The sequence below is a fragment of the Schistocerca gregaria genome, chromosome 5, assembly GCF_023897955.1.
Source record: "Schistocerca gregaria isolate iqSchGreg1 chromosome 5, iqSchGreg1.2, whole genome shotgun sequence".
NCBI classification, from domain to species: domain Eukaryota; kingdom Metazoa; phylum Arthropoda; class Insecta; order Orthoptera; family Acrididae; genus Schistocerca; species Schistocerca gregaria.
Window position 1 is genome coordinate 368,713,211 of NC_064924.1, and position 72,089 is coordinate 368,785,299.

A 72,089-nucleotide genomic window follows, 5' to 3' on the forward strand; every position below is an offset into this window, starting at 1 on the left:
AAAATCCCCCTCTCAGTAATATATGCATGTGAGTGTGGTACGTATAGAAGCACAACAGAATTTTTTATTTACTTTCTTAATCAAATGATTTTTTCTATTTGGAAAAGATATGATACTTAATAAGTTTAAAACCTCCTTTCATAAATTAAATTCAGTATTTCTTCTGTCACCCAAGGATTTCTACTGGCCCTCGTTTTTTTACCTACTTGATACTCTGCTGCCTTCACCACTTCATCCCTCAAAGCTATCCATTCTTCTTTTACTGTATTCCTTTTCCCCCTTCTTGTCAATTGTTCCTTAATGCTCTTGCTGAAACTCTCTGCAACCTCTGGTTCCTTCAGTTTATCCAGGCCCCACCTCCTCAAATTCCCATCTTTTTGCAGTTTCTTCAGTTTTAATCTGCAGTTCATAACCAACAGATTGTGGTCAGAGTCCACATCCGCCGCTGGAAATGTCTTACAATTTGAAACCTGGTCCCCAAATCTCGGTCTTACCATTATATAATCTATCTGATATCTTCTAGTATCTCCAGGGCTCTTCCATGTATACAACCCTCTTCTTATTCTCCCATTTACGCACTAGCTAATCAAAAGAAAAGCATCCTGACCCCAATACGGACAGTGCTCACCCTCCACTTTTATGATGGCTTGAACTCTGATGGGGGCACTTTCAACCGCGTGTCTTCATGTCTGTGATGGAATGGGAACCCTTTCTTCCACAAGAGCTGAAGGATGGTAGGGTTTGTGATTGCTTCGGTCCTTTCCTCACACACTGCAGTGCCATCCTTACTTTTACGCATCTCATATTTCCGTTGATTAACCTCTTACAAAATTCGTTATGTTTGGCCATTACGCAACTGTCCTGCTCTCCCCCTCTCTCTGTTGGTCAATACGAGAGGATCTCTGTAAGAACAGACGTCTTTTTTTTATATCCACCTCCCAATTACTTATGTTAACCAAAGATAGTTGCTTTCACATTTCGTTAAACGTTCTTGGTTTTGTGGATGCTTAAAAGTGGTAGCTGTGTTTCACAGTTATCTTAAAATTTTCTGTCCTCATTCCACTCACTCAGATATTGTCAGAAAAGGACAGGTATTTAGGTAAACTGTGACAACCTGCAGTTCTGCCCGCATTAGGTATTCTTATAGGAATCCGCCAACATGTCGTACATCCACACGCAACACGCAGCTCACTAGAAACCCATTATTCCCACACCGCTTACACGTTCAATCTGGATAGTGACGTTTAGTGTGTTCGGCTTCAGGCCAACTTCCCGCAGCGCAATGTCTGTGATTACCCGGAGCACGCATGTGAGCAGCCCAGCTGATCCCCCAGTAATTCTGCTCCCTCTGTTTCCCCTGTTGGATAACAACCCACGGAATGTTCCTTCACCCACAACCAAGAACAGTATTGTTCCGAAGATGTGTACATACACTTCAATATAGGAAATTATAACCTACATAGTTCAGTACTGGCACTCGTTGATACTGATTCACATTTTGTTTATAGTAGGAGATTGTTTTACTTTCATTTGTGCGTCTATTTTCGGTTTTACATAAGTTACTTGATGATTTGGGAAAAGGTTTACAGAGCCTTACCCTTCCTGCTCTTTATAAATGTATGTTGGTACAGTTACAATAGTAACGTGTTGTAGTGTAAGATAATAAACTTTGAGTCTTAAAGTAACTGCTCTGTCTTTTACGAATAAAAATCCCCCTCTCAGTAATATATGCATGTGAGTGTGGTACGTATAGAAGCACAACAGTATTTTTTATTTACTTTCTTAATTAAATGATTTTTTTCTATTTGGAAAAGATATGATACGTAATACGTTATATGGCTTTAAAACGTAAAATAATAAAAGTGATACCAGTTAAAATGTAGCGGAATAGCGTGGAAAACCACCATCTTTGTCTAATTAATATTCGTGGCTTTAATGACATCCTTCACTTGTCAATTTGTAAATGTATTGATGCTAATAATTGTCTATTTTACACCAGAAATGTGTTGATTTTTATTGTTTGTTAACGTTAATCTGACTGTTATATTTTTAACATTTTAACAAGTGGATAAGCGGGTGAGTCTTGTACAAACCTCAAAACACGCAGTTAAGTTTTCATAAATTTTGGAGTATTATCTAATGCATTACCCAGTTATGTTACTTTATCCGTATTTTCAGAAAATAGGGATATTTATTTAGTGTAATGTTTTTCATTGGCTTGGTTGGTGGCAGTATATATTTCGTTTATTACTCAAAAGTATTTAATAATGTTACCCAAGGATATAAAGGAAATCTATGTCATGTACACATATAACGATAAAGCTGTCAACAACCTGAAAAGTGGTTCGAATTCTCCAGATATTTTCTGGCAACTGCCCTGTTGCTCTCTGCGACTTCTCAACTTATTTATCCAGTCTGTTGTAAGCGGCCCTCCAGTTTAATAGGGAATACGAGTCATTGTCAAACGTGAAAGAACAGTTATGTGTAAAAAAATGTCTTTGGACCCATCCCGTATTGGCACTTGGACCGTCATGATTTATTATCTGATACGTACCCACTGTACCGCCGAGCAAATTGGAAACCATAATATTTACACTTGTCTTAGTTATTAAACAGGCCGTTGCACATGAATAAAGTTACAAACTCTTGTGAATTTTTCAAAATGTAATATTGAAGGTATTTTATGATGAGACAGAAGCACTTCACTGCAGGCAATTGATAGTAGAACGTCTTCTTTGAAAGCATATGCTGGAGATAGGACGAGAAGCTAAGGGTCGCCGTGGTGAAGGACCAGGAGAATTTGGAGGTAGGCACTTAGGCTTTTCTGTTCTTATCTAATTACAGTTACGATTTACCTCTGCTTTGTAGGCAACTACTGTTTTTCATAGTTTCTTAGTCTGAAAGGTTCAAAATTGGTCGTTACATGATGAAGTAGTAACTCTACTGAGGTTAGGTGAATGCGACTAATGATCGACTATTCAAATTTTAGCTATTCTCTAGAAAGGGGCCTAACATTAAGTTATTTCCACCTTTCCTTACTTAACTGAATTTGCTTTGGAGTTAATAATCTCTGCACAGACTGTTTCAGATGAAAACACATTCCTTCTTTTTTTTTTTTTTGGTGGCTGTTATATTTCTCCAGCGTCTCATGGCAGTTGGAGAGCTCTACACGTCTATGTACATACTGTCTCCATTAAGCATTTGCATAGCATTTGCTGCAGCAGTCGACGTAGATATTTGCGTGATGCCCTCACTAGTTCACATATCCATGTTAAGCGTTTAGGACTGCTGTGACAGTGGTGCTGCTTTACATAAGAGATGACAAAATAGTCTTAACTGCTTGACGACACCTCTCTCATCTTATTCTTCTCCCCTTGTCAGGCGTCGACGGAAGGTCGTATTGGCAGTTTGTCCCCCTTGTTCGTAGTATTCAAATGACTTACTACAAAGAGGGGGAAACTGTCACAACACGACCCACTATTTGAAGTGACTAATCTTGCCTAAGAGTATATTTGTAACATCTCTCAGTTTCTGGCGGTTGCTACAGATATTGGTATCGCTCGCTATTCGGAGGCCAATACACAGACGGTTAATCGTGGTTGTGGAAGGAGGCTGGAATTGTCGCCCGATGATGTCCTATATTGCTAGACTAGAGAAAGATCTGGTGATCGAGCAGGCCAAAGCAACATGTCGACATTTTGTATAGCACTTTGTGTTACAACAGCAGCATGTGAGAGAGCGTTATCGTGTTGAATAATACACCACGCAATGCTGTTCATGACTGGCGTACAGTATTGCAGTCAAGATTCATGGGATAACCACAACAGTGCTCGTGCTGTCATACGAAATTTCACCCCAGACCTCAATATCGTTCTAGTTCTAATTTCTAAGGTACTGATGACCTCAGAAGTTAAGTCCCATAGTGCTCAGAGCCATTTGAATCATATTACTTGAATGCGATCGAGGATATGAGCGTGCGATGTCGCTTCGAACCGATGCTGTAATCTGAAAGCTGCAACATATATTTAACGTATTAAAAATTTTATGTCAATGGACGTTTAACCATTTATGACGTCGTTCTGATAAAATGTTGTGCTGTGTTGCCTTTATGTTGGTCACAATGTATGCTAACAACAATACTGTGTCACCTAAACCGTCGAGGGCCGTTGCCTAGCAATGACTTCCATATTCTCTCGAGTATTAGAAGTGCCTATCCGAATTCGCTGTGTGAGTTATTGAGTGAAAGAAGCTTCAGCTTTAATTCAAGTGTTGTAGAGTGAATTTTGTGTTTCGAGAACAGCTATCGAAACATTTTAAAGTTCTTGGGGAGCTTTAGAAGCTTTGACGAAGCGAACACGCAGCTTCAGAACCGAGAACCATTGTACCTGCAAGAGGTATGGGCTAGCCGCGTATTTGTCATTTGTATATACATCTTTCGGAATCATCTGTAGTTACAATTTCGTAGATGCTTTTAATTGTCTGTGTACTTGGTAGAGAAATACTAGAAGGTTGAAGCATGTGGTAGAGTGTGGTGTGATTACAGAACCTGATGTTATTAACAGTAATAACGTGAAACACCATTTTCTTTCATTTTTTCATGGAGATTCAAATATTAAATGCTTGCTTTTTCAGACAGATTTCTATACCTTCTATTTTGCGTAGTTCGTGCACTTTCATTTTGTATTCTAAAACCAATTTCTTAGTTCCTCAATGGCAAACGTGTCAAGCGCATCGTCCTTCTCCACCCGTTTGCTTTGACCCATGAAACCCTATGTGACGTCATGACTTTATGTTGAATTGTATCTAAGCGCACTGTTATTAAAAGTTAGCCTGTGGTTGTGTTACTTACCAGTGTAGGCAGTGATGTCTGTAAACCATGCTGTCTTTCCAAATACGTCGCGACATACGAGGGTTTGGTTTGGGTGGAACCTGAGACTACAGATTAAGAGACCAGTAACGATTATATTTTTATTCTGTTTTTTGACAAATATATGTCTCTTTCTTTCTGAATATCGCACGATTCCCCAGGGTAAACGTAGGCAGGACCTTCAGAGCATAAGATAACTTTTTGTGAGTGAAACGATTAGTAATTTTGATTATCATTTGATTCATATAGTTGTTTAGGTATATTTTTAATGTGAGAAGTTTGTCGAGAGTGAGGTTAGCCGTAGTGAAATTGCATTGCTGTTGTTAATGTCATTCATAAATTTTTAATTTACAAATATTTTGCCGTTTTTCGAATGTCACTCTTTGAGACACTGCGTTAATGAAATCCACTGTTCCTAAGAAGCTCAAATTTTTTTTACCGGTCGCTCACTCTCACGGCGCATATATTTTTTTTTACTTTTCTTGTAGTTCGTAGTAATTGTTAAGCTAAATTGGATCGAGGTTTTGGTATTTATTGGTGAATTATTCATTTTCGGTTTTGAGTTATTTATTTCCGTTTGCAGTATGATTCCAGTTTTTTTACTTTCTTTAGGTTCATTCTAATGGAATTGCGTATATAATTTTTCGATTAAGTTGATGTGATCTGGATGTGGTTTTGTAACTCTGTCCTCAGTTCAGGAATAGAGTTCACACGAAATAGGGTACAAACTTTCTATGTGTATGGCTTTTTGTTCATTTTGTTCGATTTATTCTGGAGAAATTCATGTGCGTCATCCTTGCATAATGAGATTCGTGTGTGTGTGTGTATATATGTGTACACAACGGTATATATTGTGTGTGTGTGTGTGTGTGTGTGTGAGTGAGTGAGAGAGAGAGAGAGAGAGAGAGAGAGAGAGAGCGCGTTTGGGTATGTGCTTGGGGGGGGGGGGGGGGGGGGGGGGGGCGCTGGTCTTGTATATACTGCGATACCATTCGTGTATTATTTTTCAATATTTTTAGGTTTATCACAGAAAAATTCCTATTCGATATTTTTCGATTATGTCATTTTGTGGAGATGTGTGTCATATCGCTGTCTTCCTTTGAGCTACAGGTCAAGCGAAGATTCAATTCAAATTCTGCCATTTTTGAAGTTTTTTCTGTTTGTGTTAGAGACATTTGTAGAGGATCTGTTATCGCTGTTTGTTAAAGCTATATAGGTACATCGTACGCTGCAATTAAACTTGTTTATTTATGTTTTCTTTTGCGTCATTTCGGAAGAATGTGTGTGTGAGCTATTTTTCAGTTATGTTGTTTTGTGGACGTGTCTAGTACCACTGTCTTCATTTCATCTGTATTGGTCAAGCGAATTATTCGAATCCAGTTTTGTGTTTACTATATATTTTCGTTCGGTTTATTCTAGAGAAGTTCTTAAATGTTCTTAGGTTTCGTAAACTTTTTAATATGTTCCCATCCACAACTCCTCCGATTACTGCGATTGTCCTGATAATTTAATTTCATATGGTGATTCAAATAGTTCTCTTTGTTTTTTGTTTGTTAAGAAGTACGTTACACAATACACAACAGTATATTTTAACAGAAACGATCGATTTCTGTCTAGGACCAGACCATCATCGTGTCCAAAAACCGTCTCAGCTATCGTCTGACTAAATCGAATCGCAGTAATCAGATGCAAATTGTTCCGTCTTTGTTAGTAGCTGTACATTCGTAAAATTTCGTCCATTTAACCTCGACCACGCTTTTTCCCAGTATTGGATATATATAGATAATATCAATGATGGATATTTGTACATCTGCTAACTCCTATTCCAATTAAACAAACGCTTAGGAGCGATGGTTTTCATACCGTATGATTTTCTGGTTGTAGGCTGAAATCGGTCGTCTGTAATAAAATATGCCGTTACAGCTGTGTCCTGCATATGGCAGTTCTTAACATTTATTAAAGTTGTACAGCACCACCCACACAAAATTTTTATGTTTGTTTTTGATTGTGTTAATCTATATTGCTGTCGCCGTCTTCAAGAGTGCCATCGCTTTCTTATTACATTTTATCTGTGGTTGTCGTAGAATCTCGTGTAAACCATCCACTTTTCTCAAATATGACGTCGTGGGTCAGAGCAGACGGATAGAACTGTAGCGTGCTCTATTCCTTTCATTTTCTGAGATTCACAACAACAACGATGTTAGCGATCTTTCTCGCTTGTTGATTACACATACAGTGTCTGTAGTCATATCAGGGTCACGCTGCTGAAATTTTCTTCTGTCAGTGAAAACTGTTGGAATTGTGTGAACAATATATTTCGTGTGTGACGCACAAAGTGGACTGTGTAAAATAGACCTCTTTGGCATTGTCTAACACTCTTTGTGTGCGCTACTTATTCTTTTGTGTTCGCTGTAAATTTTTTTGTTCTTGATTGTGCAAATATAGTTATTAGTAAAATGTCCTTTTTTCTCCTTAATACTTATTCAGCTGCGCAAATTCCAATAGGTTATGGGCCCAGACTGCATTTGGAATAAGTATATCAATAAAATAGAAAGCAGAAAGTATTGGAAAAGTTCCAATTTACGTGAATTGCGAGTTATCCTTACAAGACGATCGCAGTTTTTTTCCCGCATTATTTTTCGGTGTTCTTTACGGCAATAAAAAGCAAGTTACCGTTAAGAATGAGTGCACCACAAATTCCACAGATTGAAAGACTTATAGGTCGCGAAACCATGCAGCCTGGAAGTTCGCAGTAGAAGCGTATTTACGTTTAGACGACCTGTGGGACGTGGTAGATGGGACAATGAAATCCACAGATCAGAATTATTCAAGTAAGGATAGGAAAGAAAAATCTAAATTGATATTACTGATTGATTCGGTGAATTATGTTCACGTTGAAAAAGCTGCTACAGTGAAAGAAGTCTGGGACAATTTACTAAGTGCATTCGAGGATGGTGGTCTTACGAGAAAAGTAGGATTATTAAGCGAGTTAACTACCACTCGTCTGCACAAATGTAAGAGTGTAGACGAATACGTTAACAAAATAATAACCACGTCGAACCGACTGACGAATGGCTAGGAACATCGCTGTTGGTAGGACTGCCCGAAAGGTGTGCACCTATGATTATGGGACTTGAAAGCTCGGGTATACCAATCACAGGCGACAGTGTTAAGGTGAAAATCCTGCATCTCCATCTACATCTACATGACTACTCTGTAATTCAAATTTAAGTGCTTGGCAGAGGGTTCATCGAACCACAATCATACTATCTCTCTACTATTCCACTCCCGAACAGCGAGCGGGAAAAACGAACACCTAAAGCTGTCTGTTCGAGCTCTAATTTCTCTTATTTTATTTTGATGATCATTCCTACCTATGTAGGTTGGGCTCAACAAAATATTTTCGCATTCGGAAGAGAAAGTTGGTGACTGAAATTTCGTGAAAAGGTCTCGCCGCGACGAAAAACGTCTATGCTGTAATGACTTCCATCCCAACTCGTGTATCATATCTGCCACACTCTCTCCCCTATAACGCGATAATACAAAACGAGCTGCCCTTCTTTGCACCCTCTCGATGTCCTCCGTCAATCCCACCTGGTAAGGATCCCACACCGCGCAGCAATATTCTAACAGAGGACGACCGAGTGTAGTGTAAGCTGTCTCTTTAGTGGACTTGTTGCGTCTTCTAAGTGTCCTGCCAATGAAACGCAACCTTTGGCTTACCTTCCCGACAGTATTATCTATGTGGTCCTTCCAAATGAAGTTGTTCGTAATTTTAACACCCAGGTACTTAGGTGAATTGACAGCCTTGAGAATTGTACTATTTAACGAGTAATCGAATTCCAACGGATTTCTTTTGGAACTCATGTGGATCATCTCACACTTTTCGTTATTTAGCGTCAACTGCCACTTGACACACCATACAGCAATCTTTTCTAAATCGCTTTGCAGCTGATACTGGTCTTCGGATGACCTTACTAGAAGGTAAATTACAGCATCATCTGCTAACAGTCTAAGAGAACTGCTCAGATTGTCACCCAGGTCATTTATATAGATCAGGAACAGTAGCGGTCCCAGGACGCTTCCCTGGGGAACACCTGATATCACTTCAGTTTTACTCGATGATTTGCCGTCTATTACTACGAACTGCGACCTTCCTGACAGGAAATCACGAATCCAGTCGCAGGACGTAAAGAGTGCTCCAAGCTGTTGTACATTGGAGAAGGAAGGTGCGTGTGCTCTCTACTCAAAAAACAAAAAGAAGAAATCGGTGAGGTGGTATAAATGTCAGAAGATGGGACATATTGCGTCTCAGTGCAAAGAAAAAGTAAGCCCAAGATCAGATACTCAGCAAAATAGGCATGTTACTGATAGCCCAGAGAAAAGGACCAATAACAAAGGTAGAGCACTCTTATGTTTATATTCTTTTGGTGGGATGAGCAATCGTGATATGGAATGGATTTTAGACTAAGGTGCATCTGTGCGTATTGTTAAAGATAAATCACTTCTTTATTACATCAAAGATAAGACTCACATGGGTATATCTACTCTTGATGGCAACAAGCTCCAGTGTCACCTGGCTGTGAAACTAGGTCTACATGTAAGTGTAAATGGTGAATCAGATATGGTTACAGTACACAATGTTCATTATGTGAAAAATGTGGCAACTAACCTGCTGTCCGTAGGGGAAATTATCAAGAAAGGAAATACAGTCACTTTTGACATGCAGGGTGCAAGAGCAATTAGTGAAAGTGGTGAAGTTATACCTACAGCAAGTAACGAAAGGGGTATTTTTAAGTTGGATACCATTGACAGTAAACATAAAAATGTTAGTGTTTCAGTATATTCAGCAGAAGGTTTTTTATGGCACCGGAGGCTTGGACATCTAACTAGAAAGAGTATGTCAATAATAAAGAATATGGTAAAGGGAATACAGAATTTTAGTGTGTCCAAGGATCCTTGTGAGACATGTATAAAGGGAAAACAAGCAAGGTTACCCTTCAAGCCTAGCGAGAGTAAATCCACAGAAGTTTTACAGTTAATCCACACAGATGTACGTGGCCTGATGGAGTGTGTATCCATAGGTGACAGTAATTATTTTCTTACGTTTATTGATGATTACTCACGATATACTCATGTTTATTTTCTTAGTTCTAAAGACCAAGTGAGTGATATCTTTGAGGAATATTGCAATATGGTTGAAAGGTGGACGGGAAAGAAGGTCAAGGTAATCAGGTCTGATAATGGGAGAGAATATATTAACCAGAAATTGAAGAAACCTCTGGCAGAAAAGGGAATCAGGCATCAAACTACCATAAGGTACAGCCCATCTCAAAATGGGGTTGCTGAGAGGGCTAACAGAACCAATGTTGAGGAAGCAAGAAGCATGATGGCTGGCACTGAATTATCCAGAGATTTTTGGCAGAGGCAGAGTCAACAGCTGTATATTTGAACAATAGATCACCTACAAAAGCATTAAAGAATAGAACCCCTTATGAGATATGGATAGGAAAGAAACCTGATCTAAGCAATATAAAGATTTTTGGGTGTGATGCAATGGCACGTATTCCAAAACAGCTAAGAGGAAAATGGTATCCGAATGCTAAAAAGTATATTTTTGTACGCTATTGTGAAAATTCAAAGGGCTACCGAGTAATGGATCCATTGACTAAAAAGATTGTCACAAGTAGAGATTTAATATTCTTTGAAAATAGAAAGGACTCTAAAGAGAGCAAAACCACTAAGTCAACTGCACCTAGTTCAGAGGGTGAAACCTTGTGTGAGGATATAGAAAGTGAAGAATGGGAAGACGACAGCCAGTGACAAATGGATACAATTTATGATGACAGTGAGTTAGACCATGAAAAAATGAAGAAACAATCTAAGGCGTTCTTCTCGTGTACCAAAACCGAAGGACTATCCGGATTTTGTGATGTACACAGCATAGTCTTTTAATGATGAGCCAAGAACAGCAGAAGAAGCAATGAGTGGCCCAAACTCTCAAGAATGGAAAGAAGCGATGAAGAGAGAATTTGAATCTTTATGTCGGAACGAAACATTTGAATGGGTAGATATGCCAGGAGATAAGAAATCACTGCACGCAAGATGGGTATTCAATTTGAAGAATCCTGAAAGCTCATCATCAAAATACAAAGCAAGACTTGTGGTAAAAGGATATTCACAAAAACAAGGGGTAGATTACAAAGAAACTTTTTCACCTGTAGTCAAGTAAAACACATTTTGCAATCTGATGCCAACTGTTTTGTCTCATACTTAGTTTACCATCACAGTAACAAAGAAGTATAACTCTCTTATTGGTTAAAGAAATTGAATTAAGAGCTTGGATTATTTTTGATTGGTAAATTCTTGGTGAATTTGTTAGTTATTCGGGCGTATTCATCCTTTACTCACTGCTGTGTATCTTTCAAAAGCAAAGCATGATTACTTGGTGTGACATATATTTAAATTACTAAAAATTATACTGCAGTGCTTGTTTTCCTATTGATATCGACGTTCCTATAAAATAATGTGCTCTGTATTTGCTGGGATTGCTATTAGTGGGGTTGCTGTTTAATGTTCATCACAGGGTATGCTAACAACAATGCTATGTCACCTAAACCGTCGAGAACCGTCGCCTAGCAGTTACTTCCGTATTCTCTCGAGTACTAGAAGTGCCTATACGAATTCTTTCTGTGAGTTATTTAGGAAAAGAAGCTTCTGCTTTGATTTAAGTGTTGTAGCGTCGGAGTTTGTGTTTCAAGAACATCTAAGGAAACTTTTTAAAGTTCTTGCGGAGCCATAGAAGCTTTCAAGTAAGCTAACGCTCACATTCTACATCTACATCTACATCCATACTCCGCAAGCCACCTCACGGTGTGTGGCGGAGGGTGCTTTATACCCGCAAGAGGTATGAGCCATTCACTTTAATGTAACCTATTTATTTACCATACAAAGCCATCTGCAGTTAGAATATCGTTAGATCATTTAAATGACTGTGAATGTAGTGGAGAAGTGCTCGCAAGTTGAAGTTTTACGACTGACCGTTTTATGATTTCGGAGCACCTAATTATTACAGTGTAACATGTGGAAGATCGCTTTGTCTTAATTTTTCATACAGGTTCATAAGTTAGGTGAATAACTTGTAGAGACGAACCACTTTACTGAGTTTCTGACGATATTCACTTACGTTTGTCATACCTTCACAAATTAATCACTTAGTTTCGCAATGATAAGTGTCACCAACCTCCTTGGTTCTCAACTGTACATAACATGTTGGCTGTGATCATTTCACAGTCGTGCCGCTGGAACTTTCTTCCGTCTGTGAACAAGAAGACGCTTTGGAAACTGATGACAGCTGTGTGGACTATAATTTAATCGAGCTGGCTCTCCAAAAAAAAATTGTTTTCATCTCCTGTTGCTTCAGGAAATTGAATTAATATCTTGGAATGTAGTTAGCTGTTAAATCCATTGTGAGTGAATTAGATATTCAGGTTTTCTCATTAGATACTGCTGGATACCTCCCAGTCCAAAAATAGAAATACTTTGTGGTACATACAATGATTTAATTAAAAATTTTTAGCACTGCTCGTTAACCATTCCTATCGACGTTGCTAAACAGTTTAGAGCTCTGCAGCTACTGACGTTGCTTTTTAATGTTGTTCACAGGATATGCTAATACCGATGCTATGTTACCTAAACTGTGGACGGCCGATGCCTAGCAATTACTTGCGTATTCACACGAGCACAAATAACGATACGAATTCGTAGTGTGAGTTACTGAATTAAAGAGGCTCCAGTTTTGATACATATTTTGTACTGTTACACATTGTGTTTCGACTTCAAATAACGAAACATTTTTAAGTTCTTGAGGACTTCTAGAAGCTTTGAACGAAGCGAACGCCCAGCTTCAGAAACGAGGTGCAATGTATCCTGGAAAGGAATGATATACTGACTTAAGTATCTTTTGGTTACTTACCGTATAGAATCAGATGCAGTTTCAGTATCGTATAATCTTATAAATGTCTGGATGTGTAGCGGCGAAGTACTGGAGCACTGAAACGTTACGACGTATTGTGATGTGATTTCGTGGTATTTAAATTTAAAAAAAAAAACTGTTCAATTCACATTCCACTACAGTGTTTCAATATGTCATGCACCTACAAAGGTTTAGAGAGAGTGTGACTTATAGGGATAGAACATTTTGCTGAGGTTTCCACAATGTTAGTTGCTGGAATCGTCTATTCTTTAACTTATTATTTAGTTTTACAACGAGGGTGACGTCACCTATCTCTGTCACCAAATCTGTTATATTCCATGTTCTGTGAAGAAAAAGGTAATACGTAAACAACTTACAGCTACGTGCAGTCGTAATGAGTTGACATGGAAACGAATCAAAATATGTTCTATTTCAGTTACTCAATGAAATTAAATCAATACTTTTGAGCATCGTTAAATGGTATTTCTGTTGGGAGTTTATAAGCTGTACTGGCGTTTTCTTCATTCAAATGTCGCTGGTTAAATTTCAATCGTAAATATGGTTGTTACGTCGTACACGTTGTTGAATAGTTCACATGGCGCTGACGAGTGACTTTAGGTTTCGTGTTGAGCTTAGGTTATTGATGACTCTGCCACAAAGAAATAAAGTCCGGTGAGAATACAGTGACTCAGACAACGGGTATTTGTAAAAATCGTGATCTCCTCAGACAGTGAGGTGAGAATTGGGATTTAAACCACCACGCTGTTGCATAGATTATTTACCAGTAGCTACATATCACCGACAAGATGTTCCCTTAAGTACACACTAATAAAATTACCGATCCTGCCTCGCGGTTCCATATTGAACGAACGGATGATAGTAACCAAATCGTGGCGTAATGTCTTTCCAAATGCGAAGTTTAAATAACTATACTTGGTGCATATCTGAAACTAGTGTAGCGATGCACTGTCCTGCTAACAGTACTCTCCGTCTGTCTAATAGTGATAGCTTCAAACAACTGCTATCGAAACAAAGTTATTCATTGCAGAATAAATGTATCTCGTAATGAAAAAACCTTCGGTTGTCAACGAAGAACTAGTGTTATTTTAATTCATCTACTAGTAATTAGTAAAAAGGAATTAAAATTATGAATTCCTCACCAGTGATAAATGGATATTTTTCAAGTAAATCAATGATATTTAATCGTTGTGGATGTTAGAGATCCTTTGTAACAGTGACAGCGCTTATTATAACAGAATTTAAATTTCAAGACATGACATCAGTGTTCCAAGTTTTTCCTTGAAATCGGCTTATGAGACATCGCAATAAAATTTACTCGTCGATACGGTCTTGTCGTATCTAACATGCTGCCAATTATTGTTGCAGCAATGTTCCGAAGCACCAAGACGTTTCTCTCCCGGTGTGTGGTTGGGGAGAAAGACGAAATTCTGTAAATGGATATGAACTTCGTCGCTGCTCGACCTACTTTTGAGGTGAGCCACGTCACGTTGCATTACTGATATCATACTAAGCAAAGCATCAAAGTTTTAGAGCTACTTCATTGTACATGTGTTGGTCAACAGGTATTACAGATTGTCACGATTTACTGTAAATCAGTCTGCGGTTCGCTATAAACATCTCATGTGACCAGTCATTACGATTAATACATCTAAGAAAGGAATCTCTACTAGAGAACTGACTATGACGATTGTGTGTTGGTTTCAGTGCAAGGAAGCAGTACGTTTTTTGAAACAGTGAGGAGCAATGTGCTAAAACATTAAAAATTCATCAAACATAAAATGCAAAAAATGTATGAAAACCTTACTTACACACACACGCACACACAAGCGAGCCTGACTGCACACACTTAGATTACAAAAATTATATTTAATACCATTTCGATACCTGCTAATAAAAGTGATTGCGTTTCACTAGTTTAGTAGAATGATCTAAAGTACCCACAAAGGAACTTATTACGTCAGAACGAGCCTCGTCACACTCAACAGATAAGCTTCACTGGCTGCAGATATGGAGGGATCACTCTCCGTTTTCGTGATCGTATCTAAAACACAGCTACAGATGAACTTCACTGGCGTATGGATAGATTTCTTTAACACTGGAGGGAAATATAATATGCTAGTCACTCAGCAACACAGCAAAGCCTTCAACCTTGTCTCCAGAGATACACAATTTTTTTTTTCTCGACATCAAGTAACATAAATGGCTGCTCACCTCGTAAATTTACTTCTGCTTCTGATCAAAAGATAACGGGCAAAGAAAATATGGCGTATAAGAATATTTAGGCCACAATGTTGTTTTCGGAGGAGTCAGGCAATAGAGAAACGGGATCTGCCAGTAAAAATTGCCACAGTCCCAGTTACATTCCTTTCCAGAGAAAGAACATACCAGAACAGAGAAAAAAAAGGCCTTGGCGACACTGTACCTCAAGTAATTCCTCTGTAGCCTTCCAGTTTAACAGTTCGCCCATAGCATAATAGTAGCTATTACAGCCGAACAATGTATACTCATTATCGCTATCTAAATACCCATACATTCTTCATAAGTCTTACATTTATTAGCACCTGTACATATTAAGAAGTAGGGCTAGATCTGAATTATAAAAGTGCCCTTTATGATAAAACTAATAATCTCTTTTCCAACAGGAGCGTCAGTTTACACTTGACGTGTTCTTTGTCGAGCTGCTGCAGAAACGGCTGCAGGATGAAGAAGGAATCCGTGTTGCTCCGGTGAGTGTCTAACATTCATGGTAGTGTCTGTTTGTTCTATATCGTGTCTCCCTACTACTTTTGCGCAACGACGCTCTGAGCGTGTTTTTTAGGGAATTGACTAGTTTGAACCTGGGACCTGTTGCTGGTAAGGAGACGCCAGACCACACATGACATGTAGAATTCAGAAGAGTTCAGTGAGACTAGCGATGATATAACCAAATGGTAAATGATATCAGCGTCAGCTCCACTGCACTCCCTGTAAAAGAATCTTAATACTAATTAAATTTAGTGGAAGGGGTTCAAGGCTTTCCTATTTTTAGTTAGCTGATAAAATAACGTCGAAAAAGCAGTTAAGTTTACCATTGGAAATTTTATTCTACTCACAAAACATTGTTTATAAATTGCGGTATTGATAAAAGGAAGTGTTTTAATACAGGTTGGTAAAAACCAACTGTGTTCAACAAAAATGTGAACGAATATTCCCTGAACGGGTTTTCAAGTTCAACAATGGATCGAAGGATGACCTATGCCAAATCACACCTATAATCTAGGTTTCACAAAAGAGAAAACTATCAACATGTTCTACAGTGACCCTCAATCATCTTTAATTACTTATCTAAATTGTCGTAAATTACAGTGGCTGATGTCGCTTCTCAAGAACTATATAACAGAGAAATCATCTTGTTTCAGATTTTATCTCAAGTGACAAATATGAACACAATGAGCTTTAATTTACGATCGACACTAGTATTACGCAAAAAAGGGGGTGTAACGGATGAGACTTCTGCAGTTCTGAGTGAAGTTTTATGCGCTGTTATGCGGCATCGCGTGCGTTCATTACCTTGTTGGTGTTCGTCAGGGGCGGCGGCCGGCGCAGCTCCGCTTACCTCGCCGTCACAGAAGCAACTCTTCTCCTAGCTTCTCCTTACTACCATTTACCGAAGTTGGTTTTAAAAAAACCATCTGGCTGTGTTTTCATCTGACCAATCAGAGTCTCAATGTTAACCTTAAGCTCCGCCTACCAAAATTCTGTGTATCCAATGAGAAACGTTGTACTTTTCGTGGTGGGGCAATGGTTTTAAAGTTTGCAACGTAACGGAGACGCGAAAAAGTCTCACGCTAAAACTAGCAGCTGGTGTGGTCCTTTTAGCGTTATAGTAAGATCTATACTGTTTTTCTGGACGGCTCTATCTTTTAACATGGGCTGGGGGTGGTCCTAATGTAACAGAGACGCGAAAAAGTCTCACGCTAAAACTTGCCGGTGGTGAGCCCTAGTGGTTAGCTTTGATGTGGGTGTCCAGTCTGTCCCTTATCGTATGGCCTTCTAGCTTAACACGGTTCTGCTCTCGGCTTCTGTCCTCGTTTCTCCCCTCAGAACTACGTCTGTCTCATGGTGGGAAGGTATGACATGCATTTAGGCATTCTGGTGTTAGTCTGTGGTATTCCATTTGCTCAGTCTTTACTCATATTACTTTGGTTAATTTAATGTCACGATTTATTCGGAGCTATGTGACATACTACTGGATTTGCTTATCATGTCAGGGTTTTCATGGAAGGTGTTGGATTTGCCTGACACCTTACATATCACCACCCTTCGAACTTAATTTTGGCACTGAACTTAGGCAATGATTGAATCGTTGTCTAAGTCAGTCAAAAATTATTCCAGTGTCAAAATTTTGTTGCGTACTGCTCAGCCACGTTATTCTGTTCTATGCTAGTTTGCATTACTAATTTATATTTTTATATTCTTCCACATTATAATGAAAAATGACAAGAAGAATATTTTTATACTATTATTAACTTTTAATTATTTTCTTTTTTTAAATTTAAGTGTGAAGTTTGTTTTTTAAGAAGTTTGTTATCGAAAGTGAGCAGTCTTTCACATCGATTTTCTTAGAAATATTGTTTTTGTAAATATAGTAATTAAGTCACTTATATTCCTAACACATTTTCTAAATATCATTTACAAGTAAGGTGATTTTGCTTCTAGACACTCATTTCAACATTGTTACACTAACAAATAAGAATTATTTCCAAGAATTGCTTTGACAAAGAAATATACATACACAAGTATTGAGATATTATCCTAACAAATGGTACAAATGTTAAAAAAAAGGGAAAACATTCAACACGATAATTTTTTATTCTTTATTTTTATAAGGTGTAAATAAGTAAAATATAGTTATTCTTTTATTTTTATCAGGAGAAAATAAGTGGCATATTGTTTCTTTATATTCTGTGCATTTCAGAACTAATGACTTATTTTTTTCAATAGTCTATTTATTACTTAAGTCCATAGTCAATGACTGTTATTTTTTAGTTTATTAGATGTCTGGTGTGCTTAACTTATTTAGTTTTTCACACGTTTCTTTTGCACAATTCCTACATCACATAATATGATGTCACACATTCACACAATCCTATGAATGTTTAAGCATGAGGTTGATGAATGTTTTTGCACGAAGGTGATGGACTTGAGCGAGATAGATGTGGCGAGTGTTTGATGTACAGCTTCGTTCGTCGTTCCTTGTTCGCTTTGCAAGTGTGTGTTGCTGTTGTGGAGGTCCCATAATGGAATGGAGCAGTGAGTGCAGAATCTCGTGGTTTACTGGCTTTGTATGCGTGAAAGTCATCGTTATGTGTCGCAGAATGCGGTCGTTTTTCGTTGTAATACTTCGCAGACAACTAGTTAGCAATAGGATAGGGATTTGGGAAGGTATGTCTTCTATTCTTCACCCATATTCTTTCTTGGTCTCAATCTTGTGAAACTTCAACTTTTGTTCTTCCTACTTTTTCTCTGCTTCTTCCTTGCTTCTTGGTTCTTCCCTAGGCAGGATATGGAAATATTTACTGATAACTAGTCGCTTTGAAGTTCTCCTCCTAGTTACAGTTTGATAATTTGTTTGGTCGTGTAATTTTTACTTTGTGGAAGTTTTATTCAGTTTCGTGCATCAACGTGCTGTTTAATAGCAGTAGTGTGACTTTCACACATTTTTTGCCAGCAGTGGCTTGCCCAAGCGGTCTTCTCATCGGGCCGTTTTTTGCTCGCTCTGCTGAGTGGGGTCGCCCCGGGGTTTATGAGTGGCAATTGTCGGGTGTTTGCTTGTCTGTCTGTGCACCAGTCCCTTCGGTAATAGATTTACAAGCGCCTTTTGTTGGTCTCAGTGTCCTTTTCCTTCTCTCGACGCTTTGTAGGAATCGTCTATTGCTAATTACGTCCTTTTCTTTCTTGATACTTCTCAAGTTGCAACTTGTGGGTCGTTGCATCTCTTCCTTGCTGGAGTTTTTACAATGGTTCTTACAAAAAGTTTTACTTAAGATACTTGTTTTACGCCTTCTTAAAAAGCATTACAAATTTCGGCACCCTTTCCATGTTACAATTCTAAGATATTTGGAGTCTTAACATCTACTCAAAAATCCTCAAATTCGTTTTTTATATTTGTGTAGTGTTGTGGTGTATAGCATTTTAGTATTTCATGCTGTTAGACTATCTACACTTTATCCCTTCACCTTTATCTATAGTACTATTGGTGTTTTTATTGAAACTACTTTCTTTTTCCCACCTTCCTCTCTCTTCATTCTTCTTTCTCATGACGATCTTATCTCCAACATAATCTTCAAATATAGTGCTGATTATTTACCAGTAATAAAATTAATCTTCAAACTTGTACTGAAAGTACGAGGATCAGTCAAAAAGTAATGCCTCCTATTTTTTTTTCTACGTTAAAAGTCAGGAAATTTAAATGCAATTACATAGGTTGAAAACCACAACCTTGAGGATCATTTTGTCATTTTTCAATGTAATCTCCGCCCATCTCTACAGTTTTGGTCCATCTTTGAACAAGGGCATGTATCCCAGCACGGTAAAAATCACAGCTCTGCTTCCTAAGCCATTGACGCACAGATGTTTTGACGGCCTCCTCATCTTCAAAATGAATCCCACGATGAGCTTCTTTTAGTGGCCCGAACAGATGGAAGTCTGATGGTGCCAGGTCAGGGCTGTATGGGGGATGAGGCAAAACTTCCCATCCAATTTTGACAATCTCGTCAGAGGTATGACGACTGGTGTGTGGTCTTGCATTGTCATGCAAAAGAAGAACATCTGCCATTGATTTTGTTCGGCGAACTCACTGAAGACGTGCTTTAAGTTTTTTGAGGGTTGTCACGTATTGAACAGAATTTATTGTGCATCCCTGCTCCAAAAAATCAACCAGAATCACACCCTCTGTATCCCAGAAAACTGTTGCCATAACTTTCCCTGCCGATCGCACAGTTTTGAATTTTTTCTTCCTCGGCGAGCTTGTGTGACGCCACTCCATTGACTGCCTCTTTGATTCGGGTTCAAAAAAATGCACCCATGTTTCGTCCCCGGTCACAATTTTTTTTCAGAAACTCATCTCCCTCCAAACGGAAGCGCTGCAAGTGTTGGGAGGCTATTGTTTTCCTTGCCTCTTTACTCCGATCGGTTAACATTCTTGGAACCCACCGTGCACAAACTTTTGAGTACCCCAATTGTTTAATAATCGTGATCACACTGCCTTTACCAAGAGAAATAATGCGACACACTTCATCTGCAGTCACCCGACGGTCACCACGAATGATGTCATCAACTTGCTGAATGTTGTGTGGAGTCACTGCACTCACCGGCCTGCCGCTCCGCTTTTCGTCAGTCAACGGTGTTTGCCCTTCAGCTTCCTTACAACGACGAACCCATCGTCTAACAGTGCTGACATCCACTGTCACAACACCATACACCTTCTTCAGTCTTTCATGAATGCGTATGGGCGTTTCACCTTCTGCATTCAAGAATTCAATCACACAAAGCTGTCTCAAACGAACATCGATGTCGGCCATCTTACAAACTTCTGCTGTGCTGCCACCTGTTGACACAGAAAGTTACTACTGCAGTGGATTGCAGAAGAAGGTTTGAGGAATGGCGCCAAATTCAAATTTTTCACTTAACTTAATAGTAGAAAAAAAATGGGAGGCATTACTTTTTGACCGACCCTCGTATTTAATACTGCCAGTCTTAGGTAAAAATACCTCTACCTTATCTCGTAAAATACCCTCTAATTCTCTTTTACTGTGTATCAAAATACCTTGAACTTCTTGCAATTTTTCGTCCATTTCTTTATGGACTTCTAACATGAGTTGAAGCGATTCCTTCTTTTGTGCATACCATTCGAATTCTTCATCCTCTTTATCTCACGTCATTCTTAATTGTTTGTTTATAACTGGTATTTCTTCTAATGTTAGCTTTTGCTCAAAGAGGAGTGTGACATTCCAAAATGTTACTCTACCTTTCCCCATATCTATTGTCGCTCATGTCTCATTTAAAAAATTAGCACCTATAATCAAATCTACAGTTAGGTTAGGTGTAATCACGAAGTTGGCTTCGATCTTTTGACATTGGCACAAAAGAGTTAACCTTGTTTGTCTCGTAACTTCCGCAGCATTTTTTTTATAGGATCTCTTACTTTAATCTTACATGTTTTCAGAACTGGAAATTCCTCAATGGCATTACACTGCATGAATAAATTTTCTGAGATCGCAGTCAGTTCACTTCCGCTATCAATTATAATATTGATGGGATATGCTTTACCATGGCCTTCACAATTGGTTGAATTTGAAAGGGTTGGTTCTGTTCTTCTTCTTCTTGCATCAACGAATCCTCCACTGAATCATACCAGAGACTTTTTAGGAATTTCCCTTGTGAATTCGATCTTTCTGTAGGATAAGCTTCGACTGCTACTTCTCTCTCTTTTATTTCCTCTTCTCTATTTCTTCCTTCATTTACGCTTTCTTCTACATCCTCTTCTTTTTCCTCATCCTCGTCTATCTTCTTCATCGTCGCTACTACCACATAATCGCATCTAAATGCACTAATTAACGCTTCATAACTTCCTTCATTATATACGTTAGGTTGTGTGCCCACTTGTAACTTATTTTCAACTTCTGTCGACTGCGCATTATCCTCATTGAATTCGCTTTCCCTGGTTTCCATCTCAAATAGCTCTGCAATACTCATTACTTCATCCATTATTCCTACATTCGATGTGCATCCCTCTGGTAATTCATCTTCCTTGTCAGTATTCTCCCAACTAATTTCGTCCAAACACAATATTGTTATTTTCATGTCTTCGTTTTCATTTGATCCCTGCGGATTTCTTTCTTCCTTCTTCTCTTCTCGTGATAAGAGTTTTACCTTTCTGTTCAAGGTACTGCAATTGTCCTGGGTCGCGGCGTCGTTCTCTTTGGCATGGGCGCTTAGCTGTCAATTCGAACATTTATCGGGGTTTGGTGGCCTTACCTCCACCTCTTCTATCTGTATTCGCTTTCCTTGTTCAGCTTGTTGATAGTGGTTTCTCTGTTGATAATTTGTCGGTCTATTGGTCCTCCAGTACCCGTTCCAGTTGTCGTTATTCCCTCTGTAACAGTTGTTGCCGTTCCTGGGTGAATTATAGTTATGGCCATATTCTCTTCATTGTTGAAATTTATTGTCGTTTCTTGGTGCGAAGTTATCACGTGGTTCGTAATTATTGTTTCTTCGTACTGTGTCTTGTGGATTCCACTGCTTTTTGCTTTCGTTTACACGTGCGTTTCTTCTTTTTGTTGCGTTATCTTCCGAAAATATGAACTCTAGTTCCCTTCGAATACCTTTAAACGCTTCGACGTCATTTCCTCCGCGACCTACTAATGATTGCTGGTATTTCAATGGTAGCTTCATCCCATATAATTTAATCAACTCTCCGTCACTGTATGGTACATCTAAGCATTGATTTTTCTTTGCCATTAATTCGAAAAATTTCACGGCACTCTTCTCTCCTGTATTTAAAACATGGGTTCTGTAATAATTCGTACTTCACTCTGTTCTGTGCCTCGCTGGACCCAAGAAATAAACGAATAACTGAAGTTTGCGTAATTTGCGATAAATATAAAACTGTGTTACACTCGGACTTATTAGCAAGTAGCATATGCTCTGTATTGTTACACACTTTGGAGATCATACAGCTAAAAATTACTTTTCCAATTGGACTGTCAATTTACACTTGATGAGTTTTTGATGGAGCTACTGCAGAAACGACTGCAGATAGAAGCAGAAATCCGTGTTGCTACGGTGAGTGTAAATTACTTCAGTGTAGGGAATAATAGCATTACGTTTCAACGTGTACTTTTCTTTTCATGTTCAGAGCAATACGCTCTTACGAAGGTGATAGTGGTTAGTGCCCAGCGTCGGATGTTCACAAGAATTGTTAGGGTTTTTTCAAAATGCTCCGATGACCGTGACTGGAGTGCAACGAGGTTTTTCGTTATGTGCACTCGAGCCCTGGACTCCCTCTAGTCACGAAATGTCGTACGACCTGAGGGACACGGCTCGGTCGGTCGTTGAAATATTCTGCACACAACAAGAACAATATTTCGGCATAGCTCCCCGAAGTACTTCAATAACCAATCGCACAAACAAAAAGACGTACATCATGGGACAGTAGTATTTGTTTAGTATTATTAGTGGTCACACAAGGCATTCGGTTAGTTTGTTTTCATTAATGACCCAATACTCGTTCCTGCAAAACTATATGGGTGCGAAATAGAAGGTACGTTGACACACTAAGCAACTTGTCATAAAAGTACCATTTGCAACTAGGAAACATAAGGTAAAACACTCTTAGTGTAAACTGATTCTGCATTTCCTTGTACTGCATCGTGCCAACAATAATTGGTTAAGGTAGTGATGCAACTACAAGCAAGAAAATGAAGCATTTGTGCTCCTAACTCATTTCACAGAGAATGCGTGACTATTACCGCTTATAGCGCGGACGTCGCTTCCTATTACGTACCCTTTTCCCCTGTGATTTCTAATACTTTACCTTTCAATTTGAACACCGTAGTAGTGCCAGAGATGAAACGTCTGTAGCGGAAGACTCATTTTTAATTTTTCGTTCCATATCCTCGATAGTAATGAGTTGGTGCACGTCTCACGGAGAACTGAAAATATCTACTGAGGTGGGGAAATGCACACTTACGCATTTCGTAATCATCGAGATATCACCTTTTCTTATATGAGAGGTATTACGATTAATGTTCCTTAAATAAATTGAGAAGATAAATTCCGACAGGAAGATGTATTTACAAGTAAATCCAGCAGTGCAACACTGAAGCCAGGATGCCCTGTGGTTGAGTGGAACTCGTCGTCGCTCGTCGCCCCAGAATGGGCACGCCCACGGAGCCGCGTAGCCGTGAGGTCAGTTCCCGACGCCTGCTGCATCGGCGGCTGGGAAGCCGTCAGTCACCTTGTCGGTGAGGTCCTGTCATGGACGGACCACATGCTTTGGGCCAGGTTGCCGTGAAGTCCAGGCAACAGACCCCAGGCGGCGCCTGTGATCAAAGCACACTGCGGCTGGTCCTGTTGGAAGTTCTCGCTGCAGTTAGTCAGCCATGGTGCCGACCGAACTCGGGCCGACCTCCAGAGCTGAAGTTGACATCTGGTGGTGAACGGATGACTCCTGTGAGCTTGAACAGACTTCCGGAATCGTCACCTACGTCGAACGTTCGGACATGGACCTCGTCCGTCCTCAGATCCGAACTGCTTCCTAATGGCTTCTGTCTGTTGCTGCCTGCACTCCACTATTTATATCCGGCAGGAGGACGTTTTGTACCCTCGGTGGTAGCTTTTGGTTATTACTCATGCAGTATATTGTAATGTAACTTAGTGTGCTGGCCTCACTTCCCCTTACTCAGCACTCTCCAGGCTTCGCTTGGCACTCGGTCTGTGTGCGTCTTTGCGTCACCCTGTTGGTATACTGCTGTTGTCAGCAAGGCTATCTGTGCCTGCCTACTTCAACGCCTCGGTCGCCGGCGTGCCTCTGTTTTGCCATTCTCCACTGCGAGAAGCAACCCTTACTACATGTGGCCGCAACAAGTGTTACTGAAGTGAACACTTTCACTGGTGGGTCAGCAACTAATATCAGAATTCTAACCATTGAACGAAACATCATCGATAGGGCCTTCAGATCCAAAGGTCCTCTCAGTTACCCTTGATGACTGCACGACATAAAGTCTTACAAGAAGCTGTCAACATCGACACTGAACTGTTGATGACTGGAGACATGTTGTCTGGTCGGTTGAGTCTCGTTTCAAATTTTATAGAACAGATGAGTTTGTATGGATATGGAGACAACCTCATGAATCAATGGACCCTGCATTTCAGCAGGGGAGTGTTAAAGCTGGTGGATGTTCTGTAATGGTGTGGGGTGTGTGCAGTTGGAGTCATATGGGATGCCTGATGCGTCTGGACAGAACTCTGAGAAGTGTCACATATGTAAGCATCCTGTCTGATCACCTGCATCCATATATGTCCATTGCGCATTCTGAAGCACTTGGGAAATTCCAGTATTACAATGCGACACGCCACACGTCCATAATTGCTACACAGTGCTCCAATAACACTCTTCTCAGTCCAAAAACGTTCAGTGGCCACCAAACGCACCAGAGATGGACATTATTGAACATACCTGCAATGCCTTGCAATGTGCTGTTCAGAAGAGAACGCCACCAACCTGTACTCTTGAGGATTTAAGAAGAGCCATGCTGCATTCATGGTGTCAGTTTCTTCCAGTAAACGTCATAGATTAGTCGAGCCAATGCCACATCGATACTTGAGCGCGCTCGCACGGACCCTTCATGGTATCGGGCAGGTTTATCGGTTTCTTTGGCTCATGAGTGTCTTCAGTGTGTGTTTTTCTGTTCAGACGTTCAGCTCATCTTTACGTGAAGGTCGGGTGCTTCATATTTCTTGCAAGGCTCTTCAAAATAAGTACTATGAAATATATGACAAATTTAATATATGTAAATCCATTATAAACGATTGTCTCGTTTAATGCAAATACCAAATACGACTCTTTTGCGTCATATATTTTTTTAATTTTTTCTTTTGTTTTTTTTCTTTTAGGCCTTCAAAAATAATAAAAAGATCTGTTTATTACTTTTGAAACGTGACTCAATTCAGCGACTTTAAAATTGAAATATCTTCTCTTAGTCTTCTGGACATCTTAAACAATGAAAGGAAACCCTTACTAGCAAAATATAATAATGGCTATATATTAATTAAACTATTATAACTCTGACTGATGAGGTTCGATGGAAGAAAGATGACATATTAGGAGAGTTAACAGCAGCTAGCAGACACACAGTTAATGAAGATCACATGCAGTTCGGAGTTAGTTTCCTGAGGTATGAATGGATGGTATACGGAATTTCGTGAACATATTTTGTGCACTCACAATATGTAAATTATTGACGCGTACTACATCTAACTATTGAGGCGGCAATGGCATGCTTCCTGATTATCATGATAGGCTTCAGACTTTCTCTCTCTCCCCACCACCCTACTGTCGCTCTCTCTCTCTCTCTCTCTCTCTCATCCCGTCTCTCTCTCTCTCTAACGTTTTCTTTCGTTTATTGTCATTGAGCAAAAATATTATCTTTGATCTGCATCTCGTATCAGTTTTCTGAAACACACCAGGACACATGAGCATAAGATTGATGTTATAACCAAGAACAAGCCTTTATCATGATATTCATTACAATTACGTAATATTTACGCACTGTAGTTACCATACCTGCATATGGAGCTCATGTTCCCTCCATTGTTTTACAGTAAGGTGTTGTCACCAAATCGTTGCATCCACGGGCTGTATTTTTATTGCTGTAAAACTCTTTTAACATCACAAAAGTGGACGGCCACTGGATGACAGTCGCATCACCTATGAACAGTATGTACAAAATTGTGAAGCTAGTCCTGCATCTTCGGTTTCATGATATTATATACCTATACCTAATGTGGCATGTTATTATACAGTCACTTGGTGCGTAGTACTACAGGTGTTTTTCACACTGACATCTCTCATTGACGCAATGCTCCATCTTGTCTGGTTAAACCTAATAACTTCGGTGTTCCATACCTACCGGATATAATTGTGCAATGCATCTCACTACTGGCATCATATATTAACTACAACATGCAAATCGTCCTTACAAGTAAAAGAATTTATATCTTACAAATCAATATCTGGTATGACGTTTTGATTTATTACTTCATTAATACTGAAGACATTTATGAGACAGTATCCACATATACCACTGAATGTAACTGAAAAATTATATCACACATATAATTCGGTACATACAACGTCATAAATATGTTTTTTGTTTAAAAATGGGAATAAATAACCCATGTTATTTTAATTCAGTGCTTCATAATTGTGCTGAGTAAGGCCAGTTCTGCACCTCTCTGCATTGTTGCCAGATTTATCCTAGATTTCTGCAATGATGTCATCCAAGATGGCGTCATGCTGATTTGGAAACAGCGCATGATGTTATCCAAGATGGCGACTGTGATTTCATACAAGATGTCGGACTTTGGCGAGAAGATACGTCCATTGGGCTACCGCCACTAACCTAATTCTCCTCCTCTCCCCCAGAAAAATGGTGGGGAGTTCAAAGTGCCACAGGATAATGCATCATACCACAGTTATCTTTACTAACCAAAGAAAAGTATATAGCTTGTAATTTTTCTCTGTTGTATGGTGTGGAATAACGATGATAGCATGTTGGACTGAAAGCTTTGAATGGACACGGATCTGCTTTGATCTGTAGTATCTGTATCTATTTTGTAGACATACCACATCGAGCCAATTTCCACCACATGGTCAAAATACGGTCCTGTTGCACTAACTCAGGTCGTTCTGTTTCTGTACGGCTTGCAGAAGGTGATAGATACGTCTTTCACCGACTTTTGCTCAGTTCCGACTTAAGTTGGAACGATCACATTCGCTATGCTGTAGAAATGGGAGCAGTTGCAAGATGCATAGGGGTTGACTAAAAGCACATTGGAATTTTACTGTAGCAGACATATTCGAGAAAGGTGTCTAATTCGAGACATGAGGGTCTCAGATATATGATTCACTTGTAGGTGTGATCCGATGCAGGTATATGGTTGACTGGAAAGACTTGATTCCAAATAATGGACATCAATTCTAGCAGATAGTGTAATACTAGAGATCTGAAAAGTAAATGTACATTTTCTTATAACCTCCATCAGCACATCATCTGCCAATACTGTTCATGTTCCTTCTCAATCACTCATCGCCTATAACTTGCAGAACCTCTGATTTGGTATCGAGTCACAAACGTTACAAGTACTATAGAAATATCTAACTAGGCCAGTGTCAGTGAGTCGCAAATACCACTCACATATCACGTCCCTCAGCCGAATTACTTTCGAAATTCATGGATTTTATAACAAGATTGCATTGTGGGCTACATGTAACTTGAGTGCTGGTCTGATAATACACACTCCAGCGATCACCGTCTCGGTATTTGTCTTGATAGAAAAACCACCTCATTCAGAGGCAATAAAGTACCTCGATTTATAAAGCCAGTATAGATTTTAACATGGATACTTGTGTGCACCTATAAAATCATGACCACTTGTGATAGTAACATACAGTAGTTGTTGGGATCAAGTTTTTTTTCACATGTGGCTGATTATGTCTCTGTTTCTTGGACACGGTGGTACCACTCGCAAGAAAAACTTATGAGACATATCCAGCCCTGGTTGGTTTTCTCTCAGTATTATTTCATATCGCTAGCAACTGACAAAATATTATACGTAGTAGTAGGGGTTGAATGATATGTTCACATTGAAAATCAGGCTTATAAAGTGTGTGTTTGTGTTCCGACATATGTAAAGGAAATGACTATGTCGAGTTGTAAGGAAGATATGGATTTGATGTGGAGTACAGTGATAGCATGGGAAGAGTATGTCAGGTCATAAGAATGGTACTGATATTTCTATTTCCAGAGCCGCAGCCGTCAACAGAGTGTAATTCCGATACTTTTTCATTGTTGATGGTGTTCAGCTGAGACCGCGATCGTAACATTCAGTTGTAGGTACAGAAATGAAATATATATGTGACCGATTTCTTAGTATAAACAGTCTACCTGAACGTGCTTGACCTGAAGCGGCAATGATCTGTGCTGGGGTGATTCACGTTTCCCATTTATGGTAGGAGCTGTCAGACTGGAGATGCCTTTTGGAGTGTAGGAATGTAGATGAATTAACTGTGTTGTCCTCTGGATGACGAAATTGCGAACTGGTATGTGTTTGATAGCTTTCGTGTTTGCATGGAAACTTGAAAAGATTGAATATGGAGGTGTACTTGCACTGGAACGTTATTCCCTCCTATGTAATCTGTTTGGTTGACTGCTTCTACACATTTCCCCCTTTTATTTAGTTGACAGAAGATCGATTGTGGTGAGTGCATATTTCGAGTGAAAGACGCGTGTGCTGGTTCTCTAGACATGAGACCTTGTAAGTTAAGGGATAATATGGAATCTACTACATCACCGACATCGGTATTCGAGAGTGGAAAAATCAGTTTCTTCTATTTGTTTCGAGTTGCTGAGTAAATGTCTTCACAGACATGAGAAGTTTCTAGTCAGTCAGTGGTTTACAACATGCACCTCCTATCTAAGGTTTTTCGTTTGTAGTCCAATAATTTCCATATCTTGTGAATAATGTTGCACTAGCGATTGGTAGGATGCTGCTTAGTGCTCGATATCGAGAAGTACCACGAAACTGGTATAATATTATGGCGAACCATGCGAAAAAATGCATGTGTTCTTGTAAACCTCGAGTTTGGAGATGTGTGTAGAAAAGCGAGCAAGCAAGGAAGCACGTTTGGAGCTGAAACAGTAACATATTTGTGAGAGGGGAAACGATCTCGAATTTGTAGAACAGTTTTGAGAGCAACTTCAGTCCACTGAGCGTGCTCTGGTAGCGCATTGGAGGTGGATGATATGTGATCGTTGGCTGCGGGGAAAATATATAGTGCTAAGAAGAATATATATATGGTACTGTCTACCTTCATGGTATATGTACGAATGATGTAAAAGGAATGATTTTGTTTGGTGCAGGATACAAATTGAATGTTTTTTACTTCGACATAATACACAGTGATATATTGTTGGGTTGAAGATCAGTTTCGCCCACTAATATTCAAGGTGCTGTTCTCAGTGGGAAAGCACTGTAACTGACTAGGGGTCTTTCCGTATTTGACATTATGTAGGGTATGCGGACATATATTGATGGGCGGCAGGTCAGTTTGAGGTTGTAATATTCAAGCTCCTGTCCTCAGTGGGAGTGCAGTGTCAACGAGTAAGAATCTTACTGTATTTGACGATATGTATAGTAGTTTGTGAGATCTAATTGCCAAGCAATATGGTGATCTGTGTAAAATAACCGCTGAAAGTCTCGTTTGAAGAAGAAAAAAACGCGGATGGTGCTTCGAAACTGGTGGTATCAGTAATTCGTTGGGTAAATTCGATAAGAACCAATCATAATGCTATTCATTCACATCCTTTGTCCTGGGATACATCAGTCTCTACATAGCTAAGGGAAAGTTTGTGTGTGTTGAAAGCAGGAAGGGTAACAAGTGATGGATGAGGTACCACGTTAGGTCAGCGAGAAAGACTGCATTCGACGTTATTCTGCGCTATTTTCGTGAACAGGTACTGATTCTGTGAGGTCGACGCACTTCTTGTTGTTGTGGTCTTCAGTTCTGAGACTGGTTTGATGCAGCTATCCATGCTACTCTATCCTGTGCAAGCTTCTTCATCTCCCAGTACCTACTGCAACTTACATCCTTCTGAATCTGCTTAGTGAATTCATCTCTTGCTCTCCCTCTACGATTTTTACCCTCCACGCTGCCTTCCAGTACTAAATTGGTGATCCCTCGATGTCTCAGAATATGTCCTACCAACCGATCCCTTCTTCTAGTCAAGTTGTACCACAAGCTCCTCTTCTTCCCAGTTCTGTTCAATACTTCCTCATTAGTTATGTGATCAACCCATCTAATCTTCAGCATTCTTCTGTAGCACCACATTTAAAAAGCTTCTATTCTCATCTTGTCTAAACTATTTATCGTCCACGTTTCACTTCCGTACATGGCTACACTCCATACAAATACTTTCAGAAACGACTTCCTGACTATTAAATCTATACTCGATGTAAACAAATTCTGCTTCTTCAGAAACGCTTTCCTTGCCATTGCCAGTCTACATTTTATATCCTCTCTACTTCGACCATCATCAGTTATTTTGCTCCCCAAATAGCGAAACTCCTTTACTACTTTAAGTGTCTCATTTCTTAATCTAATTTCCTCAGCATCACCCGACTTAATTCGACTACATTCCATTATCCTTGTTTTGAATTTGTTGGTGTTCATCTTATATACCCTTCTTTCAAGACACTGTCCATTCCGTTCAACTGCTCTTTCGAGTCCTTTGTGTCTCTGACAGAATTACAATGTCATCGGCGAACCTCGAAGTTTTTATTTCTTCTCCATGGATTTTAATACCTCCTCGGAACTTTCCTTTTGTTTCCTTTATTTCTTGCTCAATACACAGATTGAATAACATCGGGGACAGGCTACAACCCTGTCTCACTCCCTTCCCAACCACTGCCTCCCTTCCATGTCCCTCGACTCTTATAACTACCATCTGGTTTCTGTACAAATTGTAAATAGCCTTTCGCTCCCTGTATTTTAACACTGCGACCTTCGGAATTTGAAGGACAGTATTCCAATCAACATTGTCAAAAGCTTTCTCTAAGTCTACAAATGCTAGAAACGTAGGTTTGCCTTTCGTTAATCTTTCTTGTAAGATAAGTCGTAGGGTCAGTATTGCCTCACGTGATCCAACATTTCTACGGAATCTTAACTGATCTTCCCCGGGGTCGGCTTCTGTCAGTTTTTCCATTCGTCTGTAAAGAATTCGCGTTAGTATTTTGCAGCTGTGACTTATTAAACTGATAGTTCGGTAATTTTCACATCTGTCGACACCCGCTTTCTTTGGGATTGGGATTATTATATTCTTCTTGAAGTCTGAGGGTATTTCGCCTGTCTCATACATCTTGCTCACCAGACGGTAGACTTTTGCCATGACTGGCTCTCCCAAGGCCGTCAGTAGTTATAATGGAATGCTGTCTAAACCGGGGCCTTGTTTCGACTCAGGTCTTTCAGTGCTCTGTCAAACTCTTCACGCTATATCATATCTCCCATTTCACCTTCATCTAAATTCTCTTCCATTTCCATAATATTGTCCACAAGTTCATCGCCCTTGTATAGGCCCTCCATATACTCCTTCCACATTTCTGCTTTCCCTTATTTGCTTAGAACTGGATTTCCATCAAAGCTCTTAATATTCATGCAAGTTGTTCTCCTTTCACCAAAGGTCTCTTTCATTTTCCTGTAGGCAGTATCTATCTTATCCCTAGTGAGATAAGCCTCTTCATCCTTACACTTGTCCTCTAGGCAGCCCTGCTTAACCATTTTGCACTTCCTGTCGATCTCATTTTTGAGACGTTTGTATTCCTTTTTGCCTCTTCATTTACTGCATATTTATATTTTCTCCTTTCATCAACTAAATTCAATATTTCTTCTGTTACCCAGGGGTCTCTAGTAGCCTTCGTATTTTTTACCTATTTGATCCTCTGCTGCCTTCACTATTTCATCCCTCAAAGCTACACATTCTTCTTCTACTGTATTTCTTTCCTCCACTCCTGTCAATTGTTCCCTTATGCTCTCCCTGAAACCTTGTACAGTCTCTGGTTCTTTCAGTTTATCCATGTCCCATCTCCTTAAATTCCCACCTTTTTGCTGTTTCTTCAGTTTTAATCTACAGTTCATACATAACCAATAAATTGTGGTCATAGTCTATATCTGCCCCTGGAAATGCCTTACAATTTAAAACCTGGTTCCTAAATCTCTGTTTTACCATTATATAATCTATCTGATACCTTTTAGTATCTCCAGGGTTCTTCCATGTATACAACCTTCTTTCATGATTCTTAAACCAAGTATTAGCTATGATTAAGTCATGCTCTGCGCAGAATTCTACCAGATGGCTTCCTCTTTCATTTCTTAGCCCCAATCCATATTCACATACCATGTTTCCTTCTCTCCCTTTTCCTACTGACGAATTCCAGTCACCCATGACTATTAAATTTTCGTCTTCCTTCACTAGCTGAATAATTTCTTTTATCTCATCATACATTTCATCAATTTCTTCGTCATCTGGAGAGGTAGTTGGCATATAAGCTTGTACTACTGTAGTAGGCGTGGGCTTCATGTCTATCTTGGCCACAATAAAGCGTTCACAATGCTGTTTGTAGTAGCTTACCCGTACTCCTATTTTTTTTATTCATTATTAAACCTACTCCTGCATTAGGCCTATTTGATTTTGTATTTATAACCCTCTATTCGCCTGACCAAAAGTCTTGTTCCTCCTGCCACCGAACTTCACTAATTCTCACTATATCTAACTTTAACCTATCCATTTCCCTTTTTAAATTTTCGAACCTACCTGCCCGATTAAGGGAATCTGACATTCCACACTCTGATCCGTAGAACGCTAGTTTTCTTTCTCCTGATAACGACATCCTCTTCCGGATCTCCGAATGGGGGACTATTTTACCTCCGAAATATTTTACCCAAAAGGACGCCATCATCATTTAATCACACAGTAAAGCTGCATGACCTCGGGAAAAAGTACAGCTGTAGTTTCCCCTTGCTTTCAGCCGTTCGCAGTACCAGAACAGCAAGGCCATTTTGGTTAGTGTTACAAGGCCAGATCAGTCAATCATCCAGTCTGTTGCCCTTGCAACTATTGAAAAGGCTGCTGCCCCTTTTCAGGAACCACACATTTGTCTGGCCTCTCAACAGATATCCCTCTGTTGTGGTTGCACCTATGGGACGGCTATCTGTATCGTTGAGGAACTCAAGCATCCCCACCAACGGCAAGGTCCATGGTTCATGGGGGGGGGGGGGACTCAGTTCTTATTTTTACATAATCATTTGACATCAGTACAAGATTTAGTACCTCGTTAGATGCAGTTGCGATGGTTTGTACCTATGTGCACAAACTTCACTCCGTTGCGTCAGTCACATTGGGCTGTTGACATCTCTCATGTTGCACTATGATCAATACACCCCATGTAACTCTGTCATCAATGGTAAAGACACGTGCTGCCCATAGGCGTCTGTAAGGTGTCAGGCAAATCCAACACCTTTCATGAAAACCCTGACATGATAAGCAAATCCAGTAGTATGTCATATAGCTCCGAATAAATCGTGGCATTAAATTAACCAAAGTTATACGAGTAACGAGTGAGCAAATGGAATACCACAGACTAACACAAGAATGCCTAAATGCATGTCGTACCTTCCCATCGTGAGGCAGACGCAGTTCCGAGGGGAGAAACGAGAACAGAAGCCGAGAGCAGAACCGTGTTAAGCTAGAAGGCCCTACGATAAGGGAGGGGCTGGACACCCACGCCGCCAGCCTACCTGTAAGGCTACACAACCCGCACGTTTTAGTGTGAGGCTTTTTCGCGTCTCTGTTACGTAAAGAACCACCCCCCAACCCATGTTAAAAGCTAGAGCCCTCCAGAAAAACAGTATAGATCTTACAATAACACAAAAATGGCCACTACCACCCGCAAGTTTTAGCGTGAGACTTTTTCGCGTCTCAGGTACGTCAAGGACCACCCCCCACCACAAAAATGGCCACTACCACCCGCAAGTTTTAGCGTGAGACTTTTTCGCGTCTCAGGCACGTCAAGGACCACCCCCCAGGCCCATGTTAAAAGATAGAGCCCTCCAGAAGAACAGTATACATCTTACGATAACGCTAAAAGGACCACACTAGCTGCAGGTTTTAGCGTGAGACTTTTTAGCGTCTCTCTTACGTTGCAAACTTTAAAAACATTGCCCCACCACGAAAAGTATAACGTTTCTCATTGGATAGACAGAATTTTTGTAGGCGGAGCTTAAGGTTAACATTGAGACCCTGATTGGTCAGATGAAAACATAGCCAGATAGTTTTTTTGAACTAACTTGGGTAATTTTTGTAGTAAGGAGAAGTTAGAGGAGAGTTGGTTCCGAGACGGCGAGCTGGATGGCTGCTGCGCCAGCTGATGCCGCCCTGACGCTGCCTAAACACCGACAAGGTAATGAACGCACGCGATTCCGAATTTTTGAGCGCATAAGGCTTCACTCGGAACTGCAGAAGACTCATGTGATACACCCCTTTTTTGCGTAATACTAGTGTCGATCGTTAATTAAAACTCATGGTGTTCACATTTGCCACTTGAAGCACAGATCTGAAATGTGATGATTTTTCTTTTATATAGTTATTGAGAAGCCACATCAGCCACTGTAATTTACGACAAGTTAGATAAGTAATTAAAGATAATTGAGTGTCACTGTAGACCATTTGGATAGTCTTCTCTTTTGTGAAACTTACATTATACCTAGATTATAGATGTGATATGGCATAGGTCATCCTTCGATCGATTGTAGAACTTGGAAACCCATTCAGGGAAAATTCGTTCACATTTTTGTTGAACGCTGTTGGTTTTTACCATCCTGTATTAAAACATTTCCTTTTATCAATAGTGCAATTTATAAATGATGTTTTGTGAGTAGAATAAAATTTCCAATGGTAAACTTAACTGCTTTTTCGACGTTATTTTACCAGCTAACCAAAAATAGGAAAGCCTTGAACCCTTTCCACTATATTTAGTAAGTATTAAGATTCTTTTACAGGGAGTGCAGTGGAGCTGACGCTGAGATCATTTAGTATTTGGTTATATCATCGCTAGTCTCCCTGAACTCTTCTGAATTCTACATGTCATGTGTGGTCTGGCGTCTCCTTACCAGCAACAGGTCCCAGGTTCAAACTAGTTAATTCCCTAAAAAACACGTTCACAGCGTCGTTGCGCGAAAGTGGTAGGGAGACACGATATAGTACAAACAGACACCACCATGAATGTTTAGAAAATGGCGATCCTGCCAGGATGGTAAAATACCATGATTGAACGTCGACCACATGCGTAACTAGGTCAGAAAAATATCCTGCTAAAAATTTTTGTAGTTAAAAAATCTTTTTCTAAAGTTATACATAGTCGAAAACAGTAGCTGCAGCGATAGATAGTAAAAGTGTTCACGAAAAAGTGAGAATTCTAGCAATGGCAATAGCATAATTAAGTAATGAATTTTGAAAATTGTTAGAATTAAGTTTTCTCTCCAATGCAAGCGCACAGGTGCCAGATACATCGTTGACAAGTTGGTTCTGTCCCAACAAGTAAGTGAATGGATTGTCAGTCTTGGTAGTGTCAAGTCGTGTGAACAGAAAGTTTATAAAACGTGTGAGATCGTATGAGCGCATGTTGTCGCGAAGTAAGGCGTGTGAATTGCTTTTAAAATAGAAAATAAGGGATTCGGAAAGATTAGCAATGGCATATCGAGACTTTGACCGAATTGAGGTGGGGACCCAGCATGAAAATGGACAGAGAATAGAGGACAATGCAACATAAGATGCAGTATCGCGAGAAATAGGACAGATAACGCACCATAATGAGGATAATGTACGTCAAGGCACAGAAAACCTAGGTCAGCATACGACAGAGGAGCAGGAAAGTAGTGAGACAGTCGATGAGGATTCTAATTTGCGTCTTGAATACGTAGAACCCATAGTACAAGTAATCAGAGCTCCCTCAGCACAGAGTACAAGGAATGCGAGCAGAAACGTGCCACAAAACAGTTCAATGCAATCGGTTGCAAACCAACACTTGGGCGAAAACACAGAGCATAGGACGTCGGAAGAAAACGCAATAGGACCCATCAATCTGGCAGAATTATTACAATTAATCACGGAAACCATGACAATGCAAAATAAAGACATAGCGAACCAAATTCAAATTCAGAATCCAGAAACCACGAGACAAATGCGTGAGATTAAAGTACAAAACAAAAAAATTCAGTTACACCTAAGTCATATTGAAGACGAGGCAAAAGAATCTCGAGAAGTGATAGGAAACTTAATAATAGGTCACAATCAATTGAGAACAGACATTGACAAGGTACAAGTGGACGTACAAACATTGCGTAATGACATTCAGGACGAGATCAAAACATTACGTAACAACACCCAGGGAGAAGTCAAGAAACTAAAGAAACAGACAAACGTAATTACTAGACAAGCAGCAGGTACAGCGCGTGAAATTGTTGAAAACAGTGTGTTACACAAACGTTTCACAAAAGCAGCGCTGAAAAGATATGATAACCGCATAGTCAAAATAGAAGCGCAAACGAAGCGACAATTTCAGAAATTGCGAACAGAGTTGTTGCAAACCATTGAAGAGCGTAGTGAACAGGATCGAACAAGCACAGAGTGTGCATCCACATCCGTATCTGTAAAAGAACCGAGAAAACAAGCAATTAACGAAGATATTATGTATTTGCGATTCCAATCACAGGCGGAAAGTAACATACGTGACAATGGAAAGCCAGATCGCGAAGAGTACAGTGCAATGCATTCAGCTACACGTTCATAACCGATGGAAGAAAATTCTTGCGTACCACTCCAACGATACTACGCAAGGGTAGGCGAAAGTTACAGTGGACAATCCAATATATCTTACACAACCGGAAAGAACGACGGGAGAAATGATCAGAAACAAAAGTGGCGAAGAATCGCGAATTTCATATGGAACTATGACGAGGACGACAACGATCATTTCCTCACAGTCAGAAAATTTCAACACTTTCGAGAAGAAAACTCATTACATCCACGAACTTTTATTGATCAATTCCGAGTAGGATTACCACAACACTGGACGCTAGCACACAAATTAGACTTTATATGTGCACACATGTCAGGAACTGTCGCAGAAACCATGCAGAATGTTGCAGCGACATGCCGATCGTACGAAGATTTCGGAGAGAAGTTTCTCTCACGATATTGGTCCAGCGAAGCACAGAACAGAGTGAAGTACGAATTATTACAGAACCCATATTTTTAAAATTCAGGAGAGAAGAGTCCCGTGAAATTTTTCGAATTAATGGCAAACAAAAATCAATACTTAGATGTACCATACAGTGGCGGAGAGTTGATTAAATTATGCGCGATGAAGCTACCATTGAAATACCAGCAATCATTAGTAGGTCGCGGAGAAAATGACGTCGAAGCGTTTAAAGGTATTCTAAGGGAACTAGAGTTCATATTTTCGGAAGATGACGCAACAAAAAGAAGAAGCGCACGTGTAAACGAAAGCAAAAAGCAGTGGAATTCACAAGACACAGTACGAAGAAACAATAATTACGTACTATGTGATAACTTAGCACCAAGAAACGACAATAAATTTCAACAAAGAACCGGTTATGGATTTAGAAGAGAATATGGCAATAATTATAATTCATCCAGGAACGGCAACAACTATTACAGAGGGAATAACGACCACTGGAATGGGTACTGGAGAACCAATAGACCGACAAATTATCAACAAAGAAACCACTATCAACAAGCTGAACAAGAAAAGCGAATACAGATAGAAGAGGTGGAGGTAAAACCACCAAACCCCGATAAACGTTCGAATTGACAGCTAAGTGCCGATGCCACAGAGAATGATGCACCGACCCAGGACAATTGCAGCACCTTGAAGAGAGAAGTAAAACTCTTATCACGAGAAGAGAAGAAGGAAGAAACAAATCCGCAGGGACCAGAAGAAAACGAAGACAAGACAATATGAATATCATGTTGGGATGATATTAATTGAAAGAATACTGACGAGGAAGATGAATTACCAGAGGCATGCACAAAGAATGTAGGAGGAAAGGACGAAGTAATGAGTATTGCAGAGCTATTTAACATGGAAACCAGGGAAAGCGAATTCAATGAGGATAATGCGCAGTCGACAGAAGTTGAAAATAAGTTACGAATGAGCACACAACCAAACGTATATAATGAAGGAAGTTATGAAGCGATAATTAGTGCATTTAGATGTGATTTTGTGGATGTAGCGACGAAGAAGAAGATAGACGAGGATGACGAAAAAGTAGAGGATGTAGAAGAAAGCGTAAATGGAGGAAGAAATAGAGAAGAGGAAATAAGAGAGAGAGAAGTAGCAGTCGAAGCTTATCCTACACAAAGTTCGAATTCACAAGGGAAATTCCTAAAAAGACTCATGTGTGATTCAGTGGAGGCTTCGTTGATGCAAGAAGAAGAAGAACAGAACCAACCCTTTCAAATTCAACCAATTGTGAAGGCCATGGTAAAGCATATCCCAGTCAATATTGTAATTGATAGCGGAAGTGAACTGACTGCGATCTCAGAAAATTTATTCATGCAGTGTAATGCCATTGAGGAATTGCCAGTTCTGAAAACATGTAAGATTAAAGTAAGAGATCCTATTAGAAAAAATGCTGCGGAAGTTACGAGACAAACAAGGTTAACTCATTCGTGCCAATGTCAAAAGATAGAAGCCAACTTCGTGATTATACCTAACCTAACTGTAGATTTGATTATAGGTGCAAATTTTTTAAATGAGAGATGAGCGACAATAGATATGGGGAAAGGTAGAGTAACATTTTGGAATGTCACACTCCTCTTTGAGCAAAAGCTAACATTAGAAGAAATACCAGTTATAAACAAACAATTAAGAATGACGTGAGATAAAGAGGATGAAGAATTCGAATGGTATGCACAAAAGAAGGAATCGCTTCAACTCATGTTAGAAGTCCATAAAGAAATGGACGAAAAATTGCAAGAAGTTCAAGGTATTTTGATACACAGTAAAAGAGAATTAGAGGGTATTTTACGAGATAAAGCAGAGGTATTTTTACCTAAGACTGGCAGTATTAAACACTTTCAGTACAAGTTTGAAGATTAATTTTATTACTGGTAAATAATCAGCACTATATTTGAAGATTATGTTGGAGATAAGATCGTCATGAGAAAGAAGAATGAAGAGAGAGGAAGGTGGGAAAAAGAAAGTAGTTTCAATAAAAACACCAATAGTACTATAGATAAAGGTGAAGGGATAAAGTGTAGATAGTCTAACATCATGAAACACTAAAATTCTATACACTACGACACTACACAAATATAAAAAACGAATTTGAGGATTTTTGAGTAGATGTTAAGACCCCAAATATCTTAGAATTGTAACATGGAAAGGGCGCCGAAATTTGTAAAGCTTTTTAAGAAGGCATATAACAAGTAGGTACTAGATATATGTTAGATGATTATAAGTAAAACTTTTTGTAAGAACCATTGTAAAAACTCCAGCAAGGAAGAGATGCAACGACCCACAAGTTGCAACACGAGATGTATCAAGAAAGAAACGAACGTAATTAGCAAGACACGATTCCTACATAGCAGGAGCGTCGAGAGAACGGAACGGACAGCGAAATTAACAGAAGGCCCTTGTAGCGAATGTGTGCAATAAATATGCCCGCTAGATGGAACCTTGCTGGGATGGAACACCGAGCCGCACAGTGACAGACCCCTGCTGAGACGCGGCGTGACGGCGTTGGGACGGCGAACGCCGGAAGGGTCTCCGAGCCCCAAATGAACGGAGCGAGAAAAAAACGGCCAGACGAGAAGACCGCTTGGGCAAGCCACCACTGGCTAACAAAAAAAAAAAAAAAAATATGCGCAAAGTCACACTACTGCTATTAAACAGCACGTTGATGCACGAAACTGAAGAAAACTTCCACAAAGTAAAAATGACACGCCCAAACAACTTATCAAACTGTTACTAGGAGAACTTCAAAGCGACTAGTTATCAATAAATATTTCCATATCCTGCCTAGAGAAGAACCAAGAAGCAAGTAAGAAGCAGAGAAAAAGCGGGAAGAACAGAAGTTGAAGATTCACAAGATTGAGACCAAGAAAGAAGATGGGTGAAGAACAGACGACATACCTTCCCAAATCCCTATCCTATTGTATACTAGTCGTCTGCGAAGTATTACAACGAAAAACGACCGCATTCTGCGACACATAACGATGACTTTCACGCATACAAAGCCAGTAAACCACGAGATTCTGCACTCACTGCTCCATTCCATTATGGGACCTCCACAACAGCAACACACACTTGCAAAGCCAACAAGGAATGGCGAACGAAGCTACACATCAAATACTTGCCCACATCCATCTCGCTCAAGTCCATCACGTTCATGCAAAAACATTCGCCAACCTCATGCTTGAACATTCAGAGGATTGTGTGAATGTGTTAAATCAAATTATGTGATGTAGGAATTGTGCAAAAGAAACGTGTAAAAAACTAAATAAGTTAAGCACACCAGACAGCTAATAAACTAAAAAATAACAGTCATTGACTATGGACTTAAATAAAGAATAGACTATCGATAAAAATAAGTTATTAGTTCTGAAATGGACTGTATATAAAGAAATAATATGCCACTTATTTTCTCCTCATAAATATAAAAGAATAACTATATTTTACTTAGTTTCTTGTTATAAAAACAAGGAATAAAAAATTATCTTGTTGGATGTTCTCCCTTTTTTTTAACGTTTGTACAATTTATTAGGATAATATCTCAATACTTGTGTATATATATTTCATTGTCAAAGCAATTCTTGGGAATAATTCTTATTTGCTAGTGTAACAATGCTGAAATGAGTGTCTAGAAACAAAAACATTTTTACTTGCACATGATATTTAGAAAATGTGTTAGGAATAGATTTTACCTAATTACTACATTTATAAAAACAATATTTCTAAGAAAATCGATGTGAAAGACTCCTCACTTTCGAAAACAAACTTCTTAAAAAAAACTTCACACTTAAATAAGGAAAGAAAATAATTAAAAATTAATAGTAGTATAAAAATATTCTTCTCTTGTTATTTTAATTATATTGTGGAAGAATATAAAACTATAAATTAGTAATACAAACTAGCATAGAACAGAATAATGTGGCTGAACAGCGTGCAACAAAATTTAGATAAATAAGAAAATTTTTTACTGACTCAGACAACGATTCAACCATTGCCTAAATTCAGTGCAAAAATTAAGTTCGAAGGGTGGTGACATGTAAGGTGTCAGGCAAATCGAACACCTTCCATGAAAACCCTGACATGATAAGCAAATCCAGTAGTATGTCATATAGCTCCGAATAAATCGTGACATGAAATTAACCAAAGTAATACGAGTAACGAGTGAGCAAACGGAATACCACAGACTAACACAAGAATGCCTAAATGCATGTCGTATCTTCCCACTGTGAGGCAGACGCAGTTCCGAGGGGAGAAACGAGGACAGAAGCCGAGAGCAGAACAGTGTTAAGCTAGAAAAGGGAGGGGCTGGGCACCCTCGCCGCGAGCCTACCTGTACAACTATACAACCCGCACGTTTTAGCGTGAGCTTTTTCGCGTCTCAGGTATGTCAAGGACAACCCCAAGCCCATGTTAAAAGCTAGAGCCCTCCAGAAAAGCAGTATATATCTTACGATAACACAAAAAAGGGCCACTACCACCCGCAAGTTTTAGCGTGAGACTTTTTCGCGTGTCTGTTACATTAGGATCACTCCCCAGCCCATGTTAAAAGTTAGAGCCCTCCAGAAGAGCCGTATAGATCTTACGATAACGCTAAAAGGACCACACTAGCTGCAGGTTTTAGCGTGAGACTTTTTAGCGTCTCTGTTACGTTGCAAACTTTAAAAACATTGCCCCACCAAGAAAAGTATAACGTTTCTCATTGGATAGACAGAATTTTTGTAGGCGGAGCTTAAGGTTAACATTGAGACCCTGATTGGTCAGATGAAAACATAGCCAGATAGTTTTTTTAAACTAACTTCTGTAAATTGTAGTAAGGAGAAGTTAGAGGAGAGTTGGTTCCGAGACAGCGAGCTGGATGGCTGCTGCGCCGGCCGCTGCCGCCCTGATGCTGCCTAAACACCGACAAGGTAATGAACGCACGCGATTCCGCATTTTTGAGCGCATAAGGCTTCACTCAGAACTGCAGAAGACTCATCTGTTACACCCCTTTTTTGCGTAATACTAGTGAACGCTGTTGGTTTTTACCATCCTGTATTAAAACATTTCCTTTTATCAATAGTGCAATTTATAAATGATGTTTTGTGAGTAGAATAAAATTTCCAATGGTAAACTTAACTGCTTTTTCGACGTTATTTTACCAGCTAACCAAAAATAGGAAAGCCTTGAACCCTTTCCACTATATTTAGTAAGTATTAAGATTCTTTTACAGGGAGTGCAGTGGAGCTGACGCTGAGATCATTTAGTATTTGGTTATATCATCGCTAGTCTCCCTGAACTCTTCTGAATTCTACATGTCATGTGTGGTCTGGCGTCTCCTTACCAGCAACAGGTCCCAGGTTCAGACTAGTTAATTCCCTAAAAAACACGTTCAGAGCGTCGTTGTACGAAAGTGGTAGGGAGACACGATATAGTACAAACAGTCACCACCATGAATGTTTAGAAAAACGTGCTGCCCATAGGCGTCTCTTGTAAGAGACCAGCATGAGCATGCCTTGGAGTTCTCTGATGTCAGTATAACACAGACTGTATACTTGAAAGTAGAAATAACTTTCACTTGCGTCCAGCGGCAGCTCACGGATGTGTCAGCGCTCCCACCCCTTGAGCATCTCTGCTCCCACACGGTCTCATTAGCAACGGTGCCTATGTGAATACGTATTTCGAGAGGAATTTGAAAGGTATCACGTACGAACCGGACGTCGCCGCCCCAAGCCTTGGGCCAGTCTGGTGTGGTTTGACAGATGATGGGTGTATCACTTCACTGGGGTTGTCTTTAGCCTCCTGTGCGGTCTAGTGGACAGTGGGTGGTGTAGAGTGCTTGGGCGCTTGATTGCGTGTCTGTTACATTATTTTGTGAGCAGATTTGTAAGCCGTGCTATGCGTTATATGGACAGTTTACGAAATGATTTCTGGTCTGCACATCAGTGTACTGCATTATTAAGAGTGGGTCTGTGCTGAAATTATTTCGGTAAATTAGGATTTGTTTCTGTGTCTGGAGAGCGTTCTTTAGAAGTAGTTTACAGGTCTGCAGATGGTGTATTGTGACTCCAAGGACATCAGGACGAGTGTTTTGTGTCAGTGTGATAAATATGATCCATTCCTAAATAAATGTTCCAAAACAATTAGAGTACACTCCTTCCTTGCTCTCCCCAGCAGCCCAGTGCAGGCTGACACATTTTTGCACTACTACCCCCCTCCAGACCACCATCTTGGATTATGTTGCATTAGGGATGACAGTACTCTGTGGTGGCAGTACTGTGTACTATGTCAGTAGGACTCTAGATGTCATGGTAGAGCGGTTGCCCGCCGAATAAGGTCTTATGTCCAGGACACGCAGAATCCATATCCTAGCAATTCCCCCCACCATCTTGGATTACGTCACTAAATAGATGATGATATTCTCTGATGGTGGTACCGTGTACTAGATCTAGACTTCTTGGTGAACGGACAACAGCACCCTCTGGTAGTGGTACTGTGTACTATGTCAGTTGGAGTGTGGACCTCGTGGTGAATACACTGAATGGTGGTGTTGCCTCTAATTGTTTAAATATGGACTGATGCAAGATTTCGACACTTGACAATTAGCAAGCATGTTTGCAGTCTTTTAGATGGATTATTGTTTTCACAATTTACGAGTTGTGTTGCTCTCTGGACGTAAATGTATTCCGTTGTTTGCATGTCTTTAGGCTCTGCAATGCATTATTTTGGTAGTTTACAATTAGCAAGAGCATGTGTAGATCATTACACATGAGTTATTTAGGAGTAGATGGTAGGTATGTATGCTGTGTGGCATGTCAGAGCATTTGTTCTGTATAACTGTGATAAATTCCATTGCAGATGCCTGTGAACCTAGAGGTTAGAACTTCCAACCTGTCTAAACCAGAGGACCATGAACATCCCTGGGTACAATGCTACAGATAGACAGCATAGCCTACACCCTATGTGGGACACTAGCTGTCCTCTCCCAAACAGCCATCCGACGAAAGGAGTCGAGGATGTCCTCAGAACCCAAGCGGCAGGCGTCATTCATGCCAACATGTGCCACTAAACTTAGCCGGTAGCACCCATTGCTCTCGAAAGCTGCCAGCAGGACCTCCTTTAGGTCTCTGTCGTGGCTCACCACCAAGCAAATCGAGTTCAAACAGACAATCTTTCCTGTCTTGCCTGATATGCACCTGAGGGATTCCGTCATCCACCTAACATTGGAGCTCCCAATCACAAGCACAACTACCCAATGCATTGGTCGCTGGCCCAACATGAGGAGCATCTCAGGATGGTTCAGAACTATCATCAGCAATTGGTAGCACCTGGTACCCATTGCTGAGGGACTGGGAGCCAGTCACACGACCTGCTCTCACCTTCGCCTTCTGTCCAGCTAACGAAAAACCGTCTCTGAACCTCCCTCGAATGAGGACGGACTGGTCAGATATTGCATTGCGACACCCAAATCAACTGAAGTTTCGGACGGCACCTAAGTTCTCGCAGGTCTCGTCACAAGCACTCCGATTTCGGCGCAACTTCGAGCATCAGCCAAAAACATTGCGACGGTAATCAACGCAGTTTGCAGCTGTTAACGGACAGGAGCCAATTTTCCTTGTGTCCTCTCACAACAATCACATTAACTAACCATATATCATGGGAAAAAACATATATAAGATCTCAAATGTCGCTTCTGAGTGTGGAATATATATAAATACTAAAGAGGAGAATAAAGAAACACTAAAAACTGCTGTGAAAATTTCTCGCTGCACCCTGAGACGGCAAGCACTTGAACAGAATAAATTTCTCTACTCAAGTGGACATATCTACAGCTACTGGTTACTAGAAACTCTGCTTACCGGTAAAGCTACTGCACCAAATACGTATGCTGAATAGAAGGCAATGACCGAGACTATTTGCCTTGAACCAGCACGAGATTTGAACTTAATGGCGTGATGTGATCTTATGGCGGGGGTAAAATTACAGTAGTATGCCACCTTACGCAGGGATATGCACCTAGATTAACGCCAAAACAGAAACATAGGTTAATTTAAAAACATCTAGTTCACACAGTAAAATATACAGGTTTAGATAACTACATTGCAGAAGCACGTGAAAAAATAAACAAAACAATTTACTCTGTATTAGGCAAATGCTGCCATCACTACTGGCGCGTCCACTCGGCTCGGCGTCTGTCGTCGCGCAAGAACTTCAAAACGATTCTAGCTGCTTCTCGCTTTGCACACCGTTTTTTGTCGCATCATAGTGTGTTATATGTATATCATATTTCTCTGTTTTCTGTTCCCGTAAATACATATGCATCAAGTGATTGATCCTTGAAGCACTTCAGCTAATAGGTCCCATATAGCACTTCATTCATTAAATTACGTTTCCCATTTATGCAATTCTATGAACGAGATGTCAATGTCTTATCTTCACTCTGTCTACCACTGGGACAGCAATGAGCTGAGTGCCATTCTCGTCTGCTGTCGTCACTTACATGTTATATGCCCACAACCTGCATATCATCGATATAGACGGTTACTAGTTTTTTAATTAACCTTGGTGAGATAGGGTAGAATTTATTGGAAGATTAATGTGAGGTAAAAGTAATAGAAGGCATTTCTAATTCGTGCGAGAGCGTGCTGAAAAGCAGCGTTGGAGGATTTGTCGTGGGAGTATTCTAATATATTTTTCAATAAAACGTTATTAATATTTTACGTCTTTGTTTTTCATGTTTATACATTTATTTGTCAAATAGTCACACCTCATGACGAACACATTTCTCCCAAAGAGAGATCAGTTTTTTTTGATACTGTCTCTGTAGAATGTTTTGTCTGTTCACCGAGTCACTTCACCCCTGTTTGCGCCGCTTCGTCGCTACACAAAATGGGGATGTCGATGGTTTTCTTTACGTTGAGGGAACAGATGAAAATGGGATGGAGCCAAAGGAGAATGCAAGCAGGGTGATCGATGACAGGGAAACCAAGGCGTCAAATTGATGCAGAAGTCGCAGCGGTTGCGTGTAGCATGGCATTGCCATGCTGAAGGAGTGGTTGCTTTTGTTTCGACGATCTCTTGGAACATGAAGTTCGATTACAACAGGCTACTTCTCAGCACAAATGTAGTCCCTTTACACTGCGTCATTTAACTCCTTACAATTTGGAGACCTCTAGTGGCAGAGGGTTGCAAATATGTATAAATGAAGAATAAAGACGTTGAATGATAATAACAATTGTTGTATTTAAAAAGCTTCAAGAGTTTTGACATTAAAAATTAGGAGGCACCACGTCCTTGTATTTAGAAACCTGTACTTCATTTCTTGTTCACTAACTATTCGCACTTTCTGTTACAGTTATTTACTTATGTGGTGTCGTTTTAAGCGCGTTAATCAACCAAGCAATTGCGAGAAATAATAGTGAAGGACACCGCTGAGGTCTTTTGTAGTCACGGACTATTGTATTTTATATTACAATTCAAGTAAGGAAGATAATTTTGAACATCGCTAGGCAACATTCGTTAAACAAAATTACTTGCCAATGGCGTTTTGAGCCCACGTCATGTGATCATTGATCTGCTCTTTGGGTAACGCGGGAAATTCAATGAAACTTGAACGAACCACCTGCCGCTACACCTATACTCTGTAAGTCACTTTATCGTGTGTGTCGGAGCGTACTTGTGGTACAGCTATCACTTCTTTCTTTATTTGTTCCATTCTAGAACAGTGCATGAGAAGAACGCCTTTCTGCAAAGTTAATTACTCTAAATTTTTCATATTTTTGTGGTGCTTCTATCTGAAAAAATATGTGGCGCACGACTATTCTTCGAATGTACGCTCTCAGAATTTCAACAGAAAATCTCTCTCTTACCCACAACGTCTTTTTTATAATGTCTGCCACATCAATTTTCTAAGAATTTCAGTTAAATCTCGCGCTTGCCAACAAAGCGCGTTGCTCTTGACTGCATCTTCTGTCTCTTTTCTAGCAACTGGTAGTGATCGAACATTGTTGGCCGGCCTATGTGGTCGAGCGGTTCTAGGCACTTCAGTCCGGAACCACGCGGCTGCTACGGTCGCAGGATCGAATCCTGCCTGTGGCATGGATGTCTGTGATGTCCTTAGGTTAGTTAGGTTTAAGTAGTTCTATGTCTAGGGGACCGATGACATCAAATGTTGAGTCCCATAGTGCTTAGAGCCATTTGGTTTATTTATGAGCGACACACAGGGAATGATCATTATAATGTTTTGAAAGCCTTTTCTTTCACTGATGAGTTAATGTTCTCGTCAGGTTGCTCCAAGAGACCTCGGCTTGTCATCTGCTCGCTATTCTCAGGTATTTTCCATTTCTACCTGTATCCAGTGTTTTATCGCCAGTGGTGCAACAGAAAAGTAATGGATATATGGAATTACGCATTACATTTCTGTGTGATCAGGGTCAGTTACACCAATCTTCAATCCTTTGTAGGTCTTCCTGCATTAATTAAAGTTTCCTGTTGTAGCAGCCTTTCCACAGACAACCAGCATCGTGTGCAAGCAGCCTCGTAGAAGTTCCGTCATTATCGACCAAACCATTTATATACAGGGTGTAACAGGTGTATGTCCAGATAATTTTATATGTGATAATTTAATATGTCCACACATCAACTTGTGAGTTGTTTTTTCTCTGCATCACACAGTCTATCCACAAACACGTACCAAACTTTACAACCTGATGTTTTCTGCTTGCTGTAACTACACTACAAGACGGCCATCGCCAGTCCTATGGACAACTCGTTTCGCGTCCATGCGTCCACACTTCAACACCTGACCTGCTACCCCGGAGTAAATAGTCGTCAATGGCTTGTTCTTGCCACCTATATTTGGCGGTACTAACCAGCCTCAACACAAACAATTTGTAATACTTACGAGGACGTTAAGTAAGCAACACATTTCTTACAGCCGTTTTCCTTTGAAAAAAATCAGAACTTACAGTGAACATGGTGGATTATTACTAGTCCCGCCCCTATGGTTTCGTATATTTCCTGTAGGTCGCAGACGTATAAGCAGTCGTCAAAACAGTGGGCATACCATAGGTGCATTTCAAGCAGTAAACTGTGAATGGGTTCCTTTTATTGGAATGGCAGGGCATTGCTTAGAGCTGTCTTCGGAGACCTGCCAGTGAATAAAGGCGTGGTGAATCGTTCGGCGTGTCGGCTGTGACCCAAGCCTGTCCGATCTCCCACTAGCTGGCTAGAAGCGCACAGCCGAGACTATTGCATTGCTGGCATAGGTGGATAGTCTCATTCGAGGAGATTGACAGAGCACAGTCAAACACCTCGCTACACAACTTGACGCCTCTGTTGGTAGTGCTGAAACTCTCATCGACCAGTTGGGATACTCGATGATGTGGCGCCACCAGTTACCTCTCTGCCAAACAGAAAACCATAAAAATCGATGAGGACCACATGTGCAGAATTGCTTGACCGTTATGAGAATAACACAGTCGAATCTCCTTCCATTCGATACTGCCCATGTGGGGGCAGTACATGACCTCTCCTCCGAAGAAAAAATTCAAAGGGGCGCCCTCAGAGGCTAAAGTCATGGAAACAGTCTTCTGGCAGTCAAAAGTGGTTATTTTGTCTGATGTGCACCCTCATTTTCCCACGTTCAACTCTGAAATGTAATTTGCTACCATCAGGAAATTGAAGAAACAACATCAGGATGTTCAACGCCACAAAAATGCAAATGATATTCTCCTTCTCCCTAACAATACAAGTACTCAAAATGGCAACGCGGCCAAGAGGAACTCACAACACTTCAATGTTTCTTCTCATCCACCCTCCAGCGCAGATCTTGTACCTTCCAAAATATCATGTGTTTGTCCCAAACAAGGATGCTCTCTAGCACTGTGCGTGAAGCAGTATGTCGGATGATGGGGAGGTTACTGATGCCGGAATACGTTGGCCGTGGTACAATGCGTGTATGTAGGCCCTTCCAAAGAGGTTGCATGAGGCCACCATAATGAAAGAAATTATGTTGAAAACTATGATTTTTGTAGCCAAAAGAGGGAAGAATAACATAGTGTATTGAGATGAAGAATAAAAAAAATGTTTTCAGAAAGGAAGTATTGCATTAGTAATTAAATGTCCCTTCTACAGTTATTATATGATTCACACATGTTTTGGGTGTATTGAGATGAAGAATAGAAAAACTTTTTCAGAAAGAAAGTATTGCATTACTTAATAAATGTAACTTCTATAGCTATTGTATAATTCGCACATGTTTTTGGGGTGATCTGATATTGTAATCTATAACATTGGAAGCTAAGATAGGTTGATTTGAAATAGTTTATTTCAAGACCAGTTTGTGACAGTAACCATGCGTCATCCTCAGATCCTCAGATCTCCCAGAAACATAATTACAGATCATCTTATTGATATATTGCGAAATTTCTCCAAATATAATAATAAAGCTATATACGTGTTTGCTTTATGTATTTTACAAACAAATGCAAAACCGTTATTGTAACTGAGCGTGTTCCCAGAACGTCGACAGATTCATGTTTAATTAAATTACTGGGAGATCTGAGAATCTCAGGATGACAGCTACTTATTGTCGAGTCTGGTGATGAAATACACTATTTCCCAACGAACCATCTTGCCTTTTACTATTAAAACTATAATTACTAGTCTGTAAGTGATGTATGTACCGATTTAATGCCTTTCAGCACACCGTCCACAGTCACCAGTAGAAATGTCTGGAGTTACACCCGTTACACCCTGAATACCGTAAACAGTGACGGCTCTGTAGAGCTCTCTTGGACCTTAAGCTATACGTTTGGAGTGATATCTGCTAGCACGTGCTGCTACCATACTTCTGGTCCGCTACTCGGTAAGCTCCACTTTCTTCACTGAAGTACAGAGCTGGGCTGTACCAAAGGTGAGGGACACGGCGTTCACCTGGGCACCGATTCTTCGGCACTCTGGATTTCACGGACTATCATAGCGAGAGTAATATCGCTACATCTATGTTTGCGGAATGTCTATAGAAGAGGTTCCTGACGCACAAGATGGTAGTAACGCGTGCCCGTAAAACTCGCCCCACAATTCTACGACGCAATAACATCAGTCATATACGCCTACAGTTATGTATGTTTTCTCGAAAACCAGACTGACCTGCCCTCTTTTCAGTTGAATAGTACCTTTCATTGCTCCAGCGACCTGCGATAGGCTGCTGTAAGCAGAGTAACTATCGTCTGTAGTTAACGTGTCGACTGAATGTGTTCCCGTGTGTGATTTCTGTTCTAGTAGTTTTAAAAATTTGCATGCAGTGAAGATATCCCTCGGTTCCTTCCAATATATAAGTTCTCACCTCTCTGCACAGTTGTAAGAAATTCATCCAATGGGGAAGCTTATATTGAAAGAGGGCGATTATATGAAACTAGAAAAGTTAAATTGGTTTCTGCTTCTCGAATACTTGACTTGTTATTACGTTGGTAACACTAGAAGTGGTTGGAGAAACTGCAATATGATGCAAAAAAGGCTAAAAAATTCGGAGTTAAACGTTGTACGTTTAATACAGGAACAAAATTATTCGTACAGAGCCTTTCGGCAACATGTAGATCGAAGTGATATGTACGGTATTGGCAAAATTGTATAGCCCGCCCTATGAATTTCACCGCGACACATCGTTCTCATCACATGTTATCCTTTATCTTCAAACAATCAAAAGCAAGGAAGATATCTGTCTGAAACGAAAAAGTGCGTGAACCGCAAAGAATAGGGTTGTTTCGGGACAGAACCTTCTGTCGACACGCAGAGGTTGTCAAAGTCATTGCGGTGCTGAGCTACAGAATTTTCGCTTTAACTTGACTAGTACAATAATTTTCCATAGAAATGATAGGATGCAGGCAATACGACAGCATAGCAATTGGCTCGACTTGAGACTTCGATATCGCCCTTCCGGTTTCAGCTGCGATGTACTGGCGTGGTGAATGACATACGAGTTCGGAGCGATGGTTTGTTTTGTTTGTGCGTGATAGTAGTGTCAACTTATGCCATGCTTGTAATTTGAATTGGGTTCATAGAGAGCGTTGCGAATTCTGATGGTATGGACACGTTATTGAAACCACAAGTTTAGTTATTAGAAAATAGTGAGTTTATGCTTCACTACGCCACTACCTATCATATACAGTCACGACACTCACTGCTGGGAAAATTGTTACCATCAGAAAGATTGTGCAGGTCTAGCGCCCCAAGAGGCGACAAAGCAGCGGTAAAATTTTATTTTGTTTCGTGAATGATCATGAGATACATGTAAAAACGACCGAATCTCCTTGATTCAGCGACATAAGCTACAACCAAATTATAAAGAAATACTTTCGAATATGTGTATAATTGTAGCTCACTCCACTGAAAACGAGACCATACAAACACACATTTCATGCATGAGAATAATACACTCCTGGAAATGGAAAAAAGAACACATTGACACCGGTGTGTCAGACCCACCATACTTGCTCCGGACACTGCGAGAGGGCTGTACAAGCAATGATCACACGCACGGCACAGCAGACACACCAGGAACCGCGGTGTTGGCCGTCGAATGGCGCTAGCTGCGCAGCATTTGTGCACCGCCGCCGTCATTGTCAGCCAGTTTGCCGTGGCATACGGAGCTCCATCGCAGTCTCTAACACTGGTAGCATGCCACGACAGCGTGGACGTGAACCGTATGTGCAGTTGACGGACTTTGAGCGAGGGCGTATAGTGGGCATGCGGGAGGCCGGGTGGACGTACCGCCGAATTGCTCAACACGTGGGGCGTGAGGTCTCCACAGTACATCGATGTTGTCGCAAGTGGTCGGCGGAAGGTGCACGTGCCCGTCGACCTGGGACCGGACCGCAGCGACGCACGGATGCACGCCAAGACCGTAGGATCGTACGCAGTGCCGTAGGGGACGGCACCGCCACTTCCCAGCAAATTAGGGACACTGTAGCTGGTATCGGCGAGGACCATTCGCAACCGTCTCCACGAAGCTTGGATACGGTCCCGCACACCGTCAGGCCGTCTTCCGCTCACGCCCCAACATCGTGCAGCCCGCCTCCAGTGGTGTCGCGACAGGCGTGATTGGAGGGAGGAATGGAGACGTGTCGTCTTCAGCGATGAGAGTCGCTTCTGCCTTGGTGCCAATGATGGTCGTATGCGTGTTTGGCGCCGTGCAGGTGAGCGCCACAATCAGGACTGCATACGACCGAGGCACACAGGGCCAACACCCGGCATCATGGTGTGGGGAGCGATCTCCTACACTGGCCGTACACCTGTGGTGATCGTCGAGGGGACACTGAATAGTGCACGGTACATCCAAACCGTCATCGAACCCATCGTTCTACCATTCCTAGACCGGCAAGGGAACTTGCTGTTCCAACAGGACAATGCACGTCCGCATGTATCCCGTGCCACCCAAAGTGCTCTAGAAGGTGTAAGTCAACTACCCTGGCCAGCAAGATCTCCGGATCTGTCCCCCATTGAGCATGTTTGGGACTGGATGAAGCGTCGTCTCACGCGGTCTGCACGTCCAGCACGAACGCTGGTCCAACTGAGGCGCCAGGTGGAAATGGCATGGCAAGCCGTTCCACAGGGCTACATCCAGCATCTCTACGATCGTCTCCATGGGAGAATAGCAGCCTGCATTGCTGCGAAAGGTGGATATACACTGTACTAGTGCAGACATTGTGCATGCTGTGTTGCCTGTGTCTATGTGCCTGTGGTTCTATCAGTGTGATCATGTGATGTATCTGACCCCAGGAATGTGTCAATAAAGTTTCCCCTTCCTGGGACAATGAATTCACGGTGTTCTTATTTCAATTTCCAGGAGTGTATTTTTATTTGGGTGTTCGTTATATGGCAGACACCTTTCTTGACCCGTAACAACTTTTTATGGAACCTAATGTTTTGCACAGTCTTACACTTCATCGACTTTTTAACATATAAATATCTTTTTAAATGTAATTACTTTAGTTTCAAAAGGGGATGTGTTGATGCTTGTTGCCATTTGTGACTCAGATGCAGCAACAATTGTAGAATTGATTTCTTCTTTGTTGGGAAATAGTTTCATTGCTATTATTTCTTTTATTATCACATCTGTGTGGTTTTTTTCCACAGCTAAAGATGTGTTAGCTAGTAGGCTACATAAAATAATGTCGGTATTGCATTCCATACTGTTTTCCTTCGTTCCATATTGACTGATTTGACTGAAAGTGTAGCGAAGAAAACGTACGTTTTGGGAAAATATACGACACCTTTCTGCAAAAGGTCAGGTCTGCTGCTGTTTACTAGCACTTTTTGGGAATTTAAGGAACACAACATTCTCAAGTAAATATCCTTAGGTTAGCAGAAAGCCGTAAATAAACAGTTCTGTGACATAGCGATTCATACCTACTAGTGTTGATAAGAAACCTTAGAGATGGCAAATATACTGCTTTCGTCTTCTTGTTGCTACTATTTATTGCGGTGTAGACGATCATGTTTGTAAAAACCATTCTACAGACAAATATAAACAGCTAAGATTAACTTTGGCTTGTACAAAATCTCGGCGAACTCTACAGTATAACTTCCTGCCTGCTTGGCGCGCTGCAATCGCGGTGGGCAACAGAAAAAGAGGTGGAAGTGTCACGACTGTATATGTTACATTGTAACTCTGCTTACATCCCCAATCAGCCATAGCTTAAACATATTTGATCTTATTATTATTGTCTTAGTAACGAGAGTAAACAATGATTAACAACAAATGTGTAATTACAGTTGCTTGTAAATGCATCTTCCTGTCGGAATTTATTTTTCTCAATTTATTTAATGAACATTAATCGTAATACCACTCAAATAAGAAAAGTTGATACTTCGATGCCTACGAAACGCGTAAGTTTGCAGAAATTTATATCTAAATAATGATTGGCTATTTTAACGTAAGTGCAAAACATGTGATATTAACAGCTGAAAGTGGTCTATAAATTTTGTCCAGATTAGTGCGTACAACTCCCCTCTAATTTATTTTGCTGTTTTAAACTGCGCTGTGTTGGTTAAGCCATGTTTTCGATACCGCGTTTGACCATTGCTTTGAACAGTGACGTTCTGTGTGACGTATTGAGTTTAGGATTCTGGCGTTAGGAACTTGTTTATTAATAATTGTGATGCTGTAACTGTTGGTTGGTAATATTTACTGACAAAATGCAACCTAACGCTAGACTGCGTACTTACGGCTATCCTGTGTGGCTGTTTTTTAGTACGACGTTAAAAGAGAGACGGATTATTAAAAGATCACCGATGCGTCGGTTCTCGATTGTGTCCAGGAGACGTACGGACTGATTACGCGAATAATTGACCTTTTGACCCGGATTGCCTTCACGCAATCAGAATCTTCAATGACAATACCTAAGGAATCTATTTGAATTATAAAAAAGGAAATGAAAGCAAATTAGAGGAATTTCGTAAGAGAAAGATTAACGGATCGGAAGTTGAACACATTTGTAGTCTCCATAATCAAAACGAGACACCGCGATAAAGAGCGAACCCGTAACAAAACTCATATACATTTTGAACATCATTTTTGGTAAGTGAAAGAAAAGAATAATAAGAAAATTACTGCATTGTAAAATATTAATATATTTTGAACAAATTGGAATTAAACTTCTAAACATTGACAAATACACAATAAATACATGACTGACTTGTGATATTTATTTTGTGGATGGCGCACTCCAAATATCACTGCTTTGTCAATCCGTTCCTTCTTAAAATTAAATATCCTTGCATGTGCATAACTACATTGTATCCACACCCGAGTTACCGAATTGTTTGTCGTTTCACCTAGTTTTTACACAAAATAAAAATACAACTTGTAGCAATTGTGACGGTACGTCACATAAATGGACATTTGGAGAAAGGGAAAGGAAGTTTTTGTTATGAGACATGTGAATTATAAATTATATCAAGACTGTACGTGTGCGCGATGTATAACAAATAATAATGAACGTAAGTTATTATTATCAAAACACAAATATCGATGTAATTAACAAAACACTGTTTTCTTTGTATAGTCTCTGTATAACATAGGCCATGAAGACCAGAGACAATGCTTTGATTGAACGAGCGCTTCTGCTTTTTTTCATCTAGCGGTAGGGCGCCATTGTAGTGCTATCTGATAATTTAAGTATTATCTGTATTTAGAAAAATATAATAGAAATAGTTATTAGAAAGTGTTTATTATTGCCTTAATTGTCACCTCTCATGATCGCAACCATTAATTATAATTAACAAAGTTTTTACACGACGTAGTAGTGCAGGGAGCTCATCTCCCCTAGCAGGATTTAGTCAGCCATTATGCTGACGATTCATATTATTAATTATTAATGCGAGAGACTTCTCAGTTTTGATCTTTCATTAATTTTGAAGTTAATGTCAGTTACCAAAATTCACGACACTGAATTAGTTTTGCATGTTTAATTTTGGCCGCTTAACGGCAGACGAGATTCTCTCCAGTTTTGCCTTGTAAATAATGAACAAGAAACATTGAAAATCATTTCATTCTGTAATATCTCAGTTAATCTTTATGTAGTCTGGTACATAAGTAACCAGTAGCCCCTGAGACCCATATTAATAATTACAGTTTGCTTAAGAATACGCATATTTTCTTTTCTAAACAGCAGCCCTCACGCAAACTATTTATTAGAAGGTGGCGAGTCGCGTGCAGTGTTTGAAAAATATTATATCGTACACACTTCGGGGCAGCCGATGTCCGTCCGAGTGTTATCGCGGTATAAGTTAATTAAAAGTCTAATGCTAGCCCACAATATTTAAAGCAACCCCAACCAAAATCAAAAAATATATAATTATAAATATAAAAATATACACTTATACCGTGATACAATGCTAGGTAGTACGCCTTAATATGTCGGCAACCAAAAGTACATGGGATAATGAGGTCTCTAGAATATTTCTTAATAAAAGATAGATTGTTCTTTCTTCTGTTCCGCAGCTGATTGCTATCAAGCGCTGAGGAAATGATTTCAAATATTTGCGCTCAGCGGGTCATAGTGTTTATTTAGAGTATTTAAACGCTGGACCCGCGTTTTGGTGTGGGCGCACATTAAAATATATATTTCATCTGTTTACTCTCGACCTGTGATGCTTAGCATCTTTACGATCTACAGCTCGTTGTCTGTACTTTTGTTTAACGACAAACATCTCACATGCAAAGTAGCTGAGTTCCAATAATATTACAGGATGCGAAGGATGTGAACGGTTGGACCTTAGTGACTAGTGTAAACTGTATTTGCTTTTTATTCCAAAGAAGAAGTCATGGATCAATGCCGACTAGTGGAATCAGATCATGCTCCAATCCGCAAATGTCTGACTGTTTCTTATCCGCATGTGGCACGAGTTCCGAGGGTAAGGCTAGGCAAGAAACAAAGGGGAGGGCTTAAATTGTTGCGAGAGAAACGGTTTTTGATGTTTTATACCATGCTTCCAACAAATATTTAGTCGTTTCTGAATTTGGCACGTTTATCGATGGAATGTTAGGTACGAATCTAGGAACACAGCTTAGATTTTTACGAGAGTAACAAGTAGTAATTATATCTTTAATTTGGAAACTTAAAGCATTTTTTTTTCAATGTGACGTCGTGCAGACGCGGCACATTCGAAATGGATTATTTTTGTAAGAGAAATGTTGCAAGCGGTTGCTGAGTCTTTATGGACGACGATTAGGTTCGGTTTATAGTAAAGGTGCAGATGAAAGGGAACGAGTCATTCAAAGTTACTGGTTATCTAATTGTCCCTGGTTTTTGAACTGTTGCTTTTGGTTTATAGTTTGGTATTCTAGAGTGAACGTTGTGTGTTTAGTTAGAGCGTTGCCTTGGAGTTGTGTTACATAATTTGTTGTTTGCAGTATGGTTTGTGTGTGGGTGTGTTTTGGGGCCACTCTGATTTTTTTTTTAAGCAGACCATCAACGGCCGTAAGGAAATGTATAAATTGTTTGACCATCAGCTGCTTTTATTTTAAACCCATATATCTCGACTGGTTTCAGTCATCGACTATCTTCACGGATAAGGTTTAAAATAGTTTAAGCCACAACGTAACATTTGTCATTACTTAAATATTGGTTAGAACGTGTCAGGAATATCAAAATGCGACACAGAACTTTCAGAATCAAACATACTAATACCGAGTGAGTACAGAGCGGTACTGGACTATGGTTGGTAAGAGAGTTTTATTACTTTTTTTGTTTAGTGTGAAATCGTAGTTTGTTTATGGAAAGGATACTAGTTTGAATTGAGGTTCTTAGATTTGTGTTTGGTTAGTTTTATTTGAGGGGAGTGGGGTGGGGGAGGAGGAGGGGAGTTGTGGATCCGATGTCTTCATTGGCGCTGTATAGATACAGTGAATTTCGTTATCCTTATTAGCTTTGTTGGTGGGGGTTTGTCTACATCAGATATTTCGCATTTTTCTTATGTTCATTTGCTACCATAATGGTCTATCTTGTGGTAGTAATCTTGAAGTATGGCAGAGGCTTGCTATTAAATCTGTGGTTATCACAATAAGCAAAGTACGCTTTATATACCCGAAATAACATCATAGTTCAAAGTAGACGTGTGGAATCGGAACGTGCGGTAATCCTAAATGTTGCTCCTGTTACCGCGTTCCGTCAATTTCAGCGACTTTTGGCCGTATGTATTGGCATCCGTTTTTGGCTTTCTGTATCGTTATTACTTTCTTCCCTTTGTACTGGTGACTAGTTTTTCAGTTGAGTTATCTAGATCGCCTGGTGTTTCAGGAAAAGTTCAGAATAGGGCCAGTGCCGTACTTACGTGTTTCGTGCACAAATGTTGGCAGTGCTTGCAGTGATGTACTATGGTAGCAGAGGAAGGCGTGTCAGCTGTTCATGTTACACAGCCAATGAGAGACCAGCAGGCAGACAACGTGTTTCGAAGTAATACTTTCGGAAGAAAGGGCAAAACAATGCCGTTAAAGTGGATTATAGATTTACTTGCTTCTTATCTGAGTCGTACCGATTTAAACTGCGCTAGTATCTGCAAACCAAGGACAGCGTCACAACTCATGATGTACAAGAAAATGTAGTGAAATAATTCTGTGCACACACGCAATCGATCTGTGTGAGCACACTTAGAAGGTGGATCAAGGTTTTTAAATTAAGTCATGGGAGGAACTGTGTGGATCGATGTTTTTGTTTCCTTTCTTTTTTTCTTTTGGATGATGGAATGAAGTATTTTGATCAATGTTTTTTAATTAAAATATCGGAAAACGTAAGTGGGCCAATGTTAGTATATCGAACGAGCACCTCCCTTGTGATTAACATTGATCCATTTATTCAATGAGCTAGCGCAGATCGAGTGCATATTCATTTCCCCACCTCATTTGATATTTGCAATTTTCTGTGAGACGTGCACGAGCTCATTACTTTCGGGGAAATGGAAAGAAAAAGTAAAAATCAGTCTCCTGCTGCAGACGTTTCTTCTCTGACACTAGTACGGTGCTCAAAGTGAAGGGTAAAGTATTATAAATCACAGGGAAAATGGTGCATAATAAGAAGCGACGTTCGAGCTATAAGCGGTAATAGTCACGCATGCGCTGTGAAATGCGTTCGGAGCACAAATGCTTTGTTTACTTGTTTTAGCTGCATTACTCTGCTAACCAATTATTGTTCGCAAGATGGGTTTCAATGCAGCATCAGTTAGATTACACTAAGAGTGCTTTAACGTACGTTTCCTAGTTGCAAATGCTACTTTTATGACCAGTTGCTTATCGTGTCAACGTACCTTCTATTTCTCACCTATATAGTTTTGCAGGAACGAGTATGGGGACATTAATGAAAACAAACTGAACGCAGATAACAACGTATTCTGACGATGTCTAATGTTGATTGTGGTGTAACTCCTGCCTAGTTTAGGGTTTTATTACATCAAAAATGGATCAAATGCCTCTGAGCACTGTGGGATTTAACATCTTAGGTCATCAGTCCCCTAGAATTTAGAACTACTTAAACCTAACTAACCTAATAACAACACACACATCTATGCCCGAGGCAGGATTCGAACCTGCGACCGTAGCAGTCCCGCGGTTCCGGACTGCAGCACCTATAACCCGGCCACCGCGGCCGGATGGTTATATTACATGTGGCCCACTGAGTTAACAAGTAACCGTCGGGATAACAGTCACGAACTTGTTACCCTTAGATTCAGAGATATTTTAGTCACATTACTCTTTTAAGTATAATTAGTTTGAATGAATTTGCTGATGAAATAACTTAAAAGTTATTGAAACGCAAGTTCTGTGGGTTCTAAATGCTTGTGTTGGTGCACCAATATTACAAAAGCTTTTTAAAAAAAAATATTGCTGAAATGAATCTCTTGCTCAACAAGAAAAAGATATAATTATTATTCGGACCTAACGTCCTTTGAAGAAGAGGTAATAACAAACGGCGCTCGTATGGAGGCGAAAATAGTACGAGTCGAATTACGAGGGAACCATGCTTGCGGTTTCCTTAATCTACATACAGAAACCTCCGAAACCACAGATGTTGATGGACGAATTATTTAATTGTGTCACTGTCAATCCAAATGCGAGGCACATGTGTTACCATAATGACTCCTCACTAGAAGTAAGAAAAATAACGAGTCTATATTATCGCATTCAGCCAAAGTTTTATTGAATCGGCAAATTTGGTTGCAGGTGGTATTGGGCACAGTATCATGGTCGAACAGTTTAGCAGCCAGACGGTGTTCTCCACGCGCCGTGTTGACGACGGCGCCCCAGCAGGTAGCATACAATTTGATGGCTATGAAGAGCTGCATGGTGTGGACTGTTGAGCGTCTGTGGGTTGGCCGAAAGGCCATTGGAGTGTTGACAAATTTGAATTTCAAAATAAAACCCACATTGTTGTGGGTTGGTATAGGTAAAGAAAACTGCATAATTGTTGTAGGACATGAGGCTTATATAAGGTTGACTTCTATATCGCTACTGTTGAGACTGTAATATAGACACAAAATGCAGTTACTAGTTTAACTACTGGCACAAGTGTAGTAGGAGACTGCAGTTACAATACGTTATATAAATTGTTTTGGTTCCCAGATGCGGGTGTAGTGAAGGGATGTTTCTGTCTCCCCTACTCATCAGCTCAACATTGCTAAGTATTATGAACAAGAATTTAAATGTGAGGACAACCAGCAATGACTGTGTGCATCTATCCTGTAACCTGAGCACAGTTCCTTCTGACCATTGTATCACGATGGCAGGTGACTGTCACAAGTATGAGAGTATTTCTACCTTTATACTTAGCATTAGACTGAACTATGTTCTACGTATAAAGCAATCAGGGCAACTGAGACAGTTGGTATATGCACTTGTGCCAGAAACGTAGAGTTTCTTAAAACAAGTTCCAAAAATGTTGAATTGAAATTCCGATTGTGTCTTGGATCTTTATATGAGTGAAAAGTAAACCTTGATGCAGTGTAATAGAAGAGAGCCAAAAGACTAGCGTACAATGATCAACGTAAAACTGTACTGAAAACTTGATAATACTTTCATGGACGGTAAGCGATAAGAATGTTTTCTGAAACTCCCTGCATACTGTGAAAGGTTCAGCAAGCATATTGTACCGTTCATTCTTAAGACTACGTAGAACCTAGCATTAGTAGGGCGAAATAATACACAGTCGAAAACGGCTGAGTATCAGCTCACAACTCAAAAGAGTTGTAGAAGAACAGTATTGTAAGCACCATGATAAGCACCAACAGCTAAGTACAACAGAATTAACGGTTCGACCGCAGAATTTTTCATTTTGTAGGCTTGTCTCTGTACCTAAGCTGACATTATTTCAGTGATATTAAAAACGTATAATATTAGTCGGACGCAAACGCAAGTTACGTTCTGACGGCCACAGGCCACAGGCCACAGGCCATGAAACCAGAGATACTCTTAGATATTGAAATCTACAGATCGAAGTTTCACTCACCATAGCAGTGTGGCTTTACTCTTCTCAATGCAGACGTCTCTGCAGTAGATCCTCAAAAAACGGGTCAAGCGTAAACTGACGCTCCTGTTGGAAAAGAACTTATTAGTTTTCTGATATCCAACTTGTGGAGTAATACAGAACATCTGCTAGATTCTAACATGGGCCCTTTTTACAAAGTGCTACATATATCAATAATTTTATTGATAATATTTATACAGTGATCTATTTTCATTTTCAAGTAACATCACTACTCAGTCTATGTCAGACCAACTAATAACACTAAACAAATACTAATGTCCCATGATGTACATGTTTTTTGTTTGTACGATTGGTTATTGAAGTACTTCTGGGAGTTATGCTGAGTTGTTCTTCTTGTTGTGTGCAGAATATTTCAACGGCCGACCGAGCCGTGTCCCTCAGCTCGTATGACATTCCCTGACTAGAGGGGGTCCAGGGCTCGAGTGCACATAACGGAAAAGCTCGTTGCACTCCAGTCACGGTCATCGAAGCATCTTGCAAAAATCCTAACAATTCGTCTAAACACCCGAAGCAGAGCACTAATTACTATCACTTTCGTAAGAGTGTATTGCTCTGAACATGAAAAGAAGAGTACATGTTGAAATCTAATGCTATTATTCGCTATACCGAACTAATTTACACTCACTGGAGTAACACGGATTTCTTCATCTTCCTGCAGCCGTTTCTGCAGTAGCTCCATGAAAAATTCGTGAAGTGTAAATTGACGGTCCTGTTGGAAAAGAAATTTTTAGTTCTATGATCTCCAACGTGTGTAATAATACAGAGTATTTGCTAATATTTCCGAGTGTAATATAGTTTTATATTTATCGCGAATTACGCAACCTTCAGTTATTGGTTTTCTGGTTGGTTTGGACAGTAAAGAGACTAAACTACATGGTCATCAATTCCCATTTCCTTATTCCAAAGGGTCTCGGATTCAAAACATTCCCAAAAAGAATCTGGGAAAGTCAAAAAGTCTTAAAAGTAACTGGGAACCTTACTCAAAGAGGAAACGGAAGAAGGAAACCAAAAGAGGAAAATGTGCACTAAAAGAAACAAATGCCGTAGAGAGTGTTAAAAAATACATCAGATGGCGTGAGCTGGCTGATCGAAAGAATAAAAAAGGATGAGCCAGCCCCTCTGAAATATACAAAATCTCAAGCCTAAAACCACAAGGCTAGAGAAACACAGATAGGGAAGAGACGAACAAGGCGAAAAAACAGCAAAGAAAGAGTGGGGAACTGTTAAAATGGCGGAAGGATGAAGCCCTGGCAGAGAAGGGAACACGCACATCCTTACGTTGATGAATCAAGTGATTCACTTTAATATCCAAGTAACGTCACTCTTCCCCACATCTCAGCAGATAGTAATTCTAACGAATAACTAAAATCCCGTGATATCTAATGTTTTCTAGGAGCGATGGATTAAAGGTATATTTCCGGAAATTTTACTGTTTTTTATCCATATTTTGTGCACAATATTTCAACAACTGATGAACCCGTCTTCTTCGTGTTGTGTGGCGTTTCCGTACTGGTTGGAATGCTGGCAGTGAGTGCACGTAATAGAAAAACCTCGCTGCACCCGAGGAAGACGCCTGGGACGATCCTCGATGAATTGTGCACAAAATACAAACAACAACTCACCAAATTACCCCGAAGCACAGCATTAACTAGTATTATTTTCGTGAGTGAGTGATCATGTGAACAGGGAACGAAAAATACACTCTGAAACCAAACGCTGTTATTCCATATACAGATCTCATTTACACTCACTGGAGCAGCACGGATTTCTTCTTCTTTCTGCAGCCGTTTCTGCAGCAGCTCGACAAAAAACACATCAAGTGTAAACTGACGCTCCTGTTGGAAAAGAGATTATTAGTTTTATCATAAAGGGCACTTTTATAATTTAGATATAGCGCTACTTCTTAATATGTACAGGTGTTAATAAGTGTAACACTTACTAAGAATGTATGGGCCTTTATATAGCGATAGTGAGTATACATTGTTTGGCTGTAATAGGTACCATTATGCTATGGGCGAACTGTTTAGCTGGAGGGCTACAGAGGAATTATCTCAGGTACAGTGTTACCGTGATCCTTTTATTCTCTGTTTTGGTGTATTCTTTCTCTGGATAGGAATGTAACTGGGACTGTGGCAATTTTTACTGGCAGATCCCGTTTCTCTATTGCCTGACTCTTCCGAAAACAACATTGTGGCGTAAATATTCTTATACGCCATATTTTCTGTGCACGTTATCTTTTGATCAGAAGGCAGAAGTGAATGTAAGAGTACACCAGCCATTTATTTTTCTTGAAGTCGAGATACGGTAATTTTGAAAAAAAAAACATTGTGTATCTCTGGAAACGGGGCTGAAGGCTTTGCTGTGTTTCTGAGTGACCAGCAAATTCCATTTCCCTCCAGTGATGAAGAAATCCATCCATTCGCCAGTGACGTTCACCTGTGGCTGTGTTTTAGATACGGTCACGGAAACTGACAATGATACCGTTGGGTCTTCAGAGGCTCGTTCTGACGTAATATCTTTCTTTGTTGGTACTGAAGATCATTCTACTAAACTGGTGAAACGCAATCACTTTTATTACCAGATATCGAAATGGTATTAAATATAATTCTTGTAAATGTGTGTGTGTGTGTGTGTGTGTCTGTGTGTGTGTGTGTGTGTGTGTGTGTGTGTGTGTGTGTGTGTAGTCGCGCGTGTTTCCGTGTGCGTGCCTGTGTAAGTAAGGTTTTTAAATGTGTTTTACATTTTAATTCTTTGTTGAATTTTTACTGTTGTAGTACATTGAACCTCATTCTTCCCTTATACGTACTGCTTTCTTGCACGGAAACCAACACACAATCGTCATAGCCAATAATCTAGTAGACGATCCTGTCTTAGATGAATTATTCATAATGACTTGTCACATGGGATGTTTACAGTGAACCGCAGATTCATTTACAGTAAATCATGACAGTTTGTAATCAGACCTTCGTCTTTCTCCCCTCCGACACACCGGGAGAAAAACGTCTTGATTCTCCGGAACATTGCTGCAATGATAACGGCCAGCGTGTTAGATACGACCAGACCGTGTTGTCGAGTAAATCTTATTGCGATGTCTCACAAGTCTATCGCAAGGAAAAACTTGAGACCGTTGATTTATGTCTTGAAATTTAATTTCTGTAATAATAAGCTCTGCAAGTCTTACATTCAAATCGATTAAATATCTTTGATTCACATGAAAAATATTATCCATTTGTGACTGGTGAGGAATTCATTATTTTAATTCCCTTCTAGTAATCGTAATAGATGAATTAAAATAGTACTAGTTCTTCGATGACAACGAAAGGTATGTTCATTACGAGGTACATTTATTCTGTAATGAATAATTTTGTTTCGATAGCAGTTATTTAAAGCTATTACTATTAAACAGACAGACAGTACCATTAGCAAGACAGTGCATCGCTACACTACTTTCAGATATGCACCAATTATAATTATTTAAACTTCGCATTCGACCTGACATTAAGCTGCGATTTGGTTACTACCATCCGTTCGCTCAATATGGCACCGTGAGACAAGATCAGTAATTTATTTAGTGTGTACTTAAGGGAACATCTCGTTGGTGATATGAAGTTACTGGTAAATAATCTGTGCAACAGTGTAGTGGTTTAAATCGAAATCTCACCGCAGTGTCTTAGGAGATGACGATTTTTACAAATACCCGTTCTATGAGTCAGTGTATTCTCATCGGGCGGCGCCTTTGCTTCTTTGTGGCAGAGTCATCAACAACCTAAGCTCAACACGAAACCTAAAGTCACTCGTCAGCACCATGTGAACTATTCAACAACATGTACGGCCTAACAACCATATTTACGATTTAAATATATCCAGCGACATTTGAATGAAGAAAACGCCAGTACAGCTTATAAACTCCCAACGGAATTAACATTTAACGATGCTCAAAGGTATTAATTTAATTTCTTTGAGTAACAGAAATAGAAAACACTTTTGACATGGTTCCATGAAAACTCATTATGACTGCACGCAGCTGGAACATGCTTTCGTATTGCCTTCTCCTTCACTGAAGGTAGAATATAACAGATTTGGTGACAGAGGTTGATGACGACACTCTCGAAACTAAATATTAAGTTAAAGAATAGACGATTCCAGCAACTAAAATTTAGGCAACCTCACCAAAGACATCTGTCCCTATAAGTCTCGCTCCCTCGTAACCTTTGTAGCTGTATGACGTATTGAAACAATGTACTGGAATATGAATGGAACTTTTTTTTTTCATTTTACGTACCACGAAATCACATCACACTATGTCGTAACGTTTCAGTGTTCCAGTACTCGCCGCTACACATCCAGTCATTTATAAGATTATACGATATTGAAACTGCATCTCATTCTATACGGTAAGTAACCAAAAGACACTTAAGTCAGTATATCATTCCTTTCCGGGATACATTGCACCTCGCTTCTGAATCTAGGCGTTCGCTTCGTTAAAATCTTCTAGAAGTCCTCAAGAACTTTAAATTTCTCGTTATTTGAAGTCGAAACACAAAGTGTAACACTACAAAATATGTATCAAAACTGGAGCCTCTAATTCAATAACTCACACGAGGAATTCGTATCATTATTTGTGCTCGGGCGAATACGCAAGTAATTGTTAGGCAACGGTCCTCTGCGGTTTAGGTAACATAGCTTCGGTGTTAGCATATCCTGTGAACAACATTAAAAAGCAACGTCTGTAGCTGCAGAGCTCTAAACTGTTTAGCAACGTCGATAGGAATGGTTAACGAGCAGCGCTGAAAAATTTTAATTAAATCATTGTATGTACCACAAAGTATTTCTATTTTTGGACTGGGAGGTATCCAGCAGTATCTAATGAAAAAACCTGAATAGCTAAACAACTTCCAATGGATCTAACAGCTAACTACATTCCAACATATTAATTCAGTTTCCTGAAGCAACAGGAGATCAAAATACTTTTGTTACTGAGCGATCTCGACTAAATGTTTCTCTACACAGCTGCCATCACTTTCAAAAACGTCTTCATAGACGGAAGAAATTTCCAGCGGCACAAATGTGCAATGATTAAAGCCAACGTGTATGGACAATTGAGAATCAAGGAGGTTGGTGACACTTATCATTGTGAAGCTACGTGATTCAAATGTGAAGGTATGACGAACGTAAGTGAACTTCGTCAGGAGCTCAGTAGAGTGATTCGTCTCTAAAAGTCAGGCACCTAACTTATGAACCTGTATGAAAAATTGTGGCGAAGTGATCTTTCACATGTTATATTGTACTAATTACGTGTTCAGAAATCATAACACGGCCCGTTGTAGAACTTCAACTTGACAGTACTTCTCCACTAAATTCACAGTAATTTAAATGTTGTAGGAGATTCTAACTGCAGATGGCTTTGTATGGTAAATAAATAGGCTACATTTAAGTGAATGCCTCATACCTCTTGCGGGTTCAATGCACCTTGCCTCTGAAGCTGAGCGTTTACTTACTTCAACGCTTCTAAGGCTTCGCAAACACATTATAAAGTATCCTTAGTTGTTCTTAAAACACAAACTTCGCCGCTATAACACTTGAATCAAAGCTGAAATTTCTTTTACTGCATAACTCACTGAACGAATTCGTATAGACACTTCTAGTAATCGAGAGTATACTGAAGTAATTGCTAGGCAACGGTCTTCGATGGTTTATATGACATAGCATTGTTGTTAACATACCTTCGATCAACATAAAATAGTAACCCCACTAATAGCAGTCCTAGCAAATACAGAGCACATTATATTATAGGAAAGTTGATATTAAGAGGTAATCAAGCACTGCAGTAAAATTTTTAGTAATTTAAATATATGTCAGAGTAAATAATCATGCCTTACCTTTGAATCATATACAGGAGTGTCTAAACGATGAAAAAGTCAGAATAACTGATAAATTCAGAAAGAATTTACCAATTAAAAATACTCCAAGCTCTTAATTCAATTTCTTTAAGGAATAAGAGAGTTACACTCATTTGTTACGGTGGAAGGTCAACTCAGTATGACGCAAAACAGTTGGCATCAGTTTCCAAAATGTATTCGTTATCACTGACAGAAGAAAATTCCAGCAGCATGACCCTGTTATGACTACAGACACTATGCATGTGTAATCGACGAGCGAGAAAGATCGCTAACATCGTTGTCGTAGTGAATTTCATCAACTGAAAGGAATAGAGCATAGAGCATGCTACAATTCTATCTGTCAGCTCTGACCCACGACGTCATATTTGGAGCAAAGTAGATAGTTTACACGAGATACTACGACAACCATAGGTAACATTGAATTAGAGCCCGTTGACATTTTCAAGACGGCGACGGCTATATAGACCAATACAATAAAAAAAACATAAAACATTTTGTAGAGGTGGTTTTATACAGCTTTAATGAGTGTTAAGAACTGCCATACGCATCACACAGCTATAACGGCATTTTTTTTTTTTTTTTTTTTTTTTTTTTTTTTTTTTTTTTTTTTTTACAGACGATCGATTTCGGTCTAGAACCAGAAAGTCATAGAGTCCCAATCCATCTCTGGTATGCGTTACTTTAATTGGAACAGATGTTAGCAGATGTACAAAGCTCTATCATTGATATTATCTACATATATCAAATATTGGGGAAAAGCGTTATCGAGGTAAAATAGATGTCATGTTGTGAATGTACAACTAGTATCAGTGACGGAACAATGTACATCTGATAACTGTGATTCCGATTACTCAGACGGATAACTGAGTCGGTTTTTGGACACTATCATGGTCTGGCCTTAGACCGAAATAGATCGTTTCTGTTAAAATATACCGTTGTGTATTGTATAACGCACTTCTTAACGAACCAAAAGCCATGGGAATTTCTTGAATCACCTTATGAGATGAAATTATCGGGACAATCGCAGGAATGCGAGAAATGTGGATGGGGACATACTAAAAAGGTTACTAAACATAAGAACAATTAAGAACTTCTCTAGAATAAACCGAACGAAAATATATACACTCCTGAAAATTGAAATAAGAACACCGTGAATTCATTGTCCCAGGAAGGGGAAACTTTATTGACACATTCCTGGGGTCAGATACATCACATGATCACACTGACAGAACCACAGGCACATAGACACAGGCAACACAGCATGCACAATGTCGGCACTAGTACAGTGTATATCCACCTTTCGCAGCAATGCAGGCTGCTATTCTCCCATGGAGACGATCGTAGAGCTGGATGTAGTCCTGTGGAACGGCTTGCCATGCCATTTCCCCCTGGCGCCTCAGTTGGACCAGCGTTCGTGCTGGACGTGCAGACCGCGTGAGACGACGCTTCATCCAGTCCCAAACATGCTCAATGGGGGACAGATCCGGAGATGTTGCTGGCCAAGGTAGTTGACTTACACCTTCTAGAGCACGTTGGGTGGCACGGGATACATGTGGACGTGCATTGTCCTGTTGGGACAGCAAGTTCCCTTGCCGTTCTAGGAATGGTAGAACGATGGGTTCGATGACGGTTTGGATGTACCGTGCACTATTCAGTGTCGACGATCACCAGAGGTGTACGGCCAGTGTAGGAGATCGCTCCCCACACCATGAAGCCGGGTGTTGGCCCTGTGTGCCTCGGTCGTATGTAGTCCTGATTGTGGCGCTCACCTGCACGGCTCCAAACACGCATACGACCATCATTGGCACCAAGGCAGAAGCGACTCTCATCGCTGAAGACGACACGTCTCCATCCGTCCCTCCATTCACGCCTGTCGCGACACCACTGGAGGTGGGCTGCACGATGTTGGGGCGTGAGCGGAATACGGCCTAACGGTGTGCGGGACCGTAGCCCAGCTTCATGGAGACGGTTGCGAATGGTCCTCGCCGATACCCCAGGAGCAATAGTGTCCCTAATTTGCTGGGAAGTGGCAGTGCGGTCCCCTACGGCACTGTGTAGGATCCTACGGTCTTGGCGTGCATCCGTGCGTCGCTGCGGTCCGGTCCCAGGTCGATGGGCACGTGCTCCTTCAGCCGACCACTGGCGACAACATCGATGTACTGTGGAGACCTCACGCCCCACGTGTTGAGCAATTCGGCGGTACGTCCACCCGGCCTCCCGCATGCCCACTATACGCCCTCGCTCAAAGTCCGTCAACTGCACATACGGTTCACGTCCACGCTGTCGCGGCATGCTACCAGTGTTAAAGACTGCGATGGAGCTCCGTATGCCACGGCAAACTGGCTGACACTGACGGCGGCGGTGCACAAATGTTGCGCAGCTAGCGCCATTCGACGGCCAACACCGCGGTTCCTGGTGTGTCCGCTGTGCCGTGCGTGTGATAATTGCTTGTACAGCCCTCTCGCAGTGTCCGGAGCAAGTATGGTGGGTCTGACACACCGGTGTCAATGTGTTCTTTTTTCCATTTCCAGGAGTGTAGTAAACACAAAATTGAATTCGAGTAATTCGCTTGAGCAATACAGATGAAATGAAGACAGTGGTACTAGACACCTCCACAAAGCAACATAACTAGAAAACAGCACATACAAACACTCTTCCGGAATAATATTGCAAATGAAAAAAAAAAAACAAGTCTAATCGCAGCTTAGTCTGTACCCATATAGCTTTAACTGAGAGTAATAAGAAATCCCCTACAAATGTCTCTGACATAAATAGAAAAAACTGCTAAAATGGCAGAATGGGAATCGAATTCTTCGCTTGACCTGTAGCTCAAAGGAAGACAACGATGTCACACACAGCTACACAAAACGACATAATCGAAAAATATCGCATACGAACTTTTCCGTGATAAAACTAAAAACATAAAAAAATAACACACGAACGGTATCACAGTATACACAAGACCCTCACCACAAACACACACACACACACACACACACACACACACACACACACACTCACACGCGCGCGCGCGCGCGCACACACACACACACACACACCACACACACACACACGAATCTCATTACGCAAGGATAACTCACATGAATTTCTCCAGAATAAAGAGAACAAAAGACATACATGGACAGTTGGTATCCTATTTCGAGTGAACTCTATTCCTAAATCGAGAACAGAGATACTAACCAAGACCCACATAACATCAACTTAATCGAAAAATTATATATACAAATTCCTCTAGAATAAACCGAAATAAAAGAGGTACAAACAACTGGAATCACACTACAAACGGAAATAAATAACTCGAAAACCTAAAACAAATAATTCACCAATAAATACCAAACCATCGATCCAATTCAGCTAAACAAATACTACGAACCATACAAAAAAAATTATGCAGCGCGAGAGTGAGCGACCGGTAAAAACAAATTGAGCCTCTTAGGAACAGTGGATTTCATAAGCGCAGCTTGCCAAAGGGTCACATTCGAAAAACGGTCAAATATTTGTAAATTAAAAAATTATGAAAGACATTACCACCAGCAATGCGATTTCGTTAGGGCTAACCTCACTTTCAACGAACTCCCCACATTAAAAAGACAGCTAAATAATTATAAGAATCAAATGACTGTCATAATCACTAATCGTTTCACAAAAAAAATATCTTACGCTCTGAAGGCCATGCTTACCCTTACCCTGGGAAATCGTGCGATATGCAGAAAGAAACAGAAAACAGAATAAAAATAAAATCGTAACTGGTATCTGCACGCAAGTTTAATCCGTGGTGTCAGGCTCTACCCAAAGCAAACCCTCGTATCTCGCGACGTATTTGGAATAACAGCATAGTTTACATACATCACAGATTACACTGGTAAGTAACACAACCACAGGCTAACTTTTAATAACAGTCCGCTTACATCCAAGTCAACATGAAGTCATGACGTCACATAGGGTGTCATGGGCCAAAGCAAACGGGTGGAAAAGGACAATGCGCTTGACACGTTTGCCATTGAGGATCTAAGAAAATAGTTTTAGAATACTAAATGAAAGTGCATGAACTACGCCAAATAGAAGGTATAGATATCTGTGTGGAAAATCAAGCACTTTATATTTGAATCTCCATGAGAAATTGAAACAAAATTATGTTTCACGTTATATACTGTTAATAACATCAGGTTCTGCAATCACATCACGCGCTACCACATCCTTCTACCTGCTAGTATTTCTCCACTAAGTACACAAACAATTAAAAGCTTCTACGATATTCTAACTAGAGATTATTCCGAAAGGTGAATATTTAAGTGACAGATTCGTGAATATCTCATACCTCTTGCAGTTACAATGCTCCTCGGTTCGGAATCTGGGTGTTCACTTCCTTCAAATCTTCTAAATCTCCCCAAGAACTTTGAAATGTTTCGATAGTTGTTCTCGAAACACACAATCCACTCTGCAACACTTGAATCAAAGCTGAAGCTTCTTTCATTCAATAACTCACACAGCGAATTCGGATAGGCACTTCTAGTACTCGAAAGAATACGGAGGTAATTGCTAGGCAACGTTCTTCGACGGTTTAGGTGTCATAGCATTGTTGTTAGCATACATTATGACCAACATAGAGACAACAGAGCATAACATTTTATAGGAACGACGACAGAAATGTTTAA